General features: G+C 42.9%; 3 protein-coding genes and 2 long non-coding RNA genes across 5 annotated transcripts; 2 read left to right on the top strand and 3 right to left on the bottom strand.

Annotated features, from left to right (window-relative positions):
- The first annotated feature begins 23,919 nt into the window (after nt 1–23,919).
- LOC118515153 lies at nt 23,920–28,056 on the top strand. The gene is made up of 2 exons (XM_036061862.1): nt 23,920–26,706; nt 27,018–28,056. The coding sequence occupies exons 1-2, from the start codon at nt 26,389–26,391 to the stop codon at nt 28,038–28,040; spliced, it is 1,341 nt and encodes a 446-aa protein (XP_035917755.1). The 5' UTR covers nt 23,920–26,388; the 3' UTR covers nt 28,041–28,056.
- A 2,619-nt stretch (nt 28,057–30,675) lies between these two features.
- On the bottom strand, nt 30,676–33,367 carry LOC118515222. Its single transcript, XR_004906988.1, has 4 exons — nt 31,835–33,367; nt 31,237–31,656; nt 30,844–31,152; nt 30,676–30,778 (listed from the first exon to the last, which is right to left on the bottom strand). It is a non-coding gene; the product is annotated as an uncharacterized LOC118515222 (long non-coding RNA).
- Nucleotides 33,368–37,642: 4,275 nt separating this feature from the next.
- LOC118515280 lies at nt 37,643–39,018 on the top strand. Its single transcript, XM_036061969.1, has 4 exons — nt 37,643–37,874; nt 37,942–38,041; nt 38,117–38,667; nt 39,008–39,018. The coding sequence occupies exons 1-4, from the start codon at nt 37,703–37,705 to the stop codon at nt 39,016–39,018; spliced, it is 834 nt and encodes a 277-aa protein (XP_035917862.1). The 5' UTR covers nt 37,643–37,702.
- Nucleotides 39,019–39,633: 615 nt separating this feature from the next.
- On the bottom strand, nt 39,634–49,304 carry LOC118515270. The gene is made up of 2 exons (XM_036061966.1): nt 45,206–49,304; nt 39,634–39,740 (listed from the first exon to the last, which is right to left on the bottom strand). The coding sequence occupies exons 1-2, from the start codon at nt 49,302–49,304 to the stop codon at nt 39,634–39,636; spliced, it is 4,206 nt and encodes a 1,401-aa protein (XP_035917859.1).
- A 13,741-nt stretch (nt 49,305–63,045) lies between these two features.
- Nucleotides 63,046–64,116, bottom strand: LOC118515230. The gene is made up of 2 exons (XR_004906994.1): nt 63,777–64,116; nt 63,046–63,709 (listed from the first exon to the last, which is right to left on the bottom strand). It is a non-coding gene; the product is annotated as an uncharacterized LOC118515230 (long non-coding RNA).
- Nucleotides 64,117–72,089: the final 7,973 nt, after the last annotated feature.

Below are 72,089 nucleotides of genomic sequence, written 5' to 3'. Positions count from 1 at the left end.
TGTGTTATAGCTCTGTTATTCTAACTCCGACTCTATGGTTGGCTCCGATAGGTTGGTTGCATTTCGCGATGGGAATCGAGGTTGTTCATTAAAGACTATGTTTTCAGCAAGTATTAAGTAATTCAGTCAGTAATTTAAAATTTATACTGTCGAAGTGTCTATTCCAAAATTCCTCCATAATAGTTCTACCGATTTCAATTTACTTTTTGGTACACCTATGGTAAGAATGAGAATAATGTTTACTGTAGTTATTATGCTGCTAGATTTTCCGTATGTTTGCTGTGCGCTCTCTATGTACCACATTACTAGACGAGATACTGGGGAACTTTTTTTGCATTCTATACATGATTCTCAGGGCAAGAAGGAGACACAAGTGTCCTGATTACAGCAGAAATATTGATATTCTTCTTGTATATGTATTTGAGACTTTTCTGTATTGTCTCTTATTTTTTGGGAAATGCATTCAACCGTCTCCATAAGCTATTATTTCTTAGCGTATATACAACTGTTTGTTATAATTACATGGACGCAGAAAGGCAATGGAGTGGTTAATACTACCATGCAAATGCCTAAAACCCTTGAGTTCATTTTTATTTCGGTATTCGGCCATGTTGTAGTATCCATCTCTAAATATATAAATATTATTTACATGAACTGGTAAGCGGTTGAATACATGGTTTCAACCTCGAACATATGCCTTGAAAATGCAATGTAACGTATGTTTCGGAACAAAGAAGTATGTTGATGTAAGTTATGCCTCTTTCAAATGTCAACTGATTATTTACTGACTGGATTTTTCACAGAATCATTCAAAAAATGTTGTACCATACACGTGAAGCTTGTCTTTACGGATTGTTGTAATTATAAATATTGAATTCTATCCTGATTTAGTTATTCTTAATATAAATTAATTTTTAAATAGAGCTCATGTCTACGACTTTAGTTTTTTCTGACTAATCAAACTAAACGAGCATCTGTTTTTGGGAATAAAAAAAGCTTGAGGTGATAGCTAAATGTAATATTAAAGTATTGTGCTTTTTTGGCATGCTATTATGCTATTGGTGCGGGTCCAGTTACGGGTATTTCAAAATCATAGAAAGCTAGAAATAGAAGGCCAATTAGACGAGTTAGAAATTGTAAAAACCAAGTAAGTTAAAATAAATTTATTAATTTATTTATGAATTTATAATTTTAGAATTACGGTTTGAAGCCTGCATGTGTTGGCGATTTAACTTATTAATATCTTTATAAAAATAAATACATCTTTATATCGCTAAGTATAATGTTATTCTCATCTATATAATACAATTTATTGGGTTTTGGGTTTAAGTTTTAATGATCGACGATTTTGTTTTAATTTTTTTTGCATTCCATTGCATGCATTCCATTAATTCATTCGATCGTGACCGCCTTCGGGAATGGCATGCTGGTTGCCTATAAAGCGCAAACAATCGGTTTACATGAATAGCTCAAATCAAGAATCTAGTGTGAAAATAAGACAAAACACTGTTATAGAAATTCTTAAAAATGATTTACTTATTAAAAAAGAGCAAAATACTCAGTCAATCAAAGCGAGCTGGGCACTTCACTCCTTCAATATTTGAGTCTTTTCTGTAAGCAACACAAAAAACCAAAGTTCGTATAAAGTTAGTTGTGTTTTAAAAGCTGTTAATTTTGATGAATTCCTGAAACTTTATTGCTGTATTATACTTTACTTTCTATAGGTTTAGCTTTCTGAAAATTGTATTTGCTCTTCTATGGTAGGTTTCCGATTAAAAATACTCGTGCAAATCTATTTTTAATACAATTATGTATTCATCAAAAAAAAAAATCTTTGGTTCCCATCAATTTTAGTTTGAATAAATTTTGATCGTGCAAAAAAGCATAACTAAACTATGTGTAAAATTGTGATGTAAGTATAACAGGTGTATGTAAAAATAAAATGTTTGGTAAAAGACTCGAGAAGGCCCACCCTAGAATCTTTTGTGTAAAGCACTGTGGCTTGTCATTGATATTGCACAGAGGGATTTTTGTATGGTCATAAATCGTTTGTTATAAACATTGGGCATTGTTCCTTAATACTGTTACTGGACAGCGAGTAGAGCGTGATAATATAAATTATAAGAAGTGATTTGAAATGTTCTTATTTATTCTTATTTTTCCTCCTTTTTTGAATATCTACGCCCGTTAACAGGTATTGTTACATACGCAACAAACGCCAACCGATTCTGTAGTTTTACAATCCACTTTATTTATTCGATACGACGGGAATAAAGGGAAATAAGAGATCAAAAACTCAAAATAGTGGCCTAAGCGCCTTCTCAGTCCCGTACCTGAAGGACGCTACTGCTTTCTTCCCTCACACTTTCGCTTCGCGAGTCTTTTACCAAATGTTTTATGATTTTTCACAATTTTTTATTGATTTCTTTTAGAACAAACAGGTGTTTGTTAATTCAAAACTGGTGCACATAGATATGCTTGATGAATATCAACGTTTCTGCTGCATTCAGGAAAATTTTGTCTCCTTGTTGTTCTGACATAGGGTAACTACTGTACCAGTTTTCGGCACGTTAGTGCAGCTGATCAGGAAAATACAAATATAATTATTGAACTCAATAATTTTGATTGAAGGTGGTATTATTTTGGTTGTAAAACTATCAAAGAATGTTTCAGCAAACATGATTTATTGATTTAAATCAGTTTTTAATAAAAATTAGCAAATATGCGAAAAACAATTTTTTCTTCTGCTATTTTGGGCAGAATGCTCCTATTTTAGGCAGGCTGTGTTCCTATTTTCGGCATCGAGAATACACGACTTGAAACACTCGAAAAGCTGTAATTGGTTAAGAAAAATATTTTAAACAATTTTCTACTCTTACTTTGCTAAAATTCTTGATAGAAAGTAGTTAAATAATTAATTTTTTGTTGCCCATTTTGCAATCAAACTGCCAGATTTTGACGTCTCTCGAAAATCGCTCTGAAATTGCACTGGATTGAGCTGTCAAAAATCAACATTTACCAGCTATTTTCGGCAACCTTTAAAGAGAAAAAATAATTATTGATTGGATTTTTGAATTATCAATGCGCATTGAATAAAGTTTAAACTAATTTTATTTTTCAGAAAAAGAAAAAAAACTATCGACACAAAACCATTATGACGAAAAGTCTTGAGCTCGACACAAATATTTCGATATTTCGGTAAATATCGATCAAAATGCATCGAAACTTCGTATTTGAAGAATAAAAAATGATGTATTCCTTTAAAAGTAGTTGAAAGATCATTTCTTTTGCGATTTTTCTCATAATTTTGCAATTTTTGCCGACCTGCCGAAAATAGGTACACTGCCGAAAACTGGAGCAGTTACCCTATATGCTTACCAGGATTCAGGGGATCAGAATTTGCATGTACATGCATTTCAATTTGTCAAAATTGCATCGATTCATTTTTCATAATTTGTTCATTTGTTTGCAATATAGTCTTCAAAAGCGGAATATAACGAAGCTTAGTTTGATCCGACATATAGATCACCTATCGGCATAAAAACTACTGTTAATCTTATTCTCATACGTACCATATAAGTAGAAAAATTTAAATTCAAATCGGTAAAACCATTTTGGAACAGTGTAGCAATAAACAATGCGACAGTTTTAATTTTGATTTTAATTTATTACTTCTCTGAAAAGATTAAATTTAAAACAGACTCGCCTGAAGGAAATGCAACCAAGCTATACCAAAGAATTCAAAATAACAGAGCTACAACACAACTAACAGTAAATGATTGGATAATTTGGATTTGTTAATAAATAACTCTCACATCACCTGGAACCACCTTTTGCCGGAAGAAGAAAAGGTTTGATTAATCATTACCATTTAGTAGAACATGTTTCAGAAAATCTTCAGTAAACACGTGGCTGAATGATACACGACCAATAAACACGATTGGTCAGTAGACAAACGGTCAGTAGACACGAGAAGCCAGTAGACAAAATTCTTTCAGGACATTTCATGTGTTAGAAACATCAGACTGTTCGCATTCCAGTTTTTGGAGCGTACATATGTGTTGATTTGGTTTCGCAAAAATTGGACCAAAAATTACTTGGAATAGTTTTTCTTTTGCTTTATACATGTGTGAAACGTAATTGTACGGATGACAGCTGTCAAATAAATAGGAATAGAAATGTTAGTTGGGAAATAGCGAGGAGAATAGGGAGAGAGTAGAGAGAGATAGGACGAGAAGGTCAGTCTAGCTAGCGCTGCGGATAGATTCGGACCCGTTTTTGAGTGCTTCTCTTTACAAGGATAAATTGCTGTATTCTTGTAGAAGAATCTGTAGTTTGAATCAAAATAAATCAGAGACTACTAAAAAACCACCGAACAAGGCCGTTTGTGCCGTAACAGTAATGGTTCATAAAATGTAAATGATTAAGTAATTCAGGACGATTTTTCATGCTTCAGAAAAAAATTATAACTTGGTATTTGGTCGGACACAACTGGTGTCACTTTCGGCTGTACATCCCATTGGTAGAATTATGGTGAGAGCGTTGATGTAGCTTAGGAATAGCATGAGCCCTCTATTGTGACTATTTCTAAATCAGGATGAATTAATTAATCAAGAAATTGTATCTGTAAAATGAAATTAATCAAACATCGGATTTGACATAATTAACCTATGCTATATTATGAAACCATGAGTTGCCAGTGAAGTATTGCTAATTTTATTTTTACTAGATATGATTATCGTTTTGTAGCAATACGGCCAGGCCGTTCTACATGAATTAAAATAACAAGTTTTGTTATTTAAATATCTTACAATTTATTTTACAAAACAGGTGCTGTTCTTGACACTATGAACAACAGTTGGCATATATATGTATTACATCCACGCATTGTAATAAAGTTAATGTATTGAGCACTCGAGAAGTTTTTTGTGCGATAAAGAAAAAACCAGTTTGAATGATTTAACATAGCTCCGGAAATTAATAGAGGCCGGCACGTGTAGAAAAAAGGATGGAAAGAACTTAATAGGAGTCTGATGTACAAAGACAGGCTGTCCGTCTTATTCAACTATGAGCTACTGTTCAGCAAGCACAAGGTTCACTGTTAGAAGCTAGTTGTTGAGCCAGTAAGCTAGCCAGTCTGTTTAATTAACGTACGAACTGCTCAACGGTTGGAAATTCCAGTAGAATCAGAGACGAAGGCGCGAACCTTTTACTTTAACGCAACCGGTACCTACGGCCATGTGTTGGACTGCGATCCTGTAATGTTAAAATAGAATGACCTGCCCAGCTTGCAAGAAAATCGATCAGCATGGTAGACGGCCTGTGAAGAAGGACAGATACATGCATATCATACGTAAATCGCTGTATGATAGCCTTTCGGCGATCCTTGCCGGTGATTGCAACACCCTACATCCGTTAAATGTAAAAGAATACAACACACCCGGCTCCACTAGAGCGAGTTAACACATCGGTCGAACATCCGATGACCCAGTAATTCCTGCGACGTCAGCTTATGTTTCGTACGGGACTGCCAACAGCGTCGTCAGCTTATGCTTCGCACCGAACTTGCACCAACATCGTTTGCATCGAATGGCTTAGCAACCGAGAAGCTGAATCAGCACCACCTTCGTTTCCTGTTCCAATCTAATTCCCCTAATCCACATACATGTATCAATAGTTCAAATAAATCACTCTTAATTTGACCAGCAGTAAAACCAGACGTCTTAAGTGTATATCCGCGTCCGAACCTTTATAAGTGTAAAGTACAATTTTTAACTGGCGCCCGAAAAGGGACCTCTACGTTCAAAGTGAGGTGACAAGTTAACAAAGGAAGCCTACACAATAACGATTAGAGGTACTAGCTAATTGTTCTACGTATACCGAAAAACGAAAGTGAGACGAAAAACAATACAAAAACTCTGCACAAAGTTTTAAGTGTCGTGACAAGCTAGTGAAATCAATTTAAGACGTGGACGTACAAGTACCAAAAGGTGAGGTGAACCAAGTGAATATAAAACCTGCACAAGTATACGAGAAGTTGCTGTATTCGAGACTCTCATCCCGAACGACACCGAAGACCCCTAGTAGAAAGACATCCCAAAAGGACCACCTGAAGTGTTACATCAGCCTTCTATCTCGAGACGTTACGAAGACATCGCTACGAGTACAACGCTACGTGGACATCTCTTCGTAGACATCATTTCGTTAGCATCGCTACGCGGACAACGATGAGCTGCACTCGCTTCAAAGTCTTCATGGTTCTACTGTAAGTCATTTTGAGTCAATTGTTATTATTAGTTGCCGTATTTTTTTTCTCCTTCGTAAAATTTTAAATTGTGAATAAGTGAATAATTAGAACTATTAGCGAACAATTAGGAAAAGTTAGAGAAGCGAGAATCTTGTATGTTTCCATCATTTAAATTTTCAAATCACTAAATCGTTTAAGGCGACGAATTTTTCAAAAATTTCCGTAAAATCAAACGTTTTGAAATACAATCTAGAAACCGAAAAATGAATCCATCAGATCAGTCTCATATTGTGCCACCAGCACAAACTATGACTCATCACGAATACGTTGAATTAGGTAAAGTGCCAGATTTTGTGAAAGATCTTCCAGAATTTCACGGTCACGGAGCAAGCCTTCCTAGATGGTTTTTAGAAGTCGAAAATGTATTGAAAATCTATGAACGTTTGCCTCGAGATTCAATTGAATACCACATTATCGAGTCAACCATCAGAAGAAAAATTAAAGGTGAAGCTGCTGACGTTTTAGATTCCAATTGTATCGCCCCCGATTGGCATACAATAAAAAGGACTCTTCTCCTTTATTATAAGGATAAAAGAGACCTGAAAACATTGGATCATGAATTAACCGTGATACGAAAAAAATCGTCAGAGTCACTTAGTTGCTATTTTAGTAGAGTAAATGTTCTACTAACAGCGATCGTGACGCATATTCAGTCAGATCCAAAGTATGCCGAAAATCATACAGTACACATCAATTATTTTAGAGAAAAGGCGTTGGACAGTTTTATACGAGGACTTGAAAAACCATTAAGTTTCCTTTTAAAAAATTATAACCCAAAAACGCTGAGTAGTGCATTTCAATATTGCCTTGACTTCTACAATATGGACATGAGATCTGCTCCATTTAACGATAAACCCAACAACAATATTCCTAAACCTAGGGATTTACCCACAGTGCCAATAACACATAGGCAACAACCCATACACCAACAAAATTTCTACCAACCTAGACATTATGTTCAACCTAGACCAATTTTCACACCGAACAGAAATCAATTTGTGACAAGGCATGGACATTATCAAAGAAATAATTATCCAACCCCACCACATCCACAGAAATTTCATCTCCCTCAAAATTACAACAGAGTGAATAATAATCTTCCAGTTCCTATGGAGGTTGATCCATCATTGCAGTCAAATGTTATATCAAATTATAATGCTAAACGCCCCCGTTACGGACATGCAAATGCTATGGATAAAGCAACTGCAAACAATACGAATATGTTTAACACCCCTCTAGAGTATGTAGAAGGTTCACAACCATTAAACGAATCTTATCTCGATAGAAATGAGCAATCCTCTCAAAATCAAAAGCTTTACACAATTTCACAAAGTGTAAATGATCAATATCAAGCTTGCGAGAGCCATTTTTTAGAGTGGAACGCAAATTGGTGAGTTCATTTCTCCCTTTCGTCAATTTGCCAACCACACAGGGAGAGTACCCATTTTTGATCGATACAGGCGCTAATATTAATGTCGTATCATGGAGGTAACCGACTTTACAAAATATGTGCAAAAAATATAAGTTCAGTATATGGGAAATTCAATACCACTCTTGCAATAGATATCAAATTTTTTGCTCCAAAATGCATGACCCCATTTCAATTTCTGGTACACGATTTTCATCCGTTCTTTGCAAGAATAATAGGCACCAACATTCTTGAAAGCATTTGTGCTGATATATCATTTAAAAACTGTGCAATGACAATTAATACTGACGATAGCATACTGTTTACGATACCCCTCAGACGATACGAAAATGGAAACGCAAGTGACCATATGACCGATTTTCGTACTGACCATTTAAGCAACGATGTGAAAAAAAGGTTATGCAAAATTCTCCGCATAAACAAATCAGTTTTTAATGAACCTGACACGAAGCTAACCTGTGCAACAAATGTTAAATGTTTTATAAATACCACTGACGAAATTCCAGTGCACCAACGAGTTTACCCTTACCCCGCTGCTTATGTTGAAGAAGTAAATCTTCAAATAACAAAATTGTTGGAAGATGGTATAATTAGACCATCGAGATCAGCTTGGACATCTCCTGTATGGATAGTTCCAAAGAAAAATGATGCATCAGGTCAAAAGAAGTTTAGAATGGTTGTACACTATAGGAAAGTAAATGAAAAAACAATCAGCGACCGATACCCAATGCCTGAAATTTCATACGTATTAGAGCAATTAAAGGACCACAAATATTTTTCAACCTTGGACCTTGCATCAGGATTTCATCAGATTTTCAGATTTCAAGATGCATGAGCAAGATATTGAGAAAACCGCTTTTGCCGTAAATAACGGAAAATATGAATTCACCAGAATGCCATTTGGCCTAAAAAATGCTCCAGCTATCTTTCAGCGAGCTATAGATGATGTTCTGCGTGAATATATAGGAAAAAAAATGTTACATCTATATGGACGATGTAATTGTATTAGGAAAAACTCTAGATGAGCATTTCAAAAACTTAGGAATAATTTTAAATACATTGAATTCTGCAAATCTTAAAATGCAGCTTAATAAATCAGAATTTGTTCACCAAGAAGTAGAATTCCTTGGTCACATTATTTCCCATGAAGGAGTAAAACCTAATCCGAAAAAATCGGAATTAAGATCATTTTTAGGTTTAATGAATTATTACAGAAAGTTCGTAAAAGACTTTGCAAAAATTGCAAAACCGCTTACTAACATATTTAGAGGAGAAAATAATCCCGCATCAAATAGAAAAATTACACTAACGTCCGAACAAACGGAATGTTTTGAAAATTTAAAATCGATCCTTTCTTCTTCGGATATTTTAATTTATCCTGATTATAATAAACCATTTGTGCTTACAAGTGATGCCTCAAATTACGCTATAGGTGCAGTTTTATCACAGGGCGAAATTGGAAAGAATAAACCAATACATTTTGCTTTTCGATCGTTAACGAAAACTGAAGAAGCATATTCAGTTTCAGAGAAGGAAATGTTAGCAATAATTTGGTCATTGAAAATCTTTAGGAATTATTTGTATGGTAGTAAATTCAAAATTTTAACGGATCATCAGCCGCTTCCTTTTACACTTTCTCAGAGAAATACTACCGCTAAACTAAAGAGATGGAAATCTTATCTCGAAGAGCATGATTATGAAATCATATATAAGCCAGGAAAAGCAAATGTTGTGGCTGACGCATTAAGTAGGATTTGTTGCTCCATGACAGCAACTCAGCATTCCGCACCCGACTGTGGTTTGTTATATATACCCTCTACTGAAGGACCTCTGAATGCTTTTCGTCATCAAGTCATAATAAGAGAAGGTTATCAAAACGTAGAAATTAAGAATCTTTTCGAATTTCAAGAGAGTAATATTACATACAAATGACTGAAAAGAATATACTGAATATTTTTAAAACGCACTTTGATGCATCGAAACTAAATGGATTATACACATCAGAATATATTATCGGACAGATTCAGGAAATATATAAAAAGCATTATGGACGACAAAATATGTTAAAAATAAGATTTACACAAAAGATTTTGGAAGACATTGGATCTCCATCAGATCAAATGGATATAGTTAGTAAAGTACATTCACAGAACAGAGGAAAATAAACTGCAAAACATTCGGAAGTATTACTTTCCAAAGATGACCGCTATGATCAGAAACTACGTGAAATCCTGTATCACGTGTAATGAATGTAAATACGATAGGAAACCAATTAACAAAGCAATTCAAGAAACGCCCATACCAACAAGACCTTTTGAAATTATGCATGTTGACATTTTATTTTTAGAAAAGAATTATTTCCTGACATGTGTCGATAAATTTTCCAAATTTGCACAAGTCAGGAAAATCAACTCAAGAGCTACCGTGGATGTTTTTCCACCACTAAAGGAAATTATACTCAAACACAAGCCTCCAGATATTATTGTTATGGATGGAGAAAAGTCATTCAATTCTGGCAATATTTTAGAATTTTTCAATGCCTACAACATTACACCTTATGTAACCCCTACTGGTCGCAGTGAAGTAAATGGAATCGTAGAAAGGTTTCATTCAACATTTTTAGAAATCTATCGAATAACTAAATCGGAAAATCCTTCTAAGGCACTAATTGATCTTGTAGACCTTACAGTTAACCATTATAATAATTCAATACATTATGTTACAAAATTTACCCCTTTTGAAATAAATACACCTTCAGAAAAAACTTCTGCCATTCTGTTTAAAGTATTTGAAAATTTAAATCGAAAACAGAAACAAGACTTAAATTTCTTTAACAAAAATAAGATAGAAAGAACAATATCGAACTCAGCCCAAGCTTTTATGAAGACGAAACGAAGAACAAAACAAGCAAAACCATACAAAAAACGCTAATACAAAATGTGAATAGAACTACAGTCTTAACAAAAAACGGAAGAAAACTTCATCAAAACGATCATAAAGTAATCAATTCCTGATATTGTATTTTATTACAGATTTTTTGCAACTGTTACAGCACAGAACATGACAATATCAAGTTTATATAAAATTCCACTAATTGCCTTTGACAGAGGTGTTGCTAAAATAGCTATTGCCAAAACATACTACATTCATCATTTTCAAATATCAGATATCCAACGTGAAGTGCAATCACTATTTACCGAGTTTGAGAAAATTGAAGAAAACCAGTTTACTCATGTTGTAAAAGAGGAATTCAATCATGTAACAAAAAAGCTTCAAACTATTTTGACCGATTCGTCAAAAACTATGGGATGCTATTGGAACGGCTTGGAAATTCATTGCCGTGAATCCAGACGCTAACGATCTTAGTATGATTAATTCAACTTTAAATGGACTTATAGCAAAAAATAATGCTCAAGTCAAAATAAATAAAGATATGACACTTCAATTGAATGATAGTCTTGAGAAAATAAAGCAGGCCATTAAAATTTTTAACAGTTCTTCAATGGAATTTTACTCTTTAGACATTTTCTTAAATTTGAAATACTTAGCAGATAGAATTGGAATTATTATTGAAAGTATCACACTAGCTAAATTGGGAATAACGAATATTCAACTCCTTAATCAAGAAGAAATAGACATTGTAGTAGGAGATATGAAACGAAATAATCTTTCAGCTAACACAACTATTGAATTATTTTTATATACAACCACAAAAGCTGCTGTAAGCAATTCAGAACTCATATTAATGATTATTGTCCCAAAACTCAAAACAAAATTGTATAGGAAAATTCAAATCTTCCCTGTAACCAATAGAAGTGAGACAATTCATGTTCCAAATCCCTATCTATTCGGTTCCGTCGATGGAGAAAGAAATATACCAATCATAGGAATTGAAAGAAGAAGAAGAGACGTCGTGTGTTGCAGCAATCTTAAACGGAAATCTTGCAGAATGTGACGTTGTGGAAAACCCAACGAAAGAAGAAGTAATACGTTTTGACATGAACCACATATTGATAAATACCAACATCAACTTTACTTTAAATACAAACTGCGGAGTAAAAGAGAGGACATTAAACGGGCCATTTCTCAAAACCCACTCTACCTGTACCATCTCTATGAACGGAAAAATAATATCAAATAATCCCATAGATCTACCAGGATCGATCATACATCTTCCTCTATACGATGCACAGATCAACCTGAAGAGAAACCTAATCAACTTGAGCCTGAATCACCTACACGACCTACATATAGGTTTACGCAAAGAAATGGATCAGATAAAATTACAAAACAATAGTTTATCATGGTCATGGCAATGGTCGTTAACCAGCTCGATCTTCACACCAATTGCAGTAGCTTGTATCATAACTGTTTACGTTTGCTTGAAACGTAAGAAGACCAACGTTAAAGTCAAAGTTGCCCGCTCAACCAAACCTGCCTACACAGCTGAATAACACAGCTACGCCATATGACATAATCCACCAACAGGCGTTCCACCAACCACCAACATACATGCATATTTTTCGTACGGAACCTCAAAATTAGGGAAGGTCAAGTTAACACATCGGTCGAACATCCGATGACCCAGTAATTCCTGCGACTTCAGCTTATGTTTCGTACGGGACCGCCAACAGCGTCGTCAGCTTATGCTTCGCACCGAACTTGCACCAACATCGTTTGCATCGAATGGCTTAGCAACCGAGAAGCTGAATCAGCACCACCTCCGTTTCCTGTTCCAATCCAATTCCCCTAATCCACATACATGTATCAATAGTTCAAATAAATCACTCTTAATTTGACCAGCAGTAAAACCAGACGTCTTAAGTGTATATCCGCGTCCGAACCTTTATAAGTGTAAAGTACAATTTTTAACTAGCGCAGTATTCAACCACAATACTGTATAGGTACGTACATCAATCGCAATATAGTTTACACAAAAACGAAGCAGAAATGATTTAATCACAAATGTGAAACTTATACAACGTTAAATATCAGTATAGCACTCAGTTGCGTTATGCACACATTATGCCTAAGTCTAATCATACAATGGTATGATATGGTGCACATGCCGGCTGCACATCGATTCCTTTTAATAAAGAACAGGGGCTCTTCTCCGGTTTAGCCAAAGGTTAGCAACATCCAGGAGCTAACATATTCTGCTCCATAATCCGGGTACAAACATCCAACGGGATGCTGCTGCTTCCGGCGGCGGAAAGAATTCAGTTGCACACTGTACCGTAAGTACACCAGTATGAAACGCATGCTGATAGATTTGCAGCCTGTTAAGGCGCATAGATGCTAGCGCTGGTTACGGTGCAGCCACTGTTGCTATAAACAGCCACCTCTGCATCCTCCGGTAACAAACATCCGACCGGGAGTTAAACCGGTCCGCAGCAAAGCAGCAAAGTGTCCACGCGCAGCCCAAACACGTTTTCACCAAATGTATGCGACGTATCACATAGAATATAACTGAAACAATTCAAAACAGCAACCAATACAGGCGCTTCAAATGTCTTAAATCAAGAAAAGGTCGAGGTAAATAAACGATCACTGCCCTGCATAATATCAATCCAAATGCTAAATGTAAACAAACATCCCCCCTCCGATTGACATAACACAATACGAGTGTACAATGTTGTGAAATGAAGTGACAGTGAGAACAGCTAGCATGCGACTACTGAGTTTTATTCAAATCCAAGTGTATATATACAAAGTTCATGAGGCCGCGTTTACACATAGTTGTTGTGTTTACGTATGGATAGTTCGATACTTGAATAGACACCTTAACACCCCCACACAATTCTAGGATGCTAACTATCGTACCCAAACACAAAAATATAATTCAAACAATCTTATTGTTCTACTCCCTCTCCAATCCTAAATTAATACAGAAATCTTTGAAGAGGTTTGGCGATAGACCCTTTGTCATTATATCGGCTTGTTGCATCGATGATGGCATGTATATGTTTTCAATCCGCTTTTGTTGTACAAGTTCCCTAACAAAATGATATTTTGTATCTACATGCTTGAGCCGCATTATGTCTTCAGAATCTTCCGCCACTTTCATAGCCGATTGATTGTCCTCATATAGGGGTACCGGATCTGTTATCGACAACCATAAATCTTCTAATACGCGCAACACCCAAATGGTGTGACATGCTCCAGTGTACAAGGCATTAAACTCTGCTTCCGTTGATGATAATGAAACACTTTGCTGTTTTCTTGTCAACCAACCTACAGTATTTCCATTATAAGTTTCATAATGTACCCAGAAATTGAACGACGGTCGGATACGTTGTTTGCCCAAACCGCATCACAATACATTTGCAAAATCGGTACATTCCTGTCTGCTCTTTATACCATTCTAACATCCAAACTACCTTTTATGTACCTTAAAATGCGTTTTAAATGAATCCAATGTTCCTTGTTAGGACATGATTGAAATTGGCTAAAGAAATTTACTGCCGTTGAAAGATCGGGCCTTGTCGTAACTGACGCATACGTGAGACATCCGATCAATTCACGATATGGTTTAGATGTTCTCTGCTTTTTCTTTCCTTTACTTAATTTCAATCTGTTTTCGATAGGCGTGGATATTGGTTTACACTCGGTCATATTAAATCGTTTTAATAATTTTTCAAAATATTCCTGCTGACCTGTACTAATAAGTCCTGCACCAATATCTCTTTCTATTGTCATACCTAAAAACGTGCTGACTCCATCATCTTTCATTTTGAATTGCTTTACACATTTTCGTGTTATTTCTTTAAGTGCATCTAATGAATCACTCACAACCAAATGTCATCAACATACAAAACGAGTATTATTTTTATATCTTCTTTCTTTTGTGTGTAACAACACATGTCACTAGCACAAACCCTATGCTTGTTAAGAAATTGTGAAATTTTTCATTCCACGCACGAGAAGCCTGTTCCAATCCAAAGATTGAACGATTCAATCGGCAAACCAATCCTTTATCCTTCTCAAAGTCTTCAGGCTGCATCATGTAAATTTCCTCGGATAAATCACCATTTAAAAAAGCAGTTTTAACATCCATCTGATGGATATGCATTCGTTTTTCGTTTGCTTCTGCCAAAACCATACGTAATGTATCTAACTTGGCAACAGGTGAGTAGGTTTCAGTATAATCTATACCTGTTTTCTGAGTGAAACCCCTAGCAACTAATCTTGCTTTATAAATGATTTCATTGTTATTCCCGCGTTTCATTTTAAATGCCCACTTGCAAGATATAATATTCCTATCTTTGGGTGATTTTACCAGTGTCCTGCTGTCGTTTTTTTGTATCGCTTGCATCTCGCTGTCTATGGCGAATTGCCATTGTCCCCAGTCATCTCTTTTCTTCAGCTCGGAAATTGAACTTGGGATGTCGTTGACGAAGCTCAGCGCATTGAAAGCATAACCAGCATAACTCATATCAAAATCTTCATGCCACTTGGGAGGTTCTATTTCACGACGAGAAACCTCTTCTTCATCAAAAGATTCTTCATTGCTGTTGACTAATGTCTCATCAGCACTGTTGAAACTAGTTTCAAGAGAATCTGCTTTTAATTCTTCTTCTTGTTCATCATCTTGCACAACAACGGGATTAACTTCTTTTGGAATAACCACTTCACTTTCAGTCAGGATAGCGCCCACTAGAATTTTCCACAAAGATCACATCACGCGAGCAATTAATACAGTTTTTCTGAGGATTCCAAATACGATAACCATTTGCAGCAAATATTCCCTTCCATGACTTTGCATCAAACTTTCCACGAAATTGTTTCGGTATATGCACAAAAGCGTCCGATCCAAAAACTTTTAGGTTCACATCGTTGGGTTTCTGCTTATTCCACAACTCAAAAGGAGTTATTCAAATAGCAGCAGCAGGGCTTCGATTTGCTAAATATGCTGCAGTTTGAACTGCCACACCCCACAACTTTTTGTTAAGGCTTTTGTCTTCCAACATAGAGCGCGCTTATTCCACGAGAGTCCTATTCATCCTCTCACTTGCATCGTTTTGATCAGGCGTGTACGGGTTTGTCCATTCCATTTGTATGCCTCTTTGTTTGCAATACAATTGAAATTCACGACTTTTGTATTCGCCACCGTTATTGCATCGAAGTTTGGAAAAGCGCACACCAAACTCTGCACACACCATGGCCTAATACTCACGGAATTTCTGGTAAACCTCCGACTTTGTTCTCATCAGGTACACCACAGTGAATTTGCTGCAATCGTCGATGAATGAAACAAAATATCGTTCACCGTTAACCCCATTGTTCTGCATCGGACCACACACGTCCGAGTGCACGAGTTCCAGGATTTTTGAAGATTGTTGTTCACTCCCCATAGAAAAAGATTCTCTTGTTTGTTTTGCTGTGATACACGCTTCACACACTTTGTCTTATTTCCTTGGAACAGCACTGATCGGTAGCCCCAACACCATGTTATGTTTCATGAGCTCTTGCAAATTTTTCGAACTGAGGTGTCCGTACCGACGATGCCACAAATCGTATTCTTCCGGAATTTTACCACTGAACAAAGCACGATTTGATTTTTCTTGATACAACTCTACTTTATAGAGATTTCCACAATTTTCACCGGCTAAAATTAATTCGGAGTTTCTGAACGCTTTTATTTTCCCTTTCATGAAAACGACCTTAAATCCTGCATTTTCCATTTTTCGCACTGATAACAAGTTTCCTCTTGCTTCCGGAATGTATAATACATTTTCTAAATTAATTGCACCAGAAATTTCACTGTGCACATTTTTCAAGCGCGAAATGTTTCCCCGATGAGTAGCTGTAATGCACGCACATTCTTTTGCCACTGCAATATCATGGAAGATTCTATTTTATTAAGCTCGGTGAAAATTTCTTTATTGTTCGTAATCGTAAAAAAAGCTCATATTTGCTGTGAGGTTTGCTGTTATTTACTGCATTATTTTTTCCTTCTCTTTTTGCCCTGCATGTCTTTGTATGCTTTTGGTCACGTGTATGTTGTCGTCTTCTTCTCTCATTTGTTTGTGTGCAGTTCCTGTGCTTGTGTGCTCGTGTGGGGGGGGGGGGGGGGGGCTTGGTTTGTGTTTTCCGTTTCCAAGAATTTTTGACCGACGCGCGATATTTCGGTCTCGGCAGTTTTCGTTGCGCATTCGCTCGTTCGGTATCTTCAATCGTTCCTAACGGTGTTGCCTGTGAAAGAAAAGTGTGATAGAGAGTAGATTCAAGGTATGAACCTTCTATGTGTTAGACATCGATCATGCATCACGGCTAACACCGGGACACACACTTGATCACGTTAGATTCGCAACAAAACGATTAACATTCTCTAAACGCTTCATTTTTGCTACGAGTATGGAGCCACACAATATAAAGCAAATTCTTCAGATCTCGCAGCTCCGGTCATCCGCATCAAAATCTCTTTTGGACAGGGGAGCGTTGGAAAAAAATCCTCAACAGTCGCGTTCTTCACTCCCATCTCCGTTAACAAGTGCATCATATATAACAACAGGACCAAAGCAGCAGTATATTCAGCAAATAACACCGGTGTCGGGTTCATCCTCACAATGCCTTCCATCCCGAAATCCATCCATTCCGGCAGCACTTCCAATAATACCAAAACTGCAACTTTCAAAAAACATTAAACCATCATCATCCTCCTTCCCTCCTCCTGCTCGTCCTCTTCTGATACAAAATCCTCCCACTAATCTTCATGTGGCAACATCTAACAAAAGATCATCGTAATCCCCTCAACCTTATCCTTCCCAAAAAAATGTTGCGGCTGCAAATCCGAAAAGTCATTCTCCGTCCCTTCAGCTAAATCATAGCACAAATCCTGCTTCCAACATCGATTCTTTGCCTATAACAACTAGTCAACTAGACCGAATAGAAAGAAAGGTTGATATAATATATGGAGCGAATCCACGCTAAATGCGTTTAACAATCGTTTGAAAAACGACAACATTTTTTTTTGCTCACAAGTTGATGCAGTTAGTGCATACCGTAGGAGTCGAAGATGATATGGATAAGCGTCTGGAAAATATTCTAGACTTGCTATTAGATAAGTATTTTTTAAGAAAGCGTAGTTGGACAGGGCGCGGTATTCGAGAGAAGAAAGTACAACTTTTAAACAATGATTACGTACTACTCTTGTTTAAGTTTGTAGGAGGGAGGAAGTTCCTTGATTCAACAGATGAGTATGTAAAAAAGTTTTTAATAATAAAGCTATATAATTGTGGACCAAAGCACAAAAACAAAGGTGTTCAAGCTGGAGGAGACATGAATATAGAGAGCGAAGCAGAAGAGGATACAGAAAAAGAAAACCACGGACATTAAAGGGTTATTTCTAAATTATGTTTTTTTCTTTATTTATTATAGACGGCCTAGCCGTATTGCTCCTTGTTAATTCCTTAAATTACTTGTTATTAAAACATAAAATGAATTATACCCAAATACCTGAAATAATAAAACAAAAACGAACTAAGACATTTTTTACATGAAAATTATTGAATCAAATGGATTTATTTCGATTGCCAGAAGTCTTAAATTTGCCCCTTGCCTGTTAGTTTATAATTTTCAAATTACACATCATTATGGCAATGAAATGTGCAGTAGAATTATTTATTTATTTATTTATTTATTTATTTATTTATTTATTTAGTTCATATTGTCCGCCAATGATGGTTCAACAATGTTCATTAACACTTAAAGAGAAAGCGAGGATGACAGTCAGGATTAAGTGGCAAGGAAAGAGATTTCACGAAGACGGACACGAAAACGAGACAAGGAGACATTATAGTCGAACAGGTGATAGCACTTGCTGAAGGTTGAGGTGATGGACAAAGCTCGTAATAGAGGATCGTTCGAACCGTAACGGGTGTGGCGGGATGGGATATAAAGGGGAGGTCTATCGCGGAGGCGACGGGAAGGAGCATAAAGGGGGATGGCAGACAGAAGAGAAGGGACATCAAGTTCATTTAACAGGAGACCTGCAATGAAGCTAGCACGGATATGGAAATGCCTATCCTCAATGGTTTCTAGCCCAAGAAGACGGCAACGGACTGGATAGGGAGGGAGAGCAAGATGATAGCTGTTAAGGAAGCGTCGAACAGCCACACGAGTGAATTTGCGCTGAACACTCTCCAGTCTGGCCATCGCAGTGGAGCCTGGGGGAGACCAGACTACAGCCGCGTATTCCAAGGAGGATCGCACCCAACAGCAGTACAGGGACTTCAAACAGAGGGGGTCGCGGATTTCGGACGATAGCCTAATGATCAAACTCAGTGATTGATTAGCCTTGCTATTTACATAATCAACATGGGAACTGAAGGACAGCGTTTCGTCGACCCAGACACCTAGATCCTTTACAGAGGATACACGACGTATTACTGTATCACAGAGGGTGTAGCTAAACGGGAAACGAGAACGAGAACGAGAAAACGAGATCACACAACACTTATCGGGGGACAGGAGTAGGCCATTTTTACGACACCAAACAGAGAAGGAATCAAGTACAGTTTGGAGAAGACAACAGTCAGCAGACGAGGACACAGGAAGAAAGATCTTAAGATCGTCTGCGTAAAACAGAAAACCTTCGGCGGGGAGGATGGAAACACAGTCATTAACAAATAACAGAAATAAAATAGGACTAAGGACACTACCTTGAGGAACACCCGAGGAACCTACGAAGGAGTCGGACAGACAAGACGAAACTCTAACTCTATACGATCTCGCAACCAGGTAAGTCTTCAGCCAGGACAGTAAACGACCAAGTCTGGAAACGATACCAAGTCTGTCGAGTTTGGCAATCAGCAGATCGAGAGGAACACTGTCAAAGGCAGTACTGAAGTCGGGATATACGACGTCAGTTTGACAACCGGATGACATGTTCGATAGAGCAGAGGATACAAGACACATAAGGTTGGAGGAAGTTATGCGTTTGGGAATGAAACCAAGTTGGCGCGGGGATAGGTGACCAACAATGATAGGAAGGATGGAGGAGAGAATAATTGATTCAAGGATTTTGGAAATGGGGGGGAGTAGTGAAATACCACGGTAATTGGAGCATACAGAGCGGTCACCTTTTTTGAAAAGGGGGACCAGCCAAGTAGACTTCCATATGGTAGGAAAAGAACCCTCACAAAGACGCGAGTCAAGAGAGGAGCAAAAAAGGAAGCACATTTCTTAAGGACAGAGGAAGGGATACCATCAGGACCAGGCGAGTAGGACAACTTGACCTTTGATAGGGCAGACAATACAGAGGGAACATCAACGTGAACATCACTTAGGGAGAAGACGTCACAAGGGGTGTACGATAGACCGTCGACTAAAGGCACCGCACTACTGCAAGGATCAACGAAAACACTAGAGAAGTTTTTGGCAAAGAGGCGGCATTGATCGAGAGGATTGGAGGCGGTTTCATCTTTAAGAGATAGGATAGAAGGGATGACGTTAGGATTACGACGCGCATTACTGAACCGCCAGAAAGATCTGGGGTCGGTTGTGAAGCGGTCTTGTAGCCGTACTACAGAGGACGCGTAGCGCCAACGGTTATAAGAGCGATAAGCGCTGGATGCATATTTAAAAATACGAAGCGTAGTCGGGTTACGGCTGCAACGATAGTTACGAAAAGCTCGATTCCTGTCGGATTTCAGAGTGCGCAACGATCTATTCGACCATGGGCGGTGAGGAGGGGGATAGAGGAAGGGACAACAGGAAGGAAAGGCAGCGGTGATCTTCTCGTTGAACTTGGAGACAGCAGCATCGATGTTGCAGGATTCCTCGATGAAAGACCAGTCGACAGCCGACAGGACGGCAATAAGTCTCGAGTGATTCATTTTCCGGAAGTTGAATCCACGGACACCACGGTCTCTGCGAGGTAGATGAGCGGCTGGGGGTGACGGAACCGAAATAGTGGTCTCCAGTGCGGGGTGATGCAGGTCGATAGGCACAAGGGAGCATGGTGCGGATTGAACAAACGAACAGCTTTCAGCGGCGGCAGGGTTAGCGAAAAGTAAATCCAGCTGGCGATCGCGATGATTTTTCACCCCTGACAATTGCAGCAATCCATTGTAGGTCATGCCATCGATGAGAGAGCATCCGGATGATGAATAGTTGGGCATGAAGTGGCGTGGTGGGTCGGTAGCGGCATGCCAGGTAATAGCTGGCAAGTTGAAGTCTCCAAACAGCAACAGAAGGTCGTTTTGCGACATACGTTCGGAAATGTCACATACACTCTCATGCAGATTGTCGAACACATCCACAGAGGAACTGCGTTCAGGAGCGATGTAGATCACATCGAAGAACAGGCTGCGGCGATGATGTTTTACGCACACCCACAGAAGCTCAAGCGATGAGAAAGCGTAACGTAACATGAAGCTGTTTAACGAAGCAGCTCAAGCGATGAGCACACCTCCACCACGAGAGTGTATGCTGTTATCAGTGCTACGGTCGCAACGGTATACGTTGAATTGCGTGTCAGCTAGTAGTGCGCTGGGTATCGATTCGTCGAGCCAGGTTTCGGTAAGTACCAATACATCGAGATCAGACTCAGATAATGCGAGTCGGGTGTTATTCAGCTTGGTGCGCAGTCCTCTAACGTTCTGGTAGTATAGGAGAAGCTCTAAGTTAGGAGCCTGTGCATGTGTCGGCGGGGTATCACGGAGAACACGTGTAGTTAAGGCAGTGGTGGCTCGGGCATAGTGGCGTGGTGCGGATCGGAGAGCGGCGGATTCAGGTGGTTGGGCGGCAAGTTGACTCGTGTACTGGTGGTGGGAAGTGGTTCCCGGAGCCCTGTGTGCCAAAAATTCTGTGCTGTTTGTGAGTTGCGGTGGTCAGTGAATTCACGGAACACTATACCGTTGTGCCAAGTGGATGGTGAAAGCGCATTTTCTTTTAAATCCAGCAAGTACCACCATTTTATAATCCAGCAAGCACCACGAGGAGGTTGGGATAGGAGTTCAGAGATACAAATAACGCATCTAAGTGTAAGCTTGCCAGCTTAAAAGCAAAACATGAAAACAAATTAAGATAGCCTTAAATTCTATCAGCCCTAATCCTGCCTAATTATACCGTAAGCGTATGTTACAATGGTCTTACACCTGTTTACAGTTACAGTCGAATTGCTCACCGTTTGCTTCGACTCACGAGTTGCCTGCTTCGATTTGCGTGCCTTTACCATCGAAAGAGTGACCCTATGGTCGAATCGCATGCCGTTACTATGGAATCACGTGCCGGTATCTATGTATTTGTGAATGTTTGCACATCTCCAATTCGGTTCTTCTCTCGAGGCAATATTTTTTTTTCTTATCGCTTAAACTTACTGATAATTTTAACAGGATAATTTCAACGACTAAACGCAATGGAAAGCATTATTTTAAACTTTTTACACGTGTTTTACATATTGTGTCAAAGCAAAAATGAACGATACATAAAAACTATTTCATGGAATTCAATGAAAAATAGTGAAAAAGAAAAATGTTAACATAAGCTTCATGAACTTTTGTAAATTTTCTTCGCCGTTCGAACCCGTTCATTTCCGCTAGTTTAATGTATAGATCACCACTAAACCACTAGTGAAAAACTAGTCTCGTGTATCGATACTGTTCGATGTTGTTATTGTACTACACATTTTTTCGTCATTAACGGTTTATTAGCCGTTTGTTCGTATAAAAATACCGACGAAATGTTTTCTAATGGTAACGAACTAACCGGTCTGTTCATTACACCAAACGCTTCATACAGGAGCAATCAAAAATCCATGTATGTCGGCACATTTTACATCTTTTAACGCTACCCTTATTGTCTGATCTGCTAAATCACTTATGTTTTAATCAAAATTATAAATGAGATCAGAACTTACAGGATATGTAAATGATAGATTCGTCCTCATTAATTTGTACCCTTCTATAATAATTTTGCCTGATTCTACAGTTTCTGTAGTACACCTGATTATATCATCGTCCTTTGTTATAAAAAATCCGTTCCTATTTCCTCTCCGTAACATAATATTCGAGGTTACTTGCATATTTACCCAATTTTTTTATACTTTAAAATTGGATACTCTGTATTCTCCTTTTTTATCCTTTTCCATTTCTCTAAGCTCAGTTAATCTACATATCACCTGACTTAGAGTCCTATGCCCTGTTCTAATCAATTTTTTTATAAACTGCAGTCTTGTTTCAAAGGGATAGGATGAAATTTTTGGAAGAGGCCCGAACATACTAACATCTGCTTCAACGTGTAGTAAGTTATGTACTTTACTGGTCAAGTGGCTTCTATCGTAAACAGAACTAAAATCGGCAACAAATTTTTGTTGCAACAAAACAACAGATGACCCGAGTGTTCCCTGTAATTAGCAAAGTGTTGGCTTGAAAGTAAAATAATTGCTACATAAAAAAGTTTGAAATGATGGTAAGGTAATGTAATTTTAAAAGGTTCGGTATTCGGACCCCTTCCAAAATGCTAAGTATTTAAGCGGTCTAACAATTCTGTGGATCTTTGCTGGTAACTGTATGCTCACTAACGTTTCTAAGAATTCCAAAATTTCTTCTACATGCCAATGTGGAAACGGTGCTAACCTTCCTGCTGTGTACCCTTTCAATAATTTACGCATTAGCCCTAAATGATTCAAATGGAGCTTGTCTGCCACTAATATTTGTTCAATTATATCTAACCCTCTTATGTCTAAAAGCGGTGTCATTCTTTTTTGATGCCCAATGTGTTGGGATCGAGAGTGAGGATAAAAGAAAAAGATGAAGAACGTATGGGACGATTATGAAAATTATGAACTCATGGGGAGAGGAGCTCAGCAAAGGAACGAAGAACGAAACGAAAGAGAGGGCATGAAATGTAACCAGACGAAGAGCGTAAACGAAACAGAACAGAACGAGACGAACGAAACAGGATGAGCATAATAAAAATGAAACAAGACGATGACGATGAAAAAGGATGAAGGAAAAGCGACCACAGCATGCGGTCAGTCTTGTGGTTAATTGCGACGAGAGCGGATGCGATATCGTTCGGACGTAATTGCATTAATAATCAAATAAAGAAAGTTCTACAATTGCAAAGGGAATAACGAAGTTGGAAAGTTCTGGAAATGTGCGACGATCACGACAATGGCGCAAGTCGGTAAAATAATCAATACATAAGTTGGCTCTAAAGATCGTCGTATCGATTAATCGTATGAAGAGCAAATATAAAATGTTCGGATTCTGTTTTTACTGTGGTGGTGTAAAGTTAGTGAAGAAAGCAATTCGTGCAACAGTATTTCATGAGAAGAAAACGATCGTCATACAGAAAAATTCAATATCAAGAGGTTTTAGGATATCAAAAAAAGAAAGAGCCTCGATCGGTTCATACGTATACGATTTTATTAAGAAGAAAAATAACCTCGAGCGGTGCTAGTGAAACTGATCATAGTGTGTGTTGGCATGTGCAGCGATACGGCGGTTCTAGGAAATCATTTCGGTTCTGCATAGCAATGACGCGTTTGAGCATGTATGTGTTGCTCACTCGCTGTCGATCTTGGTCGAACGATGCGCGGAAAGATGGAGAACCACGAGCGGTTCATGACAATTTATAATTGTAATATGAAAAAAGAATGCTTTGTGTGGTTCATGTAAAAATAAGTAAAGCAGATATTCGCACGAGTAACGTTATGGCTTTCCCACAAGACCATTTTAAACAAAAGTTCCGATTCTGATTCTTGCATCCTTCCGTACTGCTATGACAGGTTTCAGCGTGTATGCGTTATTTCCTTTTTTATTTCGAGAAAAAGAGAGAACCTCGAGCAATTCCTAGTTATCGGATTCTATAAAAAAAGAAGAACCTCGAGCGGTTCTAGTGTGGATATATTTTATGTGATTAGTATAAAGAAGAAGAAAAAAAAAGAAGAACCTCGTGCGGTTCTACTGTGGATATTTGCTATCGAATAGTTGTAAAAGAAAAGAGAGAACCTCGAGCGGTTCATATCTAAGTGATTAAAAAAAGAGAACCTCGAGCGGTTCTACTGTGGATTGTAAAAGAAAAGAGAGAGCCTCGAGCGGTTCATATCTAAGTTATTTTATTAAAAAAAGAGAGCCTCGAGCGGTTCTACTGTGGATTGTAAAAGAAAAGAGAGAGCTTCGAGTGGTTCATATCTAAGTCTTAAAAAAAAGGAGAACCTCGAGCGGTTCTACTGTGGATATTTGCTATCGAATAGTTGTAAAAGAAAAGAGAGAACCTCGAGCGGTTCATATATAAGTAATTAAAAAAGAGAGAACCTCGAGCGGTTCATATCTAAGTGATTAAAAAAAGAGAACCTCGAGCGGTTCTACTGTGGATTGTAAAAGAAAAGAGAGAGCCTCGAGTGGTTCATATCTAAGTTATTTTATTAAAAAAAAGAACCTCGAGCGGTTCTAGTGTAAACATTTCTAATTCTATAATTGTAAAAGAAAAAGAGAGAGCCTCGAAAGGTTCATGGTGTTACCAACTCCTAAAAAAAGAGAGTCTGGTACGATTCATACACAAGTATTTCTATTTGAAAACAAAACAAAAAAAAGGAGAGAAAAGAAGGACCTCGAGCGGTTCTTAAAAATGATGAGAAGGAAGTATACTAACACAACGAATACTTTCAAGATTTTATACCATATATATTTGACGGTGTAAGCACATGTCACGTTGTCCAACACAAGGAGATACGGAAATTTTGGTCATTCTATTGTATTCTTGATTGTTTCTTCAGCAAGGGCGACATAACAAAAGCAGAGCTGAACGCCTTGATCGAGGCTTTGAAGAAGGAGAAAGAGAAGAATTCCTTGCTAAAGTCACAGCTGGAGGAAGCTCGCACGAGCTCTTCTAAACGACGAAATGACTGGATTGAAGAAGCATCTGATGAGCAGTTATCCCGAATCCCACCGTGTGGCTCTTCGACATTGCTACAACCGGCCATACAATCCAACAACGAGGTTTCCATGTTGGCGTCTATGTCTTTCGCGACACTACAAATACAAGCTTGTCAACCCAAGGCGGAAAAAGAAGAGGTGGATAAGACAACATTCGAACGATGGAAGGAGCAATTTGATGCAGCAATGGATTTCGCGGGAATTTCGAGTGAATCTCTCAAGATGAGTGCATTCAAAATGAAAGCAGGTCGTGCTCTGTTGAATGTACTGCGCCAATTCATTCTGAGAAAGATGCGAATCTTTATCCGTACTCGAATGCAATTGATAGATTGGATCAATATTACGGATCTCATCTATATGTTTTCCGTCAGCGTCAAAAGTTGCGAGCGATGAAACAAATCAAATATTAGTCCGATTATCAATTTGTCAATCGAGTGATCGAATTTGGTAAACTTTGTAATTACAAGGACGAGCAGTTAATAGAGACCATTGCTGACGTGATTCAGATACATGCAATTAATCCCAAAGTACGCAAGGCAGGATGGAAAATCCTTAAGAAACGCGGGACGATTAACGAGCTGTTGGATAGAGTGCGAGCTTGCGAAATTGAGGCAATCAATGAGAATATTTTCAATAGAAATCAACATCCAATTCAATCTACGGCTGAGGTCTCTGCTGTTTCGTACGGTGCTTACCCAAAAACGGCGCCTCGTCTGGGCGAGTTTCAGCGTGATAGATTGACGTTCCGACAAAAACATTGGGGAATGCAGGAAGATAGAGGATCCAACAAAAGGGGCTTTACCGGATTTGCCACAAATCGGTCTTTTGGAATTCGTCGTATCGTTTGTTGGAGATTTAACAGCAATTCTCATCATCCGGAGCAATTCTACGCTATCGACAAGAGGTGCCGAACCTGCCAAACTGTTGGACATATCGAACGAGCATGTCGTCCGGATCTGCAAAATAAGGCGGTTAAACGATACTCAACGGAGGGCGAATCATCTCAATCGAGTAAAACCCGGAAGATTGCGGCGATTACGGATGGTAATGATGCAGACAAAACTGAATGTGAACAAAAGACTGTGAGTAAAACTTTCCTAACTGAGGCCGATTAGCTTTCAATTTATATTTCTTAATAAAATTTATTTTTGTGGTTCGTTTATGCATTCATCAGTTGCATACTTCTAAAATTGCACCTGCTTCTACTTTCTTAAACAATAGGAAGTAAACAAATTTTCCTTTCGAGCGTTTAACTAATTAATAACTCTCGAAAATTTATAGTCACATTCTGTAATAAACTCTTTTAGATATAAATTGCTTGCAATTTTTCCATAACAATAATTATTAAACTTGATACACAACTGAATCAAAACTATTTATATTTATGTTTTAGGTAATATTGGAATCTACTTCAAGAGCTAATTGCTATATCTCGGATATTGTTAAAACTAATGACGACCAGTTGTATGTGATAATCCGAGGAGAAAACGATCAAGGATCAGTTGTAGGTTACGTAGCAGGAGTCCCCATTAATTTTTTGATTGATTCTGGTGCTGACGTTAACACCATCAGCAAAGATAATTTTGATTGTTTATGTAGAAGTGATCCTGAAAAAACGAAAATTTTCAACGTAAGAGACGGAACGGATCGTTCCTTGAAAGCTTACGGCATGAAACATGAAATTCCGGTAGTGGCTTCTTTTGTCGCTGAGCTGTTCATCTCAATGGACCGTCCACGGACAATGGAAAAATTGTACGTTATTCCAAAAGCGCGAGCATTGCTTAGCAGGAATACTTCGTTAAGATATAGCGTGCTACAACTTGGTATGGAAGTTCCAGTTAAGACAAACATGGGAAATGACACAACACGATTAATGCCGGGAGATATTTTTGTATTGGCAGATTCGTCAGTGTTTCCTAAATTCAATGTTCTTCCTGTGATGTTGACTTACGATAAAGGGATTCCTCCGTCTAGGAACGTATTTACTAGCATCCCTCCAGCATTTAGGAACGAGACAGTAAAACAATTAGACGAACTTTTATCCTGCGGAATTATAGAACGGGTTACGGATGAGATGGAAAATTCATTCTGTTCATCTTTATTGGTGGTCCCTAAAGGCAAGAATGATATTCGCTTAGTCGTAGACTTTCGAGGCCCAAATAAGAGCATAATAAGAACACCATTTCCGATGCCCACATTAGAGGCCATTTTAGCGCAACTGAACGGCGCATCATGGTTTACAACCATCGATTTATCAAGTGCATTTTTTCATGTGGAGTTACATGAGGACTGCAGGCATTTGACGAACTTTTTTGCTGGCAATGGAACATATAGATTCAAGAGGCTACCATTCGGTCTTTGCAACGCACCCGACATCTTCCAAGAGATTCTACAAACCAAGGTACTTACAGAATGAAAAGGGGTGCTTAACTATTTGGACGATATATTGGTTTTTGGTAGTTCAAAAGAAGAGCACGATATTAATTTGGAAAAGACCCTTCAGCGGCTGCGCGAACACAACGTCAGGCTTAACTCAGCTAAATGCGTATTTGGTTCGAGATCGGTCAAGTTCCTGAGATTTAAGTTATGTGGAGACGGATGGCGTATTGAGGATGATAATAGGAAGGCGTTGGAAAATTTTCGAGGGCCAGAAACATTGTCTGAAGTGAAGAGTTTTCTAGGATTGGTAAACTTTATTCACAAACGTGCCGAAAAGACCTTAAAGCTAAGGACACTTGCCAAGTCGAGCATTTTCTACTGGACAGATAAGGAAAATCAAGAGTTCGAATTTTTGAAAACAGAAGCGCTAAACTCTATCATCAGACTCGGCTATTTCGATCATAAAGACAGGACAGAACTATACGTGGATGTGTCCCCTATCGGACTTGGCGCTGTACTCGTGCAATTCAGCGAATCCAAAATTCCACGTATAATATCTTGCGCATCGAAGTCTCTCACACCAGCAGAACAAAGATATCCCCAAACTCAAAAAGAGGCGCTTGCAATTGTTTGGGGTGTTGAAAGATTTGCTTATTATTTGATAAACAAACACTTCATCGTTAGAACAGATTCTGAAGCCAACGAATTCATTTTCGGCGGATCACATCGTATTGGTAGGCGAGCTATGACGCGGGCGGAAGCATGGGCTCTACGTTTGCTGCCGTATCACTTTAGCATCGAAAGAGTTCCAGGGTGTCTAAATGTTGCTGACGCTTTATCAAGGCTGATTTTCAAATCGCAGAAAAATGACGCTTTCGATGAGGACAACGAGAAACACATATTGTACGCGTTGGATGCAGGAGATATGACCATTTCTTGGACGGAAATACAAGCGGCGTCTGAAACGGACGAAGAGCTAGGAGTTGTGAGATCAGGAATTCAAACCGGAAAATGGCCCAAAGATCTTCGACGTTACGAATCTGAGTCAAAACACTTAAGAACGCTGGGTGACATAGTCTTTAAAGGTGATTTAATCGTTTTGCCATCTAATCTTCGCATCAGAGCACTGAAAGCGGCACATCGAGGACATGTAGGCTGTGGGGCTACGAAACGAATCCTACGTGAGTTTTTCTGGTGGCCAAACATGGCAAAGGAGGCGACAAAGTTTGTTTCGGATTGTGAAACCTGTTTAGTCATTTCAAAAAGAAATCCTCCGATTCCACTTTCCAGTAGAGAACTACCAGACGGCCCCTGGGAAATCCTACAAATCGACTTTTTGTCCCTGCCTGGTTGTGGCTCTGGTGAATTTCTGTTGACGGTGGATACTTATTCTAGATATTTACACGTTTCCGAGGTTAAGCAAACGGATGCTCGGACCACTAATGATGCCCTTTGTAGAGTTTTTTCAGTTTGGGGTCTACCACACATTATACAAAGTGACAACGGACCACCCTTCCAAGGAACGGAATTCATTAAGTACTGGGAGGATAAAGGAGTGAAGGTTCGAAAATCAATTCCCCTCAGTGCTCAATCCAACGGAGCCATCGAGCGGCAAAACCGGTGGCGGCAGCGAAACAGGAAGGCAGACTCTGGAGGATCGCATTGGACGAGTACATTCACATTCACAATACACGGAAGCATCACTCACGATTGGGTGTTACCCCGTTTGAGTTGTTAGTCGGTTGGCGGTATCGCGGGACATTTCCGTGTCTGTGAAACTCGCGAGAAACGATAGACAGGATTGCGGCTAGGGAAAATGATGCGGTTTCGAAACTAGTTAGTAAACAATTTGCAGATGCTCATCGTGGGGCAAAAGAGAGTACTATTACTGTAGGCGATGTTGTCCTCACTACAGTTTTTCAAAGATCAAAAACCGATCCTACATTTTCTAAAGAAAAATTTACAGTGCTAGCAAGAGAGGGAGCGAAGGTTGTAATAGTGAATGGAAAGGGTATGAAAAGACTAGAAATATACAAGATGTAAAACGGGTTTCAAATTGCAATAGGAAAAAGAAATTTGAAGAGGATTTAGAGGAACCGATCGAAGTTACAGAAAGTCCTAATAATGTCAGAGATCAGTACAGTAGACCCAAGAGAAACATACGGATGCCTAACAGATATCAAGAATCAGTAATGTATCACATTTGCTACCAGGAGTAGAGGCGTAGGAGGATGTAGGGATCGAGAGTGAGGATAAAAGAAAAAGATGAAGAACGTATGGGACGATTATGAGAATTATGAACTCGTGGGGAGAGAAGCTCAGCAAAGGAACGAAGAACGAAACGAAAGAGAGGGCATGAAATGAAACCAGACGAAGAGCGTAAACGAAACAGAACAGAACGAGACGAAAGAAACAGGATGAGCACAATAAAAATGAAACAAGACGATGACGATGAAAAAGGATGAAGGAAAAGCGACCACAGCATGCGGTCAGTCTTGTGGTTAATTGCGACGAGAGCGGATGCGATATCGTTCGGACGTAATTGCATTAATAATCAAATAAAGAAAGTTCAACAATTGTAAAGGGAATAACGAAGTTGGAAAGTTCTGGAAATGTGCGACGATTACGACACAATGATGTGCTGTCCATTTCGAAATTCAGCATCCGTCCGTTCGGCAGCTACTCCTTCGTAAATTATTTTCCGTGCTGCTCTACAATATTTTTCCACTATTTTGCATTTCATGCAAGCATGGTAACCGTTGTGGTACGCTACTCCTGGAGCAATGAACAAAAAATTATAAGCCATTTATATTAAACACAATTCATTATGAATGTTTTACCTTTTATGAACGATCGTACCGGGGTAACAGCAATGAATGCTCTTTAGTTGATCCTGATCCGATTTTGGTTTATTAAAACTCCTGCTTCAATAATTTGATTCAGTTCAACCACTAGCGGTCGCAAATAGTCCTCCACATTGTCTGGTTTTGACGATCCACAAAATATGCCCTACACTAAGATAGGTTCATCTGGCACATTATGAAGCTGCATCATAACAGGCCAAAATTTTTTTTGGGCCACTGTTATGCAAAGGAAGTCTGTCCACGAAGAGATTTATGGAGAACACGTCAAGGGAAGGGGTAACAGCTCTAAAAATAAAGATATCGTTTATGTATTATTAAAAAGTACCATAGAGTGGCAAAGTATTTCATATATAAGTAAAGCATAATTACTGAAAATGATGTTTTAAACAATTCTCGAATCCCTGATACCACATCTCTCCTCCCGGTACGATCGAAATCTCTTTTCATACGGCAGTTGTGGTCTTCAGCAATGTCCTGGGATCTTGTGGGAGGTGTATTTCATTAACATCTTGCAATATAAATAATAAATATTTTAAAGCAACATGTGTAATCTGATGAAATAGAGCCCAAAGTCGTATATTTTGCAAAAGAATTTGTATCATCTTCGATGAATTCATTCTCCTCCTCTCCTTGCTCATTATCATCCTCGTCCATCGGTACTGGTTCTAGGAATTCCTCATCTTCATGGTCATCATCATCCTGCTCGAAGTTGGTTGTATATTCGGATTCAGTAAGCATATCACATACAGTTGGCGAATCCTCGAGATATTCTTCATCATATGTAGCGAGCTTTGTGAAATTATAATACACCATTCATTAGTAACATTCATCAATGTTATGGAACTGGTAAGGCGATACATCTTAACTGATATTCAATGCTATATAAGGGTGGAAAGATGTGTTTGGTTTGGTTTTTGCCTTTAGGGCAAGAAGATAAATAGATGCATCGAAGAATAACAGCAAATACCTTGAGTATGTTGGCGTGTGCTTGGTCCAGCTTGATGTTCATCATCGCATTGCTGTTCATAATTCGCCCATAACGTCTTGCTCAGCTTATTGATTTGACCACTTTTTTTCGCTCGCTTCACGTTATACATGGTTTGCAAATATCACACTCGCCCGGTCTTCAGAATCACAGCACCGTTGTGTTCGGGAAACACAAGAGATCCATCTTGGACTTCGTCACGTTCGATTGGAACTTCTTCGAGCTCCGTTGTTTTTACGTGTTTTCAACGTGTTCTGCGTGCCTTGCCGTGTGAAATTTGCTGTCTATAGTTGCACTGGTGTCTTGTCCTCAATTCGTGTCAGATTCCGGCCTGATTTGTTGCATCACCGCGCTGTTATCGACTATTTTTTCGAGCTAGCGTCCTCGACGTTTCACGCACTCGTTCTTGTTTTGTGTTAGTGCGTTTCGTTCCTGTGTCAGTGCAGCTCAGTGTTTACGATGGCTACGTCCTGTCCTTCGTGCTCCCTGCCTGTAAACAACGAAGAACTGTACAAGTGTGCGGGCTCCTGCGATACATCTTACCATCTTCGTTGTATTGGAGTCCCCGAAGCTGCTCTTCCGGAATTCACACGGCCCGATGCTCAAGCCCTCTGGATTTGCGCAAGTTGCAACGCATCACGGCTTAACGGTAGAGCTATATTCAATGAGCTCAATACCGCTCTCGATGTTCTGAAGGACGAGTTGCTTCGCGAATTTGACGGTCGTCTTACTGCCGTCTTGGATGCTGTGCGTGCTGATGTACTGTCGGCTGTTGACAGGAGCAATTCCAACACGCACACGTTGATGCCACTCGCACCACTAACATCATCAACCGCCGCAGCAACGCCATTAAGCTCCCGTCCCGGTGAACTGGACCGAGCGTCTCAAAATGCTCCTAACCGCAATGCGCCTAAACGTAGGCTTGTCGATTTCACGCCTCCTGATGCCGTTTCTGCGCCACCTCTCAAAGTTGGCACTGCTCCGATTTCACCATCGTCTCGTACCGTGCTGACCGTCCCGTTGAATGTATCCAACGGGCCGAAATTCTGGTTATACCTTACCAGAATTGCTCCATCGGTGTCTGACTCCGATTTCAAGCTGATGGTGGCTTCTCAGCTAGGTACTGATGACGTCATCACTATTAGACTGGTGCCACGTGACAAGGATCCAGGCACTCTCAGCTTTATCTCCTTTAAAGTTGGGATGTCGCCTGATTTAAAAGAAAAGGCGCTTTCACCATCCACTTGGCACAACGGTATAGTGTTCCGTGAATTCACTGACCACCGCACCTCACAAACAGCACAGAATTTTTGGCACACAGGACCCCGGGAACCACTTCCCACCACCAGTACACGAGTCAACTTGCCGCCTAACCACCTGAATCCGCCGCTCTCCGATCCGCACCACGCCACTATGCCCGAGCCACCACTGCCTTAACTACACGTGTTCTCCGTGATACTCCGCCGACACATGCACAGGCTCCTAACTTAGAGCTTCTCCTATACTACCAGAACGTTAGAAGACTGCGCACCAAGCTGAATAACACCCGACTCGCATTATCTGAAGCTGATCTCGATGTATTACCGAAACCTGGCTCGACGAATCGATACCCAGCGCACTACTAGCTGACACGCAAATCAACGTATACCGTTGCGACCGAAGTACTGATAACAGCATACACTCTCGTGGTGGAGGTGTGCTCATCGCTTGTGCTGCTTCGTTAAACAGCTTCATGTTACGTCACGCTTTCTCATCGCTTGAGCTTCTGTGGGTGTGCGTAAAACTTCATCGCTGCAGCCTGTTCATCGGTGTGATCTACATCGCTCCTGAACGCAGTTTCTCTGTGGATGTGTTCGACAATCTGCATGAGAGTGTATGTGACATTTCCGAACGTATGTCGCAAAACGACCTACTGTTGCTGTTTGGTGACTTCAACATACCAGCTATTACCTGGCATGCCACTACCGACCCACCACGCCACTTCATGCCCAACTATTCATCATCCGGATGCTCTCTCATCGATGGCATGACCTACAATGGATTGCTGCAATTGTCAGGGGTGAAAAATCATCGCGATCGCCAGCTGGATTTACTTTTCGCTAACCCTGCCGCCGCTGAAAGCTGTTCGTTTGTTCATTCCGCACCATGCCCCCTTGTGCCTATCGACCTGCATCACCCCGCACTGGAGACCACTATTTCGGTTCCGTCACCCCCAGCCGCTCATCTACCTCGCAGAGACCGTGGTGTCCGTGGATTCAACTTCCGGAAAATGAACCACTCGAGACTTATTGCCGTCCTGTCGGCTGTCGACTGGTCTTTCATCGAGGAATCCTGCAACATCGATGCTGCTGTCTCCAAGTTCAACGAGAAGATCACCGCTGCCTTTCCTTCCTGTTGTCCCTTCCTCTATCCCCCTCCTCACCGCCCATGGTCGAACAGATCGTTGCGCACTCTGAAATCCGACAGGAATCGAGCTTTTCGTAACTATCGTTGCAGCCGTAACCCGACTACGCTTCGTATTTTTAAATACGCATCCAGCGCTTATCGCTCTTATAACCGTTGGCGCTACGCGTCCTCTGTAGTACGGCTACAAGACCGCTTCACAACCGACCCCAGATCTTTCTGGCGGTTCAGTAATGCGCGTCGTAATCCTAACGGCATCCCTTCTATCCTATCCCTTAATGATGAAACCGCCTCCAATCCTCTCGATCAATGCCGCCTCTTTGCCAAACACTTCTCTAGTGTTTTCGTTGATCCTTGCAGTAGTGCGGTGCCTTTAGTCGACGGTCTATCGTACACCCCTTGTGACGTCTTCTCCCTAAGTGATGTTCACGTTGATGTTCCCTCTGTATTGTCTGCCCTGTCAAAGATCAAGTTGTCTTACTCGCCTGGTCCTGATGGTATCCCTTCCTCTGTCCTTAAGAAATGTGCTTCCTTTTTTGCTCCCCTTTTGACTCGCGTCTTTGTGAGATCCATCAATGAGGGTTCCTTTCCTACCATATGGAAGTCTGCTTGGCTGGTCCCCCTTTTCAAAAAAGGTGACCGCTCTGTATGCTCCAATTACTGTGGTATTTCACTACTCCCCCCCATTTCCAAAATCCTTGAATCAATTATTCTCTCCTCCATCCTTCCTATCATTGTTGGTCACCTATCCCCGCGCCAACATGGTTTCATTCCCAAACGCACAACTTCCTCCAACCTTATGTGTCTTGTATCCTCTGCTCTATCGAACATGTCATCCGGTGGTCAAACTGACGTCGTATACACCGACTTCAGTACTGCCTTTGACAGTGTTCCTCTCGATCTGCTGATTGCCAAACTCGAAAGACTTGGTATCGGGGGTCGTTTACTGTCCTGGCTGAAGACTTACCTGTTTGCGAGATCGTATAGAGTTAGAGTTTCGTCTTGTCTGTCCGATTCCTTCGTAGGTTCCTCGGGTGTTCCTCAAGGTAGTGTCCTTAGTCCTATTTTATTTCTGTTATTTGTTAATGACTGTGTTTCCATCCTCCCCGCCGAAGGTTTTCTGTTTTATGCAGATGATCTCAAGATTTTCCTTCCTGTGTCCTCGTCTGCTGACTGTTGTCTTCTCCAAACTGTACTTGATTCCTTCTCTGTTTGGTGTCGTAAGAATGGCCTACTCCTGTCCCCCGATAAGTGTTTTTTGCCATCATCCGAATTATTTTACATTTGAATTGTCCGTTATTCTAAAATGGAATGAAATATTTATCATTAACACTTATCGTACCATGCCGGGCACCGACTGACGATGCCATTATGATAGGGATACTTTTTCGTGACCGACAGCGCTTTGGTCAGACGAACATTCGGTTAGAGATTTTTCGGTTCAAACTGGTCGAACATCACTTTCTAAGCATGATTTTTCAAATGTTTCAAAGAACATATACAGAACAATACAGTCTGTCGTGGTTTTCGTGCTTGTTCTATTCTCTTCGGTCACCGCGTAATGTTCCGCTGGTTACGAAGAATTGCGGGCCGAAAGAAAAGCGAAATTGCTGTTTAAAAACGGAGGCACTGGTTGGAACTGCCGCTGATGATATATCTCAGTGTAGCACTGAGCCGCTCATGTGGTGACACAGCTGATCTCATAATCGTGTCTTCTTTCACGATCAGCGGAGTGACCTTCTCCAAAAGCCACATGTATGAATCCTCATCCATTCTGGCGTAATTTAGCCAATCCGTCGGCTCCAGCCTCAGCTCTTCCATCATGTTGAAATGCGATAGAGAACTTCTTTTCAAATACATGGTTTTTACCCATTTCGATCGCGGCTTTATTTCGCTTTGTGTAGCAAATAACGCTCGTAGCATTAGCAAAACATCGTCTTCAATATTCATTTTAAATCACATGAACTAAACTGGACAATAATATTCAATAAAAATTGCGAGGCAAAACAACGCTTCCAAAATGTAAACAATCCTCACTTTGACAGAAAAAAACCAGCGCGATCGAAATCTGGATTGAGCAAGTCGAATTCATTTTTTCAGACCAGCATTTATCTGTCAAACGTGTTTTGACAGAAAATCACTGATGAAAAATCCCTCGTCTAATAACCCCATTACTGTTTTATGATCATCATATTTCATTCGTATTGCACATTACCAGGCAGAAAAAGGTAACGTATGGTTTTCCATACTACTGTGTTCATAGCAACGCCTACTGTTATTTCATTTGCGCTAATATTACACCTTGTTTAACCCATTTAAGGTGTAAAACAAATTTTCATCTGTAAGATGCTCTTCAAACCTGTCCAGTGACTCTTCGTTGCTTATATGCATCGGGATGGTTTGAGCATTGCGTCGCACGCCTTTCATCGGGTGTATTGTGGCCACTACCGCAGCCGTTTGGGCAGTTCGGGCATCCAGTTTTAATAATAAACATTGTGAACAAAAATCGTGCCCAGGACAAGTTGTTTTTGCTTGAACTAACTCTGTGTTCTTATTTACATGAATAGATACGGTGGACGGATGAATGCTGCTTGCTGACGACTGCTCTTCGTGAAATGTTGATCCCGGTGATGATGAAACACACGGTTCCGGTGTCATGCTTGGTGACGGATGACGGGATCCTTGATGCACGACAGTCGTTTTTGCCGGTCGCGCAACGTCATGCGCGCATGAACCATCAGCTGAAGCAACAGACGATTTCGGCGTCGCACTTGTGGTCGCTAGTGGAACAACACGCACGGAACTAGCAGGCACAATAATCATCCCACGTATCGCTTTCGTTGAAGGCTGCGATCCTCGCTTTTGTTCCACCGATCCTGCCGGTCGCGTAGCGATATCCATGGAACCAGCAGTGAGAGCAGTAGAAGATTCCGACGTCGCAGACGATCCTGCCGGCCGCGGAATGACACGCATGGAACCTGCAGCGGGAACAAATGCCGGTACCGGCGTCGCACTAGTGGACGGCTGCGATCCTCGCTTTTGTTCCACCGATCCTGCCGGTCGCGTAGCGATATCCATTGAACCAGCATCGGGGACAAGAGACGGTTCCGGCGTCGGTCTTGATGACGTTCGCGGTCCAAAAACACGGACGATCGCCCTGTGGAGCATAATACAGCCGAAGGCAGTTGTTGCAGTGCAAAAAGGCGCCCTTTCTTTGGTGGTTCCGACATTCTATTTTGGCTGAAATAATCAATCGTTTTATTATTTTTTATGTAAGTATGATAATGGTAAGGGAGTGGTGTGAAGATTAATGTTCATTATTATAAAGCATAAATTTATTGATTTCCAGCGTTGGTTAAAAACATAATAACAAAACTATGTGAAACATCGGAAGAACAGCCATGTGAAGAATTCAAACATGGACGAATATACACGAACTCAAAATTGATGCGATCACGAAAAAAAAAATCCGTTCAGGTAATGAAAATATCTAGTATATTATTGGTCCAGCAACCGAAGCGTTCACAGTTTTACCAAGCGAATAACAATCATAGCATCATTTGCGGTCTAATTATACATTCCTTTGTTGTTTTCGGTTTTGGCAATCATCCTTTTAAAGGTACGAATTTCAGCACAATTAAAAAGTGCTACAACTAGAATTCTCATTGAATTTGGGTGTTTTCTAGGTGTTTGGCTACGACAGGAGCTCTTGCTTGTTGAAGTGCGCTCGTGCAACATTTTTCTTGTCGGTAAATTTGTTTTATTATCGCACCGTGAAAGAATACAGTGAGTTTCAATAGCGGTATGTGCTGAAGCGAATCAACTGAGACACACATCGTTCTTTTTACTTTTTGCTTGCAGATATGAATTCCAGCCAAAGCTCTGTACAAGAGGAAAATGCAAGCAGCGCATGCAAGCACCTCGCCGCCGAAAAACTACTAGCAACGAAGATAGAGAGCGCGTGGTAACGGCGTATGAAAACGGAGCCACTGCAGCTACGATTAGCGAAATGTTTAATTTGAAAAAACCGACTGTCCATGGTATCATCAAAAAATACCAAACCCAATGGCAAATCGAGGTAAAGAAGAGTGGTGGCAACAGATCTAAACTATTGTCGCAGCCAGCCGTAAATGATGTTCGGAACTGGATCGACGAGGACTGCACGGTGACGCTTAAAGCACTCGCAGAGAAAGTGTTCGAACAACACGGTGTTCGAGTTTCGTCCACAACCATAGCGAGGGAAATAAAAGGATTCAACTACTCTCTGAAGATGGTCAAACTGTTACCGGAGCGACGCAACACAACAACGACTGTCGAAGAAAGGAAACATTACGCTACACAATTCTATGAAATTGCGCGCGAAATTCCGGATAATGGATTAATCTATTTAGACGAAGTAGGATTTAACGTCAGTATGCGTACGCTAAAAGGACGATCGCAGAAAGGAACACCGGCCGACATCACCGTTCCACAGTTAAGGACTAGAACCATAATTTGTGCTATGCATCGGTACGGCGTGCTGCTTTACACCACACACACTCGATCCGTAAACCGTGAACGGTTTATAAAGTTTATTGAAGAACTAAAGCAAACCCTGCGATCGAAGAACATTAACAGCAGCTACTTCATAATGGATAATGTAGCTTTCCACAAAACACCCGCAGTAAGAGTTGCAATCGGAAATGATAGCGACAAACCTTTATATCTACCACCCTACTCACCATTCCTTAATCCTATTAAAAATCTTTTCAGCCAGTGGATAAATTTTGTGTGGCGAAGCAATATTTCAAATGAGGATCAATTGATGGAAGCGATTCGGAATGGATCCAGGCTAATAACCGCACAGGATTGCGATGGCTACATTTCGAATATGTGGCAATACATGTCCCGTTGTTTGAGGGGCGAAGAAATTTTAGATTAAGTTATGTATAAATATATATAAGATGAGAAAGTAAGATTTTAGTTTTAATGTGTAACATATTGTAATGACGATTCTTAAAAAGATGAAATGTAAATAATGCTGCTGGACGAATTAAAATAACATTTCCGTTGGTTTCAATCACTATCTCATCCGAACATCTCAATCCAATCTCATCCTTTTATTTCCCTCGCTATGGTTGTGGACGAAACTCGAACACCGTGTTGTTCGAACACTTTCTCTGCGAGTGCTTTAAGCGTCACCGTGCAGTTCTCGTCGATCCAGTTCCGAACATCATTTACGGCTTGCTGCGACAATAGTTTAGATCTGTTGCCACCACGCTTCTTTGCCTCGATTTGCCATTGGGTTTGGTATTTTTTGATGATGCCATGGACAGTCGGTTTTTTCAAATTAAACATTTCGCTATTCGTAGCTGCTGTGGCTCGGTTTTCATACGCCGTTACCACGCGCTCTCTATCTTCGTTGCTAGTAGTTTTTCGGCGGCGAGGTGCTTGCATGCGCTGCTTGCATTTTCCTCTTGTACAGAGCTTTGGCTGGAATTCATATCTGCAAGCAAAAAGTAAAAAGAACGATGTGTGTCTCAGTTGATTCGCTTCAGCACATACCGCTATTGAAACTCACTGTATTCTTTCACGGTGCGATAATAAAACAAATTTACCGACAAGAAAAATGTTGCACGAGCGCACTTCAACAAGCAAGAGCTCCTGTCGTAGCCAAACACCTAGAAAACACCCAAATTCAATGAGAATTCTAGTTGTAGCACTTTTTAATTGTGCTGAAATTCGTACCTTTAAAAGGATGATTGCCAAAACCGAAAACAACAAAGGAATGTATAATTAGACCGCAAATGATGCTATGATTGTTATTCGCTTGGTAAAACTGTGAACGCTTCGGTTGCTGGACCAATAATATACGAGATATTTTCATTATTTTATTTATTTATTTATTTATTAATTATCACGGCTAGGAGCCGTATTGTCAGCACCGCATGTGCTGACGAAATACAAACATCAAAAACACACAATTCACAAAGAAATTACCAAGGCATTTCCTCCCTGGTATTTAGCCTTATCTCGGGCATGCTCGGTTGTAGGTGTGTGCCGATTGCAGTGTGGGAATCCAGGTCTATTGTAGAATTTGTAGCAATGATTAGGTCCGGGACTATTGCTGGCGGTATTGTGTTGATGGTAGTGTGGTGTGTAAACGGATCATCCTTCCGTGTATCGGATCTGGATAGTGAAACAAAACTAAACAAAAAAAAAAACAACGTTTTGGACAGCACAAACATTTGCCTCTGTGTAGTGTTTCTCAAACTGCCCAGCAGTGATAGCCCAAGCTCGACCAAGCCAGCACCGAATTCAAAAGCTATCGGCGAGTTCCATCCCGTAACAGCAGGGTCTCTGCTAATTACGGGGTTGAACCCGTCGACCACCTCCGAACCCAACGCCAGCAAGGCCGAACTCGCTCCATGAAGGCTAGGCAGAGATGAAGAACACTATTGCAGAAAAGTCTGCCTCCCTTCTAACGATAGTGTCGACTTTGGTCCCGGATACTGTTGCACCGTCAACGGACCACCCGTGGCACTACAAAGAACAATTAAGACACGGACAACATAACGAATAACAAAAAAGGAATGTAGGGGTCTTAGGATTGAAAGGATAATGGGGATGCGGAATCAAAGGATAAAACCGTTGTCTCTGGCGAATCGGAAGATGAGCCTCATGTAAGCGAGGTCCCTAGTCGCCAAAATTTCTCTAATTTCTGTACCCGGTTGTCTGCCGATGCTCTCGACTGTGCCCAACAAGGAGGGTCTTGCGGTTTCAAACTCCACGCGGGACCACAGAAGGTGATCCACATCGTGAAATCCGTCACCGCAGCCACACACCTTCGTCTGAGCCAGAGTTATACGCTTCAGATGAGCGTTCAACGCGAAATGATTCGACATAAGTCGAGACATCATGCGTATGAACGCCCGGTCTACAGAGAGCCCACCGAACCAAGGCCGCAGGGACACTTGCGGAGAGATCGAGAAAAGGAATCGCCCGAGATCATCCGCCTCCCACATGCTCTGCCAGCGAGACAGGAAAAGTTGCTGTGGTAGACGAAGAAACTCTCGGGCCGAGATTGGACGGTCGTAAAATGCGCCTTGTTGGACGCCTGTTTTGGCCAGTGAGTCTGCCTTCTCGTTGCCGGGAATTCCACAATGAGAAGGTACCCAAATTAGCGAAATCCTGAACGCCTTGTCGAACATGGAGCCAAGCAATTCTATGATTTTAATGACCAGGAAATCCTGACTCTTAACAGCCTTCGGGGATCGTAGTGCTTCGATAGCGCTTAGGCTATCTGTGAAGACGAAGTACTGATCCGAAGGTCTCGCTGCTATAATCAATAGTGCGTACAAGATTGCGGCTAGTTCTGCGGTGTAGACACTACACGGCTCCCGCAATTTGAAAAATGCTTCGGCGGACTCACTAAAAACGCCGAAGCCGGTGCCTTCATTAGAGGATGATCCATCAGTATAATACTGGCTACTTTGGTCTAAATGGCCATACTTATCCCTGAAAATGCTCGGAACTACCATCGGGCGAAGATCATTCGGTATGGTATTAATTTCCTCGTGCAACGAGGAATCTGTTGTTAAAAGGGAACTGTAGGTCTCAGGAAGGGCAGCACGGTTTAATGCCTGTGGAGCGCTAAGATGCACTTGTAGGGCAACAAAATCTTCGTAGATTTTCAAGATCTTGCTCTTAGAACCTGTCTCTAGAAGTGCTTTAAAATTTTCTTCGATCAAGGGATTTGATACTGAAGAACGGACTAGACGGCGAAGCGACAGCATTTCAAAACGAAGTTTTAGCGGCATCACTCCGGTCATCACTTCTAGGGACATGTTGTGTGTTTCATGCTCCCTAGTGGGAATCTAAGACAACGATACTGTAGAGAATTTACTGGATGTGATATCGTGATTGTAGAGCGATAGATGTAACACGTCTGGTTTCTTTGCGAGTGTGAATTCAATTGTCCTTTATTCTTATGCATTAATTAGAGTTCATTTACAAATTCATCATAATTCATTTCTACCCTATAAACATTTTCGTAATTCGAACAGATACTGTAGCCTCTCTAGTTTGAGGATATGCGTGTTGGATGCCCAATGGAAACATATGCTGCTATATTCCAACACGGATAATACCGTTGTCTTATACAGTCGCAGGACGTCTGATGGATGTGCGCCCCACCAGAATCCTGTGACTGTCCTTAGAAAGCTGATTCTTTTACTGCATTTTTGCACCAGATGGGTGATGTGTGTACTCCAGTTTAGCCTTGAGTTGAACCAAACACCAAGGTATCGAAAATTGTCGGTAGTTGATATATTTTCACCGTACAAAAAGACATAAATTTTCGGGTCAAATAGTCTTTTCTCCCTGTTTTTTGTCGTGTCGCTGAAAGGAGAAAAGACTACCATCTCAGTTTTCGTTGCAGAAAACTTGATACCAAGGTTTTCAGACCACTCGGCAAGATTGTCCAAAGTGGTTTGTAAAGCCAGTTGTATTTCGGCGGCGTCCCTGCTTGCAAAAGATATGACGCCGTCGTCTGCCAATTGTCTAATGCTGCAGTTCGGAGCTAGACAAGAATCTATTTCACTGACATAGAAGTTATATAGCAGGGGGCTCAAGCAGGACCCTTGTGCTAGTCCATGGAAACTGGTCCGCTTTAGCTGAACATGACCATTGTTGAAATACATAGCTTTCTCCGACAAAAGGTTGAACAGAAAGTTATTCAACTTTGGACCCAGCCCCACATTTTCTAGTTTTTGACTCAGCTTGTATGGTGATACTGAGTCAAATGCCCCCTGTATATCCAGGAAAATAGATCCCATGTTCTGCTTGCGCGCACGAGCAAGCTCTATTTCTGTTACCAGAAGGGCTAAGCAGTCATTAGTACCCCTGGCTTTACGAAAACCAAACTGGGTATTTGAGAGAAGGTTGTTTGATTCCAACCATTCTTCTAACCGGAAAAGAATCATCCTTTCAAGGAGTTTCCTCAGACACGACAGTAACGATATTGGCCGATAAGAGTCGTATCTTGATGGCGGTTTGCTAGGCTTCAAGATAGTGACAACTTTCACTTCTCTCCACTCTTGCGGAACGCTGTTGACCTCCAACATATTGTTGAAAATACTTAACAGACGCTTCCTCCCTATGTCGGGCAGTGTAGGGTACGGCCTACTCCGGGAGGGGGAAGGAAAAGGATAGACAGTACGGCCTTTGGTGGTGGTGGACCGGTACCGGGAGAGAATCAGCAGCGACCGTTGGACACTGCCGAACAGATCCACTGCTGGGGAAGGAATGGCACGAGTTGATGGTGAAACCAAGCAGGCCTCGTGCCAAGGGGGGAAAGGAATGGTGAGAACCGTTGGACAATGCCGAACTGGTCACACACCAGGAGTGGAAGGGAATGATGAAGACCGTTGGACAATGCCGAACAGGTCAACACCAGGAGTGGAAGGGAATGATGAAGACCGTTGGACAATGCCGAACAGGTCAACACCAGAAGGGAAGGAGAAGGAAGATGTAGCTCGAGCTCAAGGTGGGGTCGGAGAGCGCTAGAGAGTGTCCAATGTTGGTTGCCCGTCAAGGACCTTCAGAGGATTCTTTAGCTGGACTACCTTGGGATGCGAAATAAATTTCAATTCCTAAGCTCTTTGCCGTTTGTCTCAGTCTCCCGAATCGCATTTTATTTTCACATAGTCGCTCGAAGCAGCCGTGCTGTACTAGCGATGTTTAGTAAATTACATTCAGGTTCTTTATGGTTCCCTAATCGCACCATAGATGGCGCGACTCGTGTTTAAACAACCCCGGTGTAATGCGGGCGGTCTAACTTTAGGCGCGTTAAATCTCGAACATCCTGCCACCTTGAAATTGAGAAATTTCAATAATTTCCTACTGCCGTGGGTATAACGCATAGCTTTACGCGAGGCCTAACTACCTTAGTCTTGGTACTGGTTTGCAGTGTAAATACCCTAGCCTTTCCATCCTTTCCAGGATGGACCTCAACTACTCGTGCTAACAGCCAAGAAAGTGGTGGTACATTATCTTCCTTGATGATCACTAACGTACCTGGAACGATAGCCCTTTCATCATCCTTATACCATTTCGAACGCGGTTGGAGTTGCTGTAAGTACTCCTTATGCCATCGGTTCCAGAAGTGACGCATTAGTTGTTGAACATGTCGCCAATGTGTCAACCGATTTTCAAGAACGCCCGCTGTCTCGGCATCTGGAACATGTTGGAGGTGCGATCCAACCAGGAAATGTCCGGGTGTAAGGGCCGTCACGTCAGTGGGGTCATCGGTCAGCGGTGTTAATGGCCGAGAATTGAGGCATGACTCAATTTCGGTCAGCAGCGTCGCCATGTCTTCGAAGGAGAGAGACGTTTTGCCTACAACTCGTACTAGGTGGTGTTTCATCGAGCGCACAGCCGCCTCCCAAAGCCCACCGAAATGGGGAGCTCGCGGTGGAATGAAGTGCCACGTAATCCTCCTGTCCAAGGTCCATGTCCGGATGCTCCTTTGATGATGTGATGAATGCAACAGCTTGTAGACTTCATTTAGCTGGTTGCTTGCTCCCTTGAAGTTTGTTGCATTATCTGAATGCAACTCTGCTGGAAGTCCACGGCGTGCCACGAATCGACGTAACGCTGAGATGAATGCTTCCGTCGTCAAGTTGGAAACAAGTTCGATGTGAATTGCACGAGTGGCGAAACACACGAAGATGGCTACATATGCCTTTGTAGCAACTGCTCGCCGGTATGCGCCTTTCACAAAAACTGGACCGCAGTAATCAATCCCCGTGATTGAAAAAGGTCGGTTGGAAGTTACTCTCGTCGAAGGGAGATCTGCCATTAGTGTCTCTGATGAGATAGGACGGGCACGGAAACAGGTGAGGCACTGATGATAAGTCCTTCTCGCGTGGTTTCTGCCGCCCAAGATCCAATATCGTTGTCGGCTCGTACTCAGCATCAGCTGTGGTCCCGCATGTAGCAGCGTCTTGTGGAAATGATCCATCAGCAGATGGGCTAACGGATGTCCGTTGGGAACCACGATAGGATGTTTGGTGTCCTCTGATAGCAATGCGTTGCTAAGCCTGCCACCAACACGAATGATGCCGTCTGCTCCCAGCTGCGGATGCAGCCACTTCAGCTTCGATGACGAAGAAATTGATTCCTTCCGTTGTAGTGCTCTTATTTCTTGTGTGAAATAATCCCTCTGCGCTAATCGGCACATTACTTCCTCTGCTTCCTTCAGGTCTGCTGTCGTGATACCAGGGCCAGTATACGATCGACGTTTTGAACAACGGTTGAAGTATTGAACCCAATACGCCATCATTCTTCTGAGCTTCGAGAACGATGAGTATAACGTGAAGACGCGATGGTGCGGTTTCTCGACAACTGCACAGGCCACTGTAGAGGCGCGTCTTTCTGCGGCAGCGTCGTCGTCAAATGACGATATCGATGATTCCGGCCATTGCTCTTCCGGTTGATTTAGCCATGGTGGGCCCTGCCACCATAACGGATTGTTGAGGAGCTCCTTACTCAGGCAGCCGCGTGATGCAAGGTCCGCTGGGTTGTCTATTCCAGCAATGTGTCGCCAAGCACAACCAGTTGTAAGCTGTTGCACTTGCGAGACACGATTGGCGACGAACGGCTTCCAGCAGCTTGGTGATCCTCGTAGCCAATGCACCACGGTGGTTGAATCCGTCCAAAATGTAGCTGGAGATTGCAACTCGACAGCTGACTTCACACGATTATAAAGCAAGCTGGCTAATTGTGCTGCGCACAATTCCAGTCGGGCGATGGAGTGCTTGCTGCTTATTGGTGTCACTTTCGTCTTCGAGGCGAACAGTTGAATCGTGACGACTCCCTGTTCGTTGCAGCTCCTGATGTAACAGCATGCTCCATATCCCTTTTCTGACGCGTCGCAAAAGAAATGGAATTGGCTAGAGATGCTGTCAGGTCCAATTGCTACACGAGGAATGTGTAGCTCCTGTAGATGGATCAATTGGTTGTGGAAGTTGATCCATTGTCCTTGAAGGTGATGCGGTAGTTCGTCGTCCCATCCCCAGGGATGTTGCTGGTCCGTCTGAAGAGTCCAGATACGTTGGAGGAATTGCTTCGCCATGGCTTTCACTGGGTCAACAATTCCCAAAGGATCGTAGATCCTGGCGATGCAAGAAAGGACCTTCCGCTTCGTTATTGGCCCAATAACGTAGGGCGCGTTGATTTTGAAACTCATGTTGTCGGAAGATGAGTCCCAAACTAAACCAAGAGTTGCCAGAACTCCTTCGGCTCCCGATTCAGCAGATGGAGTGGCTGCTAACTGCTGTTGGTCCACATGCTGTAGCACGGATGGCTTGTTGGAAGCCCATTTTCGTAGCTCGAACCCCGTCTTCGCGTACAATTCTGCCGTTTGTACTTGTAGGGATTCAGCCTCTGCCGGCGAATCACTTCCAGACACGAAATCATCCACGTAGAAGTCACAGGATCGCGCAGCTGCAGCCGGATATTCCTTCCCATGATCTTCTACCGTTTGTTGTAATGATCGTACTGCCAGGAACGGTGCAGATGCTGTCCCATACGTCACGGTGTTGAGCTCATACTCCTCGATGGGCTCGTTTGGTGAATTCCGCCACAGGATGCGTTGCAGGGATCGATCGGTGGGATGTACCAAAACCTGCCGGTACATTTTAGCCACGTCTGCTGTGAGGGCAACAGCCCTTGTACGGAACCGCATCAAAATGGAGGTAGCATCCTGTTGAATGGTCGGCCCGACCATTAACGTATCATTCAATGATACTCCCGTTGATGATTTGCTCGATGCGTCAAAGACGACACGGCACTTGGTAGTGGTGCTGTCGGCTTTGAAGACCGGATGATGAGGTAGATAGAACGTCTCAGCGTCCATCGATGTAGCTGCCACCTTGCTCATATGACCTAAGCGAAGGTACTCGTTCATGAAATCAACATAGGCTTGTTGAGTTTCCGGTTCTCTTTGAAGTCGTCGTTCTATTGCTAAGAACCTTCTTAGTGCGCTGGTCTTTGAGTCCCCAAGTTTGCCGATCATTTCGGCTTTCCGGGGAAGTCGAACCACGTATCGACCGTTGATGTCTGTGGTAGTTGTCGCTGTATAATGCTCCTCACACGCACGTTCTTCGTTGCTCCAGCTTGGTGTGCCGCTCACCTCTTCTAGTTCGAAGAATCTCTTCATCAAAGAGTCCAGCTCGTTGGTGTGCGTGACGACTGCACACATTGAAGATGACAATGGTTCCTCGATGATGGTGTTTCCGCTGACAACCCAACCAAATTCGGTTTCTTGGAGCGTTGGCATGTTGTCACCCAACGATAGCCGTCCGGTCCTCAGGATCTCGTAGAAGAGTGATGCTCCCAGTATCAGGTCGATAGGCGCTGGGTTGTTGAACGACGGGTCAGCCAGAACACATGCTTCAGGAATACTCCAGTGGCTGATGTTGATGTACTGTCGTGGCATTTCCACCGTCAGTTTGGGAAGCACTAACATTTCCACCGTTGCATTGTAACTGGAGCATCGGGAATGAATGGTAGTAGTCACGGTGTGTCGCACGTTCGATCCTGCGCTGCCACCAATCCCTGACAAGGGAATGTTTACCAATTTGCGTGGTAAACATAGGAATTGGGCTAGCCTGCCAGTGATGAAGCTGGATTGTGCTCCGCTGTCCAGAAGAACACGTGCCGGATGGGTGACTCCTGCGCTGTCGGTGATGTTGAGCATTGCCGTCGAAAGCAACACAGTGGATGACACAACTGTGGTTAATGTTGTCGTAGCGGTTGTAGATTGTCTTCCAGTAACAGGTGATGGACCAGGTGTTACACGTGAGTTCTCCACATGAATCAACGTGTGATGCCTGCCCTTGCAGTGACGACACGACCATGGTGAGGGACATTTAGAAACTGCATGTCCGGTACCAAAACAGTTGAAGCAGCGGTTCAATGTTTTCAGCTTCTCGATCTTATCCGTAGTCGTCAGTATTAAAAATGTGGGGCACTTGTGTAATGGATGTTGCTGCTTACACAAAGCGCAACAGAGCTGCGGAGGGTTCGGAGTCGATGACACAAATGCCTTGGTGCTCGCTGGTTTTCCCGACGGTTGTCGTTGTTGAGGCTCCTTCGTTGCACAGCTTTCCAACACTTCCGTCTGCCGAGTGATGAACTCAAGAGTTTTGTACAGCTCAGGAAACTCTCCATGCTTTAACGAGCGTTCCCACAACTTCCGAGTTTCCGCATCTAGGCACGATGACAGAATGTGGGTGATGATGAGGTTGCTGGTTCCGTCGATGGGCTTCTCCATGAAGATGAGACCGTCAACATGCGCCTTACAAGTCTCGGCAAGGTGACGAAGATCCTTTGCAGACTCTCGGGGTAGCGCCTTGAGGTGTAACAACCCGGCGATGTGTTTGTCGACGATCAACCGGGGGTTCTCGAACCGCTGGACTAAGATCTCCCATACACTCTCGAAGTTGTTGCTGTTCATCATTGAGGCGTTGATTATGCCGGCAGCCTTTCCTGTCAACGCCTTGTTCAAATGATGAAGTTTCACAGCATCAGACTCATTGGCTCGGCTCATGATGTCCTGGAACATAGCCTTGAACTTTGGCCACTGTTCGTAGCTACCGTCGAACGTAGGCATCGGGATGTGGAGACGGTGTTGCGGCATTACGAGTTGTGCTGCCACCGGCGGAGGCTTGACGTCCATGCTCTGAAGAGATGCCGCTTTCACCAAATATTCGGCCTGGAACACTTCGTCCTCAGCGATGTCCTTGTCCAAATCATACGGTAGCTGCTCGATGAGTTGATTCAGCAGTGTATGTTGTTCAGCCTTCAGCTCTTCCAGCATTTTGGATTGCACTTGTGCAAGTGTTGGATCGGTCTGCATGTTGATCAGCCTTTTATGCACGACCTTCAACTTGATGCGCAACACTTGCACTTGCATGGACACTTCTGGTTGCTGCATTACTGCAGTTTCTGCTCCAGATAACTCCACGGTGTCCATGTCCTTTGTCGACGCACGTGTCACTGGCATGACGTTTCACTGCACTAGCACTGATGACGAAAATACACACTGATGCACAAACACCGATGACGAATTCGGAAACTGCTTGCAGTGCGGCTCCACCTGGTGGGCTGACGGTTGTAACCCCTCGCTGGATGAGCGCCGCTGTGGAACTAATTCGTCAGATAGTTCATTCGATGACAATGGTGGTGCTGGATGAAGATGGCGACAGCTGGAGGGTTGGCGATGTAACTTCCCTCGCTCTCTGCGCACCGATGTGGACCCAATCTGTCCGATTGGTCCGTCGTTGAAGATGGTGACGCCTGGAGGGTTGGCGTTTGTAGCTCCCTCGCTGGACGAGCACCGTTGTGGAACTGATCCCTCGGATCGTTCCCTCGATGAAGATGGTGACGCCTGGAGGGTTGGCGTGTGTAGCTTCCCTCGCTCGACGAGCACCGATCTGCGCACAACTTGCAGTTGGTGCTGGATGAAGATGGCGGCAGCTGGAGGGTTGGCGTTGGAGCTTCCCTCGCTCTCTGCGCACCGCTGTAGAGCGAATCCGTCCGATTGCTCTCTCGATGACGATGGTGACGCCTGGAGGGTTGGCGTTTGTAGCTCCCTCGCTGGACGAAGCACCGATCTGCTCACAAGATGGCGGCAACTGGAGGACTGGCGTTGGAGCTTTCCTCGCTCGCTGCTCACCGATGTGGACCCAATCCGTCCGATTGGTCCGTGTAGACCGGCTGCTCACTGCACACTGAACACCGCGTTTACTGTGATCAACGCTCGATCGCGGACTGAGACGCGGCGATTCGCGAACTGGCACTCGCGTTCATCCGGTTCGAAGGACCAAAATGTAGGGTACGGCCTACTCCGGGAGGGGGAAGGAAAAGGATAGACAGTACGGCCTTTGGTGGTGGTGGACCGGTACCGGGAGAGAATCAGCAGCGACCGTTGGACACTGCCGAACAGATCCACTGCTGGGGAAGGAATGGCACGAGTTGATGGTGAAACCAAGCAGGCCTCGTGCCAAGGGGGGAAAGGAATGGTGAGAACCGTTGGACAATGCCGAACTGGTCACACACCAGGAGTGGAAGGGAATGATGAAGACCGTTGGACAATGCCGAACAGGTCAACACCAGGAGTGGAAGGGAATGATGAAGACCGTTGGACAATGCCGAACAGGTCAACACCAGAAGGGAAGGAGAAGGAAGATGTAGCTCGAGCTCAAGGTGGGGTCGGAGAGCGCTAGAGAGTGTCCAATGTTGGTTGCCCGTCAAGGACCTTCAGAGGATTCTTTAGCTGGACTACCTTGGGATGCGAAATAAATTTCAATTCCTAAGCTCTTTGCCGTTTGTCTCAGTCTCCCGAATCGCATTTTATTTTCACATAGTCGCTCGAAGCAGCCGTGCTGTACTAGCGATGTTTAGTAAATTACATTCAGGTTCTTTATGGTTCCCTAATCGCACCATAGATGGCGCGACTCGTGTTTAAACAACCCCGGTGTAATGCGGGCGGTCTAACTTTAGGCGCGTTAAATCTCGAACAGGCAGATTTTGAAGCAATTTGCTACCAATCTGATCCAGACCTGGGGAGGAATTTTTGCTTGATAGGAGAGCAAGTGACAGCTCTACCATTGTGAACGGTGAATCCATCCTAGGGTGACTACCAGGCGCATGTTGTGTAAAGCTTTGCGCAGGAACGAAATCGGGACAAAGCTTGTGGGCAAATTCATACAGCCACTCGCCAGAAAAGCTTTCGCTCTCATTGATGTTGTTGCTGTTTCGCATCCTTCTAGCCATTCTCCAAAGCGAATTCAGTGAAGTGGCGGGGTCTAGATTATTGACGTATCTACGCCAATAACCCTTTTTCTTCGCCTTCAACAGGTTTTTGCACGTTCTCTCCAGTCCTTTATATTTTTCATATAAGGACCTCGAGCCCGTGTCCCGGAAGGCTTTAAATGCCTCACGCTTCTTGGTGAAAGCCGCTTGGCAATCCTTGTCCCACCAAGGAGTGGGAGGTTTTTTAAATGTCCTTGCTTGGTGGGAGCGCCTTGTTTGGGCCTCAAGGGCGCACTTGTTTATCAATGAAACAAGTTTTTCGTACTCCTTGACAGGAGACAAATCTGCCAAGTCAAGAGAAAGCGAAGCGGCTATTAATTCGCCGTATCTCGTCCAGTCGATGTTCCTCGTTAAGTCACATTTAACGGGGATTCCATCTACTGGGCATCCTCCCTTGATGTAGGAAATTTCTATCGGCAAGTGGTCACTGCCGATAGGGTTCTGGATCACCTTCCAACTAAAATCCAGGGCCATTGCTGATGGACATAGAGACAGGTCCAGTTCCCTCGCCCTACTTTGAGGTGTCTGCATCCTAGTTGCCTCTCCTGAGTTGAGAATCGAAAACCCAAATCTGTCGCAGAAATCTCGGATGATAGGAGTGCGAATTTCATCCTTTTCGCACCCCCAGTCGATTCCATGGGAGTTAAAGTCTCCCAGGATCAAAAGCGGTCCAGGCAAGACCACTGCTAAATTTCCAAGATCCTCTTTGAACTTTTCAATTTTTTCCTTTTCATTATTGGCTATCGGGGGGATATAGATGGATGCAATTGTCACGTGAAGAACGCCCAGTTTTGCCTTAACTGCGACAGTTTCTATCATTTCTTGTCTAGGGGTAGGTATTCTGGTGAAAGTGTGACCCTTTCGAACACCAATCAGTACCCCCCCACCCCTAGTAACGCGATCTTCACGGATTATATTATATCCCGGGAAGGTTAATTTAATTTCATCCGATAGCCAAGTTTCACAGAGGGCAAACACATCGCAGTTGTGTTCGCCCACTAATGCTTTAAAGGAGTTTAGCTTGCCAAGCAAACTCCTACAGTTCCACTGTATGGTAGTAGCCGTAGGAGCCATTAATCATCCAAACGGACCATCATACTTAAGCATGGCCATTGAGCCAGCCACTGTTTGATCATCCCCTTCAGGAAAGGAAGGGCCCAAGTAGCGATCATGTGCAGATGCTGCGGGAGGTTGAGGGTCAAAAGAAGGGACTCAAGGATCTCGGACAGGGACGGGGTGGGAATTCTCGGGAAGCTCATGGGCTCCGATCGGAAAAGCCAGGCTTTCCAACGGAGCTTCGGTCCGAGAAGATCGCTTCTTCTTGGGCTGCTTCCTGGCAATTTGGGGATCGGGAGTTTTGGGATCAGCGTCACGTTTTGGACCGGGGGGAGAAGCTTTAGCGTGGCGCTGTGTTGCCAAAGGTCTATGTTTTGTTTTTAGAACCTTCCGCTGTACCTTTTTATAAGGCACTCTCGTGGTCATTACCGATCTCAGTGGCACCTGTTCAGGTGCAGTCGGACTAGGTTCGCCATTTGCAGTTGTACCCAAAACTGCAAAAGGGTTCGTTGCGTTTGCTCCCTTTAGAGCATCGCTGTAAGAGCCGCGTGCCCGCTCGGCTACAGTTTTTGTCTGCTCCTTCTGGAGTTTCCGATACACAGGGCACAAGGCTACATCATGCCACTCCTCCCGACAATGCGAGCATTTTTGGGATGGGGCTTTGCACTCCTCGGTAGTATGCGCCCCTCTGCATTTACCGCAACATGTTTTGTGAGTACAAAACGGTTCAGCGTGTCCAATCCGGCTGCACTTAGAACAGGTGGCCACCCTTGGTACGTATGGCCGGTCGATGGGTATCCGGAGACCCTCAAGAATGAGGGCCTGCGGAAGTACCGTTCCCTCAAACGTAATCCGGATTGAGGAGGTTGGGACATACTTTTTCTCGTCCTTCGACGAGGCGTCTAACTTGAAAAGCTTTTTGGCTTCAAGCACTTTTACTTTTGGGGTGTTTGGTGCTAGAAAAGCTCCCACCCCAAAGTTCAAAATTTCCTCCTCTGGGTAATCGAAATCCTCGATTACGCCGGACACTTCAACCAGACTACCGGGGATATAAACCCGGTAGTGCTCCGCAAAATCTGGATCAGCCGCACTGACGTTGGCTTGTGCCCGGTCCTTTGCGGTGACCCTGAACTTATTCGGGCGCATCCGAAAAACATCGGCAACACCCGGGTACTTTCTGAATAGAGCAGCCGCGATCGACCTAACATCGAGCTGCTTCGTTCGTGGCATGAAATAAACATGCGGTTTACCCTCCCACGATGACGGGTAAGCTCGTTTGCTTTTATCTGCGGAGCACCGCTAATAATTGGGGCACTACTCGTGGCCTTCGAGGTCGAAGGACCTTCGTCAAAGGCCACTTTTTTTGTGGCCGGAGCGGCCCTAGGGCGACCTGGTTTGCGCTTAACATGCGGCTCTATCTCCCTTTCCGAGTCCGATAAATCAGTCCCCATGACGGGACCGGAGACAACAGTGGGAGTGAGGGAAGACAACACTTACCGAACACACGATACACAAGGCTCGCGCGCACAGGTACACACACACACACTCACACTAGACTGTTTACGATCGAAGCGACGATGCAGCGTAGATACGCTTGCTTATCGCAACGATCAACAGATACACACACTCACAACACTAAAAACACACGTTGATCGGGGCTAGGCGCCACTCGATCTATAAACGCTAACTCCGAGCGAATGCCGGAGAAAGGCGGAGACACTGATTAGTGCGATACGGGTAATCACGTTGATTCCGCAATCGCACACGAGAACAATGCCAACTATCTGCCGTACGCAATGATCTTTAGGACGCTTCGGAACGGGACACGTCTAATCGCTACGGAAGCTGGAGGCAGACTGTAGATATTTTCATTACCTGAACGGATTTTTTTTTTGGTGATCGCATCAATTTTGAGTTCGTGTATATTCGTCCATGTTTGAATTCCTCACATGGCTGTTTTTCAGATGTTTCACATAGTTTTGTTATTATGTTTTTAACCAACGCTGGAAATTATTAGAAACGCACGTCTGCTCTGCTTTACATCAGACTCAAGAGAGAGCATTTATTTACATGAATATACATAATGTCCAGGTTGTACAAGTATCAACCATTTGATGTTTGTCGGTTACTTCCTAACTGTCAGTTCGATCCACCAACACTCCTCCTCGAACTAAGCTACTAACACTCAACCAGTCCAATTTCCTGACGCAATTTACTTAATCTAACACGCGCTAGAGGCTTTGTTAACAAATCCGCCAACATCATTTCCGTAGGACAATATGTTACGTTTATCATTTGTTTCTGTTGTAAATCGCGTACAAAGAAATAACGGGTTTCAATGTGTTTGCTTCTTCTCTCAATACGTTCGCTGTTTATCATTTTTATACAGCTCTGATTGTCTTCAAATACCTCAATCGGCTGTTCTATTACTGCTCCTATTTCTTCTAGCAAATGTCTTGTCCATATCAGCTCTTGACAACCCTCAGCTAGTGCCACAAACTCTGCTTCAGTCGAACTTAAAGCAACGCAGGTTTGTTTTCGAGAACTCCAAGCTACTACTCCACCACCAAATAGAATCAAAAAACCAGAGTTTGATTTTCTAGAGTTGGTGTCGCTAGCCCAGTCGGCGTCTACGTACATTTGTACTTGATCATTTGTCGAACCTAGCTGTAACTTGTAATCAATGGTCGCATTCAGATACCGTAAAACTCTTTTCGCCTCTATCCAATCTTGTTGACTGGGTTTACTTGACTTTTGTGCCAAAATCGATGTACTTATGGCGATATCTGGTCTAGTATGAACTGCAATGTAAAGCAGACCGCCAATGAGACTCAGATAGTTCTTATTGTCCGAGAAAGGCTCACAATCCTCCTCCTTCTGCTTTAAATAACCTAGCTCTATTGGTATCCGCGACGGTTTTGCATTTTCCAAGTTAAATCTCTTTACAAGTTTCCTGATGTACTCTGATTGTCCTAACTTGTACCCTTTTTTACCTTTTACAACTTCAATTCCGAGAAAATTATGTATATCACCTAAGTTAGTCATTTTGAAATTGCTTTGTAAATGCTTCAAAATCGCCTCAAATTCACTGCATGTTTGAGTCATAATGATTAAATCATCTACGTAAATTAGAACATTAGCAAAAATATTCCCTTGCTTTCGGGTGTAGAGACAAGTATCTGAGTTGCACTGATTGAAGCCTATTGCTTTGAAAGTTTCATCAACCTTTTGGTGCCATACTCGCGCTGATTGTTTTAACCCGTACAAACTCCTCCTCAATCGACATACCGTGTCTTCATTGCCTGTAACGTACCCTTCAGGTTGCTTCATATAGATAGTTTCGGTTAAATTCCCGTTGAGATACGCATTCTTTACATCTACGTGTTTAACTATCATGTTCTTCTGGCAAGCTATAGTTAAAAGCACTCTGAAAGTATGCTGTTTCATTACGGGTGAAAAAATTTCGTCGTAGTCTGTTCCGAACTTTTGTGTGAATCCCTGCGCAACGAGTCTAGCTTTAAAGCGAAATGAACTATTATCCTCATTTGCCTTGGTTTTAAAAACCCATTTGCAGCCAATGGCTTTAGAGCCTGATGGTAGTTTCACTAAATCCCAAGTATTATTTTCCAGAAGGGATTCATATTCCTCATTCATAGCCGCTCGCCATTTATCAGCATAATTACCATGTAAGGCTTCATTTACAGTACGTGGATCATGCATAATATCTCGACTTTCTGAATGATTCGCTACTAACCCGTGCAAATCTGGAAGATTTACCGGTTCTTCAACCACACCATCATCGTTATCAGACTGACGCTCTACTGTTTCTGGACCTGGTTTCTGGACTATGTAGTCGTTATAACGTCTCGGTAACGTATGTTTTCTTTCGCTTCGTCTTAATATTGGAGGGTTTGGATTTTCAATTACGGGATCGTATTCTAAGCTCACAAACGTGATGCGTTCTGGAACGCTACTTGTCTCTACTTCTTTATTATGACTTCCACTTTCATTAATGAAAATAACGTCACGACTTCTAATTACATCCTTCTTTTCTGGATCAAAAAGTCTGTACGCTTTTGTGGTTTCGTCATACCCTAACAGGATAACCTCCTTAGACTTCCTATCCCACTTCAATCTCTTTTGCTTTGGAATATGTGCCATCGCCTTTGACCCAAACACACGAATGTGATTAAGATTAGGCTTCCGACCATACCATGCTTCTTCCGGAGTCAAACTATGTCCTTTTGTGGGTGATCGATTGATAAGATACTTGGCCGTTAGAACGGCTTCTGCCCAAAATGGCTTAGATAAATTTGCATCGAATAGCATGCATCGCGCTTTTTCAACTATTGTTCTATTGAATCTTTCTGCAAGGCCATTTTGTTCTGGTGTATATTCTGTAGACGTTTGATGTTTAATCCCTAGCTCTCTCAATCGATTTTGGAACAAACGATTCACATACTCTTTCCCATTGTCGCTACGCAATATTTTTAATTTACGCCCGGTCTCTCTCTCTGATATGGTACGAAACTGTTCAAAAGCCTCTAACACTTCCGTTTCTGACTTTTGTCGTAAAAAATAGACTGAAACTCGTCTTGTTTTGTCGTCTATGAATGATATGAAATATCTTTTTCCTCCTAATGACGTTTCTTCCATTGGACCGCAAATATCTGAATGGACAATTTCTAAAATCTCCTCAGCACGACTACCTAACTTCGGGAAAGGCAAACGACATTGCTTCCCTTTTGCACATGTTACGCAATTTTCTGTTTCACCGCCATCAAAAGATATTCCAGAAGCTAATCCATCCTTTAACGTTTTTAAACTTTTCATATTGAGGTGTCCCATTCTTCTGTGCCACGTTACCGCGTCTACTGTTTTAGGTGTAACTGCCATTGAAAAATTACTTTTCTTTTGTTCTAATGGGAATAAGCCATTCGTAAGATCGTGACTGCCGGTTGCAATTATAACACCATTCGAATCAATCACTTTTACGCCTCTGTTAGAAAAATGAACCTCTTTGCCGCGTCGCACTATTTGACTAATCGATAATAAGTTGTTCGAAATTCCCCGAATGTACTTTACATTTTCTACCGTTGATTTTATAGAACTGCATTTCATCTTCAATCTAACAGTACCTTTCGAAATAACTTCCATGTCTTGCTTGTCCGCTGCTATTACAGTACCGCTTGACGCACATTCGTTTTCCAACAAATTTCGATTATTCGTAAAATGTTCAGACGCCCCGGAATCGAAATACCACGCATTATTGTCCACACGACTTATTGTTCCCATACTCAGCACGGCACTCAACGAAGAAGAATTCACCGCACAGTTTCGTGCAATATGGCCGAATTTGCCACATCGTCTACACTTCGGCCCCTTAGACAGCTTCGAAGTTCCGCCATTTTGTTGTCCCGGCGTCCACTTTTGCTTTGCCGCACCAAAAAACACAGCCTTCTCCGATGACGCGTTCGATGTGCCTTCCTGCAGCAACTTAGCTTTTATAATATCGCCAGTTATCGCTGTTCCGGAATTTTCTAGCGCCATTATCATCGGCTTGTATTCATCAGGTAACCCGGCCAGAAGCAACGTGCCAACCCACTCTTCAGTGATGTCGAAACCAATACCACGCAATTGATGTGCTGTACTCACTATGTCGTTCACAAAACTTTCCATAGACGCACACGTTGCCAACGTTGTGTTTATAAGTTTCCGCAGAAGTCCCACTCGACGTGTTAGGCCTGTATCCTCGAATGCCGCTTCCAGCTTCTTCCACACCTCACTTGCTGTTTGAGCATCTTTCACGTGAACGTAGTTGATCGGGTCTAAAAGCAAAATGATTTTCGCTCTTGCTTTCCGGCACTTCTCCTTGTTCACCTTTGTTACATCCACCGGCTTCACAGCTTCCCACAGCTCTTCCAGCTCGAGAAAGGTTTCCACAGCAAACTTCCAAGTAGGCCAATTTTCGCGACCAAGTAGTCTTTCGATGGACGGAAGATTATTCGATGAACTCGTAGCCATTTCGCCTTTTGGGATCGGGTCTGGGCCCATAACCTATTAGAAACGCACGTCTGCTCTGCTTTACATCAGACTCAAGAGAGAGCATTTATTTACATGAATATACATAATGTCCAGGTTGTACAAGTATCAACCATTTGACGTTTGTCGGTTACTTCCTAACTGTCAGTTCGATCCACCAACAGAAATCAATAAATTTATGCTTTATAATAATGATTAATCTTCACACCACTTTTGTGCGCAACAACTGTCCAATTACATAAAAAATGAAATTTAAACGATTTTTTTCAAATCTCGACTCCTCAACCTGGGTCATATAAACCTACATTTTCAAACCGCGCCGAATTCTGACATTCACTAAAGTGTGCACGCAAATCGCTATCCATTTTGGGCCATTCGCTAATTGTACATACGAATCACTATCGATGGCCGCAGATATCTTAAACGTTTGCGCGAACCGCTAAGATATGCTCGCCGTATGCTATCTATCGGAGAACCCTGTACGACACCTCCTCTCAACTCACTTTGAACTGGATGGTGACGGCGTTGTTTATCTTTCAACTTTGACAGGCTATTAATCGCGCTTTGTCTATTCATCTTCCATCTCTTTCCCTCTTCCAACCAACCGCATGCTTTGAAATCACCGCAGCTTCATACAACCTTCTCCTATTGTTTCATACCCCTCTTGCCAACAAGATAGCTGTCAATTGTTTCTTGGGTTGGCTGGAACGAACACCCTACTGAACAACAGCAGGGCTGTGCATTCCATCGCGTACAACTGCAGGTACAATAGAGAAATGGTACTTAATTAAAAATTTTAGGATAACAGTTGTAGTGATCAGAGTAAAGGTTTTTTTTTACAAGGAGGGGAAACCTTCAAAAGGCTAACACGTGAAACACGTAGTGGGGGATTCACAACTTTAAGAGTTATGGGGCCACCCTAAAACCTAACTCCTTTAGCCAATTTGCATAAGCGGGGCTGGCGTCAACCAATCAGCATATGGTCCGATCCTAAAAAGATATGAAATAAATATTAGTTACTGATTAGATAGTTGCTAGCTTGACCAATATGTTGCTACTTACTGGACGATGCTAGTCGTACTGCCGTTGGTGGTGGGAGGCTGTGTTAATTCGCAGCATGTTTCGCGGGCAATCACTGACAGAAGCGCTCCGAACACATCTGCCTCATGCTCCTTGCGAAACATGTACTCGGCGAAGTATCCTTCCAGCGAACCCTGGATGTTGGTACCCTTCTGCTTCTAGAAATGCTTCAGCCACCGCCACACGTTCTCAATCCGCTGCGTATGTACATCGCCCTGCAACGGATCGACGAAATTTTGGGAACCCGGCTAGCACGATTGAGGGCCAGGGGTATGTAGAAATCGAGCGAAATGGGGGAAAAATCCCGAAGCAAAAATCCGTCATAAAAGCCATCACTTAGACGCGTTTTATGACGATTTTCAAATTTCGACAACTTTTCGCCCATTTCTTCAATTTCGCCCCTTGGCTGTTTCGTCGCGATTTCTTTCAGTGTGTGCGTGTCATCTAGCATGAATGTGGCATTGTGCGTGTGATTGTTACCCTTTATTGAAATTCACAGCTGAAAACATAAACATCGAGATTTCAAACCGCAAAGCAGCATTCAAATACAACTCAGCAGTTTCACCTGAAAAATAAATCAATAAAAGTATTTTTGGTATTTGGTATATTTGAATTCAACGGGCCGTGAGTGGCCCCCTTGAAGCATGTTACATAATAATTACAATTAACACGTATAAGGCCGCACAGTACGAATACAATTTAAAAACGTGGTACGAGACATACAAGGTTCATAACGGTTACACACGGCGTTGAATTCACGACACATTAAAATAAGTGGGTCAGAGGAGCCAAATCGAGTGCGGCGCTCCTCCACGTCAAGTAGCGATCGTGCACGGAGAGATCTCGGCGGGACGTAAGTAAGTAAGATTAAGTGCATGACAATGAATCAAATTATTATCATACTTACATAAAAAATAATAAAACGATTGATTATTTCAGCCAAAATGTAATGTCGGAACCACCAAAGAAAGGGCGCCTTTTTGCACTGCAACAACTGCCTTGGGCTGTATTATGCTCCACAGGCGCGATCGTCCGTGTTTTTGGACCGCGAACGTCATCAAGACCGACGCCGGAACCGTCTCTTGCCCCCGATGCTGGTTCCATGGATATCGCTACGCGACCGGCAGGATCATCTGCGACGTCGGAATCTTCTACTGCTCTCACTGCTGGTTCCGTGGATATCGCTACGCGTCCGGCAAGATCGATGGAACAAAAGCGAGGAACGCAGCCCTCAACGAAAGCGATACGTGGGATGATTCTTGTGCCTGCTAGTTCCGTGCGTGTTGTTCCACTAGCGACAATGTCGTTAAAGCGTTCGCATGGATCGCAGCTGACCACAAGTGCGACACCGGTACCATCGGTCATTCCCGCTGCTGGATCCGTGGATGGCATTCCGTGATCGTTAGGATCGTTTGACGAACAAATGCAAGGATCGCAGCCGACTACAAGTGCGACGCCGAAATCGTCTGTTGCTTAAGCTGCTGGTTCATGCGCGCATGACGTTGCGCGACCGGCAAAAACGACTGTCGTGCATCAAGGATCCCGTCAGCCGTCACCAAGCATGACACCGGAACCGTGTGTTTCATCACCGGGATCAACATTTCACGAAGAGCAGTCGTCAGCAAGCAGCATTCATCCGTCAACCGTATCTATTCATGTAAATAAGAACACAGAGTTAATTCAAGCAAAAAGAACTTGTCCTGGGCACGATTTTGGTTCACAATGTTCATTATTAAAACTGGATGCCCGAACTGCCCAAACGGCTGCGGTAGTGGCCACAATACACCCGATGAAAGGCGTGCGACGCCATGCTCAAACCATCCCGATGCAATATATAAGCAACGAAGAGTCACTGGACAGGTTTGAAGAGCATCTTACACATGAAAATTTGTTTTACACCTTCATACAGCGTGCGGATGCTGTACAAAATTGGTTGCTTGAAGCTATGGGTGGAGGTAGGAAAAAAATAGGTTAAACAAGGTGTAATATTAGCGCAAATGAAATAACAGTATGCGTTGCTATGAACACAGTAGTATGGAAAACAATACGTTACCTTTTTCTGCCCGGTAATGTGCAATCCGAATGAAATATGATGATCATAAAACAGTAATACTCTTGGCGTTGTTTACACACATGGAAAGATGCTAGAGTATCAGCCACACACACAGCTTTTTTGAAGCAATTTTTGTTATTCCACGGCACTGCACATATCGGTAATAAGTAAGATGTGTTCAAAATAAAGAATATTTAGATTATTTCACGAATTTTTGCACATAACCAAGCGGATTGCGCATGTTTACTTTTCTGAACTCCAACTGAGTTTGTTTACACATTTTTTGACACAGCGGCGTTTTGCTCGCTTTTGACGCACGCACACATTCAAAGACAGCACAGCGCATGCACTGCAACGAGCAAAACAGCTAGTTCGCCCGAGCGAGATTGCCCCCCACGAGTTTCACCCATTTTCGCACGATTTCTACATACCCCTCACCTACAAACTGATCCGAATTGTTTGCCGGGAATGGTTGACGGTTGCATGTTCATATCCAAGATTGCTGAGGCCGTTATAGCCCGCCCAGCAGTCGGACAGGATACGAGTTCCGGGAGCCACGTGTCGCAGAACCACTTCGTTCAACACTCCCTGGGTCCGAGTCACAACGCGCTCTAAGAAAATTTCACCGTTTTCACGGCAAATGCCACCCACCAACCACTCCTTGTCGGAGGATTGTATTTTCGACGGACGACCTTCGTCTCGTCAATCTCGACGGTCATCCCTGCTCCGGCGATTTGCTTCGACGTCGACTCGAACTCGAAGTCGAATAGGAAATCCCGGAGCAGCCGATACCACTCCAGGACCGCGCACCGACTCAACCCGGTCTCCGTCATAGCGCGGCTCACGGGCGACTTGGCGGCCCATTCGAAGAAGAACCGGGTAAACGTGCCCATGCTAGCCTTGGCACCGTAAAAAATTGATCCCGTGCGGATGCTGCTAGTGCCCGCACAAGCCTTTCGGCGACACAGCTACCTCAATCGATCGCCGGTGTTAATTTTTTTTCGGTTTCATCGGGCCGCCACATTTCGGACATGGCCGGTCCCGCTTTAACAATCCTTTGCTTTGCAGCCAGTCGATTCCACACTGTGGATCCGCGAAAAAGTTGCAAAGATCACAACCGTTCTTCACTTCCATTGCACAGCAAAACACGAAAGTCGCTTATATTAAAATTTGCACTCATGTATTGTTGACCGTCAATGTGTATCGATACGCTCTCTCACACCATTGCACTATGAACTTTGGCGCCTTTTTCGATCCGTAAAGCTGTCTGTTGTCGCAAAGGCTAGATGCTTTTAAATTTGGAAAATCTTTTGAAAAGCGTTCAAACATGCATTTTAAATTGCCTTTTAGCACGTACAGCACCATAGTCTTACATTTTCCGGCTTTTTAGACCAAAAACCATTTTTTCGGAATATTTCAACGACTTCTTTTGAAAAAAGCTCCTTCGCATGAAATACGTCACTGAGGAAAGCACCATGGTAAGCTTTTTATGTTTTCTGACAGGACATAAAAAGCTTACCATGGTGCTTTCCTCATTGACGTATATATGCGAAGAAGCATCCAGCCTTTGCGACAACAGACGGCTAATACGTTGTAAGCCAATACGATTGGTTGGAGGGGTAAGTATTTGTTATTTAGTTAAAACTAGTTAGTAAGTCTTTTTTGTCTTTCAAAGATGGGTTTAAATGTAACAAGAAAGTAAGTATTTCATATTTATTTAATTTCATATTGACAAAAAACGTGTTGCGTGTGATGCACAAAACTGAATGTCTATCTTATTGTTCCTGTAACTGTAATTAACTACCTACATATAGAATTGTCTTAATCTATCTTGGGTAACTTATTTTTACGCTCATGGCAAGTACGCTTACTAGAATACTTTCTTTTTAGCACATTATCACTATGATGAAGTTTTAGCTGCATCCATGCTTTAAGCTCTTCGTTCATACAGTTATCACCAACTTCCTGAATGGCTTGCAATATGTTTATAAAATTGCATAAAGCTACCTTTTCTCCGGCTTTACCCTTTCCTGTCCACGACATATTCACTAGCAAGTTAGGGCCTATTATAAAATTTAGCGCATCGCACGCACGTTGCTTATTACTTCCGTGATTAAGTTTCATTTCTAACCACTGAATAAAATGATTTCGCATATCTACATTCCAAAGCTTTGGCTAGAATTCATATCTGCAAGCAAAAAGTAAAAAGAACGATGTGTGTCTCAGTTGATTCGCTTCAGCACATACCGCTATTGAAACTCACTGTATTCTTTCACGGTGCGTTAATAAAACAAATTTACCGACAAGAAAAATGTTGTACGGGCGCACTTCAACAAGCTAGAGCTCCTGTCGTAGCCAAACACCTATAAAACACCCAAATTCAATGAGAATTCTAGTTGTTTTTTTTAATTGTAAGGCTGAAATACGTACCTTTAAAAGGATGATTTCCAAAACCGAAAACAACAAAGGAATGTATAATTAGACCGCAAATGATGCTATGATTGTTATTCGCTTGGTAAAACTGTGAACGCTTCGGTTGCTGGACCAATATGTTTAATATTTTAATAACCTGATTAAAACCTTTAACTGAACGGATTTTTTTCGTGATCGCATCAATTTTGAGTTCGTGTATATTCGTCTATGTTTGAATTCTTCTCATGGCTGTTCTTCCGATGTTTCACATAGTTTTGTTATTATTTCTTTAACTAACGCTGAAAATCGATTAATTTATGCTTTATAATAATAAACATTAATTTTAACACCATTTTTGTGCGCAACAACTGTCCAATCGCCACCGTCATTGCGGCTGATTCAGATTTTACGGAGCACTACCGGGTTTATATTCCCGGTAGTCTGGTTGAAGTGACCGGTGTAATCGAGGACTTCGATTATCCGGAGGAGGATATTTTGAACTTTGGGAATATCAAGCACCAGGTACCCCAAGAGTTAAAGTTCTTGAGGTGAAGAAGCTATTCAAGCTTGACCCCTCAACAAAGGATGAAAAAAAATATGTCCCAACCTCCTCCCTCCGGATCACGTTTGAGGGAACGGTACTTCCTCAGGCCCTCATCCTAGAAGGCCTCCGGATATCCATCGACCGGCCATACGTGCCAAGGGTGGCCACCTGTTCGAAGTGCAGCCGGATTGGGCATGCCGATCCGTTTTGCACTCGCAAGATTTGCTGCGGTAAATGCAGAGGGGCGCATACTACTGAGGAATGCAAAGCGCCGTCCCAAAAATGCTCGCATTGTCGGGAAGAGTGGCATGAGGTAACTCCAGAAGGAGCAGACAAAAACTGTAGCCGAGCGGGCACGCGGCTCGTACAGCGATGCTCTAAAGGGAGCAAACGCAACGAACCCTTTTGCAGTTTTGGGTACAACTGCAAATGGCGAACCTAGTCCGACTGCACCTGAACAGGTGCCACTGAGATCGGTAATGACCACGAGAGTGCCTTATAAAAAGGTACAGCGGAAGGTTCTAAAAACAAAACATAGACCTTTGGCAACACAGCGCCACGCTAAAGCTTCTCCCCCCGGTCCAAAACGTGACGCTGATCCCAAAACTTCTGCCCCCCAAATTGCCAGGAAGCAGCCCAAGAAGAAGCGATCTTCTCGGACCGAAGCTCCGTTGGAAAGCCTGGCTTTTCCGACGGAGCCCATGAGCTTCCCGAGAATTCCCACCCCGTCCCTGTCCGAGATCCTTGAGTCCCTTCTTTTGACCCTCAACCTCCCGCAGCATCTGCACATGATCGCTACTTGGGCCCTTCCTTTCCTGAAGGGGATGATCAAACAGTGGCTGGCTCAATGGCCATGCTTAAGTATGATGGTCCGTTTGGATGATTAATGGCTCCTACGGCTACTACCATACAGTGGAACTGTAGGAGTTTGCTTGGCAAGCTAAACTCCTTTAAAGCATTAGTGGGCGAACACAACTGCGATGTGTTTGCCCTCTGTGAAACTTGGCTATCGGATGAAATTAAATTAACCTTCCCGGGATATAATATAATCCGTGAAGATCGCGTTACTAGGGGTGGGGGGGTACTGATTGGTGTTCGAAAGGGTCACACTTTCACCAGAATACCTACCCCTAGACAAGAAATGATAGAAACTGTCGCAGTTAAGGCAAAACTGGGCGTTCTTCACGTGACAATTGCATCCATCTATATCCCCCCGATAGCCAATAATGAAAAGGAAAAAATTGAAAAGGATCTTGGAAATTTAGTAGTGGTCTTGCCTGGACCGCTTTTGATCCTGGGAGACTTTAACTCTCATGGAATCGACTGGGGGTGCGAAAAGGATGAAATTCGCACTCCTATCATCCGAGATTTCTGCGACAGATTTGGTTTTTCAATTCTTAACTCAGGAGAGGCAACTAGGATGCAGACACCTCAAAGTAGGGCGAGTGCACTGGACCTGTCTCTATGTCCATCAGCAATGGCCCTGGATTTTAGTTGGAAGGTGATCCAGGACCCTATCGGCAGTGACCACTTGCCGATAGAAATTTTCTACATCAAGGGAGGATGTCCAGTAGATGGAATCCCCGTTAAATGTGACTTAACGAGGAACATCGACTGGACGAGATACGGCGAATTAATAGCCGCTTCGCTTTCACTTGACTTGGAAGATTTGTCTCCTGTCAAGGAGTACGAAAAACTTGTTTCATTGATAAACAAGTGCGCCCTTGAGGCCCAAACAAGGCGCTCCCACCAAGCAAGGACATTTAAAAAACCTCCCACTCCTTGGTGGGACAAGGATTGCCAAGCGGCTTTCACCAAGAAGCGTGAGGCATTTAAAGCCTTCCGGGACACGGGCTCGAGGTCCTTATATGAAAAATATAAAGGACTGGAGAGAACGTGCAAAAACCTGTTGAAGGCGAAGAAAAAGGGTTATTGGCGTAGATACGTCAATAATCTAGACCCCGCCACTTCACTGAATTCGCTTTGGAGAATGGCTAGAAGGATGCGAAACAGCAACAACATCAATGAGAGCGAAAGCTTTTCTGGCGAGTGGCTGTATGAATTTGCCCACAAGCTTTGTCCCGATTTCGTTCCTGCGCAAAGCTTTACACAACATGCGCCTGGTAGTCACCCTAGGATGGATTCACCGTTCACAATGGTAGAGCTGTCACTTGCTCTCCTATCAAGCAAAAATTCCTCCCCAGGTCTGGATCAGATTGGTAGCAAATTGCTTCAAAATCTGCCCGACATAGGGAGGAAGCGTCTGTTAAGTATTTTCAACAATATGTTGGAGGTCAACAGCGTTCCGCAAGAGTGGAGAGAAGTGAAAGTTGTCACTATCTTGAAGCCTAGCAAACCGCCATCAAGATACGACTCTTATCGGCCAATATCGTTACTGTCGTGTCTGAGGAAACTCCTTGAAAGGATGATTCTTTTCCGGTTAGAAGAATGGTTGGAATCAAACAACCTTCTCTCAAATACCCAGTTTGGTTTTCGTAAAGCCAGGGGTACTAATGACTGCTTAGCCCTTCTGGTAACAGAAATAGAGCTTGCTCGTGCGCGCAAGCAGAACATGGGATCTATTTTCCTGGATATACAGGGGGCATTTGACTCAGTATCACCATACAAGCTGAGTCAAAAACTAGAAAATGTGGGGCTGGGTCCAAAGTTGAATAACTTTCTGTTCAACCTTTTGTCGGAGAAAGCTATGTATTTCAACAATGGTCATGTTCAGCTAAAGCGGACCAGTTTCCATGGACTAGCCCAAGGGTCCTGCTTGAGCCCCCTGTTATACAACTTTTATGTTAGCGAAATAGATTCTTGTATAGCATTAAACTGCAGCATTAGACAATTGGCTGACGACGGCGTCATATCTTTTGCAAGCAGGGACGCCGCCGAAATACAACTGGCTTTACAAACCACTTGTCGAGTGGTCTGAAAACCTTGGTATCAAGTTTTCTGCAACGAAAACTGAGATGGTAGTCTTTTCTCCTTTTAGCGACACGACAAAAAACAGGGAGAAAAGACTATTTGACCCGAAAATTTATGTCTTTTTGTACGGTGAAAAGATATCAACCACCGACAATTTTCGATACCTTGGTGTTTGGTTCAATTCAAGGCTAAACTGGAGTACACACATCACCCATCTGGTGCAAAAATGCAGTAAAAGAATCAACTTTCTAAGGACAGTCACAGGATTCTGGTGGGGCGCACATCCATCAGACGTCCTGCGACTGTATAAGACAACGGTACTATCCGTGTTGGAATATGGAAGCATATGCTTCCATTGGGCATCCAACACGCATATCCTCAAACTAGAAAGGCTACAGTATCGTTGTCTTAGACTCGCACTAGGGAGCATGAAATCCACACACAACATGTCCCTAGAAGTGATGACCGGAGTGATGCCGCTAAAACTTCGTTTTGAAATGCTGTCGCTTCGCCGTCTAGTCCGTTCTTCAGTATCAAATCCCTTGATCGAAGAAAATTTTAAAGCACTTCTAGAGACAGGTTCTAAGAGCAAGATCTTGAAAATCTACGAAGATTTTGTTGCCCAACAAGTGCATCCTAGCGCTCCACAGGCATTAAACCATGCTGCCCTTCCTGAGACCTACAGTTCCCTTTTAACAACAGATTCCTCGTTGCACGAGGAAATTAAGACCATACCGAATGATCTTCGCCCGATGGTAGTTCCGGGCATTTTCAGGGATAAGTATGGCCATTTAGACCAAATATGCCAGTATTACACTGATGGATCATCCTCTAAGGAGGGCACCGGCTTCGGCGTTTTTAGTGTATCCGCCGAAGCATTTTTCAAATTGCGGGAGCCGTGTAGTGTCTACACCGCAGAACTAGCCGCAATCTTGTACGCACTATTGATTATAGCAGCGAGACCTTCGGATCAGTACTTCGTCTTCACAGATAGCCTAAGCGCTATCGAAGCACTACGATCCCCGAAGGCTGTTAAGAGTCAGGATTTCCTGGTCATTAAAATCATAGAATTGCTTGGCTCCATGTTCGACAAGGCGTTCAGGATTTCGCCTAATTTGGGTACCTTCTCATTGTGGAATTCCCGGCAACGAGAAGGTAGACTCACTGGCCAAAACAGGCGTCCAACAAGGCGCATTTTACGACCGTCCAATCTCGGCCCGAGAGTTTCTTCGTCTACCACAGCAACTTTTCCTGTCTCGCTGGCAGAGCATGTGGGAGGCGGATGATCTCGGGCGATTCCTTTTCTCGATCTCTCCGCAAGTGTCCCTGCGGCCTTGGTTCGGTGGGCTCTCTGTAGACCGGGCGTTCATACGCATGATGTCTCGACTTATGTCGAATCATTTCGCGTTGAACGCTCATCTGCAGCGTATAACTCTGGCTCAGACGAAGATGTGTGGCTGCGGTGACGGATTTCACGATGTGGATCACCTTCTGTGGTCCTGCGTGGAGTTTGAAACTGCAAGACCCTCCTTGTTAAGCGTAGTCGAGAGCATCGGCAGACGACCGGGTCTAGAAATAAGGGAAGTGTTGGCGACTAGAGACCTCGCTTACATGAGGCTCATCTACCGATTCGCCAGAGACAACGGTCTCATCCTTTGATTCCGCATCCCTATTATCCTCCAATCCACATCCGTCACTCCTTTTGTTATGTGTTGTGTTGTCTTTGTTGTAAATGTTTGACGTTGTGCAACGTGCGATCCGTTGACGGAGCAATTGCATTCGAGGGCAATTTTCTTACTGCCGTTAAAAGGAGGCAGGCTTGTGTTTTTTTTGTCTGTAGTAGTGTGCTCCAAGTCAGTCCAGCTTTGGTACAGCGGGGTCGCCTGGGTTGGCGTTGGGCGCGGGAGTGGTCGGCGGGTACAGACTCGTAAACAGTGGAGTCACTCCAGCTGTTGCGAGATGGAATCCGCCGATCGCTTTTGAGTTCGATGTTGACTTGGTCGATCACGGGTTGTGACATTGCTGGGCTGCTTGGAGAACATTGCACGCAGAAAAATTCATGTTTATACTGTCCAAATAACTGTGCTTGTTTGTTTCAGTCCAGACCCCAGTCACACACTGCAATAGTCAACCGGAGCGAACCAACCCCCATCGAAACCATAGCCACAGCAATAGAACCGGACCAAAAAACCTACAACACACACATACCCACCCAATAGAAATGGACAACAACCACCCATCTTCCGTCACAACCGAGCATGCCCGGGATATGGCAAATAACTAGGAGGAAATGCCTAGTTAATTTTGTTAATTGTTTTTTTTCGTGAATATAATTCACAGTCACCACATGCAGTGGTGACAATACGGCATCAGTCCGTAATAATTAATAAATAAATAAATAAAATAAAAAACTGTCCAATTACATAAAAACGAATTTGAAACGATGTTTTTCAAATCTCGACTCCTCAACCTGGGTCATATAAACCTACATTTTCAATCCGCGCCGAATTCTGACATTCACTAAAGTGTGCACGCAAATCGCTATCCATTTTGGGCCATTCGCTAATTGTACATGCGAATCACTATCGATGGCCGCAGATATCTTAAACGTTTGCGCGAACTGCTAAGGTATGCTCGCCGTATGCTATCTATCGGTGAACCCTGTATCATAGTAAAGCGTTTAAGTTTGTACGGTCAAATCTCTGACCGTTTTTTTACTCAGAAAAAATAAAGCCGCATCGTACTCAATCTCTCTGCTGCTATCTTAGCATGTCGGAGTAAGTAAGAAGGATATAGAGAAAGGGAAGATGTTGGTTTGAAAACTGTCAAAATTTTGTGTTTGGGTGATTTTTTGAGAACTGTCAAATTTTGGGTATGATTTTATCTCGCTCTATCTGGGGTAACTGTACCAGTTTTGGGCACGTTAGTGCAGCTGATCAGAAAAAAATACAAACACAATTATTAAACTCAATAATTTTGATTGAAGATAGTATCATTTTGGTTGTAAAACTATCAAAGTATGTTTCAGCATACATGATTTATTGATTTAAATCAGTTTTTAATAAATATTAGCAAAAATGCAAACATTGGTTTTGCTCCTATTTTGGGCAGAATGCTCCTATTTTGGGCAGGTTGTGTTCCTATTTTGGGCATCGCGAATACACGATTTGAAACACTCGAAAAGGTGTAATTAGCTAAAGAAAAATATTTTAAACAATTTTCTACTCTTATTTTATTTATTTATTTATTTATTTATTATTACGGACTACTGCCGTATTGTCACCACCGCGTGTGGTGACTGTGAATTAAATTCACGAAAACAAACAATGAAAGAAAATTGACTAGGCATTTCCTCCTAGTCATTTGCCATATCCCGGGCATGCTCGGTTGTGTAGTGAAGATGAGTGGTTGTTGTACATTTCTATTGTTTGTGCGTGTGTGTGTGTGTTGTAGATTTTTTGATCCGGTTCTATTGCTGTGGCTATGGCTCCGAAGGGGGTTGGTTTGGTCCGGTTGTCTAATATGGGTCTGGACTGAAACAAACAAGCACAGTTATTTGCACAGTACAAACATGAATTTTTCTGCGTGCAATGTTCTCCAAGCAGCCCAGCAATGACACAGCCCGTGATCAACCAAGTCAACATCGAACTCAAAAAAGATCGGCGGATTCCATCTCGCAACAGCTGGAGTGACTCCACTGTTTACGAGGCTGTACCCGCCGACCACTCCCGAGCCCAACGCCAACCCAGGCGACCCCGCTGTTCCAAAGCTGGACTGACTTGGAGCGCACTACTACAGACAAAAAAAAACACACAAGCCTGCCTCCTTTTACGGCAGTAAGAAAATTGCCCTCGAATGCAATTGCTCCGTCAACGGATCACACATTGCACAACATAAAACATTTACCACAAAGACAACACAACATATAACAAAAGGAGTGGCGGATGTGGATTGGAAGGATAATAGGGATGCGGAATCAAAGGATGAGACCGTTGTCTCTGGCGAATCGGTAGATGAGCCTCATGTAGGCGAGGTCCCCAGTCGCCAACACTTCCCTTATTTCTATACCCGGTCGTCTGCCGATGCTCTCGACTGCGCTTAACAAGGAGGAACTTGCAGTTTCAAACTCCACGCAGGACCACAGAAGGTGATCCACATCGTGAAATCCGTCACCGCAGCCACACACTTTCGTCTGAGCCAGAGTTATACGCTGCAGATGGGCGTTCAACGCGAAATGATTCGACATAAGTCGAGACATCATGCGTATGAATGCCCGGTCTGCAGAGAGCCCACCGAACCAAGGCCGCAGGGACACTTGCGGAGAGATCGAGAAAAGGAATCGCCCGAGATCATCCGTTTCCCACATGCTCTGCCAGAGAGGCAGGAATAGTTGCTGTGGTAGGCGCAGAAACTCTCGGGCCGAGATCTTGCTTGCTTGCTTATCAGGCGCTACAACCGCTTTGCGGTCTTGGCCTGCTGCAACAATCCTCGATACCTCGATACGGTTGAGTGCCGTCGTCTGCCAATCCGTTATCCCGGTTGTTATGGCGGACGCATCAACGCCATCACTCCATCTCAATTTGGGCCTACCACGCCTCTTCTGTCCGTGTGGATGGCCTAAAAGGACTTTACGGACTGGGTCGTCCGCTGTCATTCTCATGACGTGACCTGCCCACCGGAGCCTGGCGAGTCTAATGCGCTGTACGATAGTGAGATCATCGTACAGCTCGTAGAGCTCGTCGTTGTAGCGGCTCCTCCATTGTCCTTCCACACATACGGGGCCAAAAATCCTTCTGTGCCTCTTCCTCTCGAACGCGGCTAAGAGGGCTTCGTCAGTTTTGGACAGAGTCCATGTC

This window comes from Anopheles stephensi, chromosome X (assembly GCF_013141755.1).
Source record: "Anopheles stephensi strain Indian chromosome X, UCI_ANSTEP_V1.0, whole genome shotgun sequence".
Taxonomy (NCBI): Eukaryota; Metazoa; Arthropoda; class Insecta; order Diptera; family Culicidae; genus Anopheles; species Anopheles stephensi.
Note: the sequence above shows the minus strand (reverse complement) of the source record. Positions and strands in the feature narration are given on the sequence as shown.

Excerpts from the sequence above, each read along its gene's own strand:
- LOC118515153 (XM_036061862.1), top strand. The coding sequence starts at position 26,389 with ATGCAGGAAGATAGAGGATCCAACAAAAGGGGCTTTACCGGATTTGCC. Across the intron at positions 26,707-27,017 it reads CTGAATGTGAACAAAAGACT|GTAATATTGGAATCTACTTC; the intron begins GTGAGTAAAACT and ends TTTATGTTTTAG.
- LOC118515280 (XM_036061969.1), top strand. The coding sequence starts at position 37,703 with ATGCGATCACGAAAAAAAAAATCCGTTCAGGTAATGAAAATATCTAGT. Across the intron at positions 37,875-37,941 it reads TGGCAATCATCCTTTTAAAG|GTGTTTGGCTACGACAGGAG; the intron begins GTACGAATTTCA and ends GGTGTTTTCTAG. Across the intron at positions 38,042-38,116 it reads TCGCACCGTGAAAGAATACA|ATATGAATTCCAGCCAAAGC; the intron begins GTGAGTTTCAAT and ends TTTTGCTTGCAG.
- LOC118515270 (XM_036061966.1), bottom strand. The coding sequence starts at position 49,304 with ATGCCAGTGACACGTGCGTCGACAAAGGACATGGACACCGTGGAGTTA. Across the intron at positions 39,741-45,205 it reads GGGACCACAGCTGATGCTGA|ATATGAATTCCAGCCAAAGC; the intron begins GTACGAGCCGAC and ends TTTTGCTTGCAG.